Raw genomic sequence first — 72089 nt, forward strand, 5'->3', positions numbered from 1 at the left:
TACTTATCCGAGCAAGTCTATATTGATATGCTTGTAGTTCTTGTACAGTAGCAGTGGTGGTCATTGGTTCTGAACCATCCATGGCTCTTGCAGCCCTATCCCACGCTGCTTGCGGGAGTTGGACTTTTGCGCGAGTTGAAGACCCAGCATATTTAGTGCCTAAGCCTTTTCTGAGATCAGCGGGATTGATGTATGGATTTCCCAAATCATCGAAAGCCTCTGACGTTTCTGGTTCTGATCGGCCAGCCTCTTCTATTGCATAGATCTGATGGTATTTTGCGTGTTGATTTTTGTCAGGATTGGTGACACCATCATATAGATTGGTGAAGACCTTTCCGATGGCTGCAGACTTGTCGATGAAGTTGAAGCTGTCGATGCTGTCGGAATCGCTGCTTATAAAGGAGTCCGCAGACGACTCGAAAGATGTGTCGCTGAAGATCTTGGCGAGCTTTCCGTTTGCCTTGGTGTCGATGAAGCGTGGCGACGAAAACTCCTCGTCACTCGACGAAAAGCCAGAATCGATCGCTGAAAATTCCGACGAGATTGGAACTTCAAGACGATAGGATCCTTCTTTGTTGACGCCAAATCGGAATTCTCCGAACGTCATGACGATGGGCTCCTCCAGATAGGCACATGCATCCATACGGGAGGGCGGGTGAGGAATAAAATCGACTAGATCAGTTTTTTCCTGGTTACCTCGATCCATCGCATTGCTTGCTACCGACGAAGTCGACGATTCTGGACGTGCCATCGAGATCAGCTCCTTGCAACCTCTAATCCCCACAGACGGCGCCAATTGACAAAGGATTAATTTGTCAATGCCTACAAATTGTAGACTAGGGTTTTGCTAGAAGTAGAGGGCAAGTAGATCTCGAAGGTTTCAGCCGAAAAGTACTCGACGATTGTAAAACTAGGGTTGCGTTAATAGTAGATTCGATCCTTTATTTGTCCCTCGACTCCCCCTTATATAGAGGGTGGAGCCGAGGGTTTCGTAATACACAAGTTACAGAGTTCGGGTGGGTTTCGTATCCAACCCGTAAGATTACAAATCTCTATCTTTCCTAATACAAACTATCTTTCCTTAACACTAAGTGGGCTTCCGAGTCTTCTTATTCTTCGAATCTTGGGCCTTTAGTAAACCCCGGGTACCATCTTTGGCAGGCCCATTGGGGATGCCTATGTCACTGACCAACCCCCGCTTGACGGCGACGGCCTGCGCCACGAGCCCCGGCCTCCCCGATTATGTTGCGGGAAGCGAAGCCACCGGTCGCCGCTCTCAGTTCTGCGTAGGTGAACGCGTGCAGGTCACAGTTAGACGCCAGCGGCGACGACAAGCGGTCCTTGTCAGCGACGAACGGCGCCTGCTGCCCCGGCTCGTGGCTCGCCGGGATCTCATCTCCTGCCGGCCTAGTCGCACCGAGGCACCTATCCAGGAGCGACCTCCACGACGACGACGACGACTCCGTGCGTCCAGAACCCATAGCTGACCGAGCGGCATGCACACAGCTATCTTGCAAATGTCCTACCATATATAATTGCACCCGCCGACCACTCGAGGAAATTAAGATCAAATGTTTGAAGAAAATCATTTGTCAAAGTCCGCCTTTTTTTTGCGGGGGTGTTAAAGTCTAAATTTGATCTCTAAGCTCAAACATCACAATATTTTGGTTCTCAAGTCTCTGATACCATCGACATTTTTCCACTTTCTGTGTCGAACAATCAGCAACAAAAACTATCCTTTTCAAAAACTTGGTTCTGCTCTGCCCCGGCTCGGAGCTTGCCGGGATGTTATCTCCTGCCGGCCTGGTCGTGCCGAGGCAGCTATCCAGGAGCGACCTTCACGACGACTCCCTGCGACCATACCCCATAGCCGGCGCGGCACGCACACAGCGAACATGCAAAGGTCCTCCGCATATATAATTGCACCCGCCAAGCACTCGAGGAAATTATGATCAAATATTTGAAGAAAATCATTTCTCAAAGTCCACCCTTTTTTGCGGGGGTGTCGAAGTCTAAATTTGGTTCTCTAAACTCCAACATCACAATATTTTGTTTCTCAAGTCTCTAATACCATCGACATTTTTTCACTTTGTGTGTCGAACTTGGTTTTGATGATGTGCAATCAGCACAACAAATCCTTTTTCAAAAGTTCAGAACAATAAATTTACAAAAAAATTATAAATTCCAGTTAAGTTTGTATGTCGAAAGATACATAACGTTCAGAATTGTTTAAAAATCATAGAAATTTGGAAGATCTCAGTAGGTTATTTTATTTGCATTTGTTTGAAATTAAGAATCCGCAGAAGTTCCTTGAGCATTTCACATGATCTTCCAAATATCTTGGCAATCCCCCCCCCTGAAACCCCATTTCTATTCCTCGTTCTTTTTGTATTGTAAAAGCTTCATTCTTGTTTCGTACACTTTTTAATACCTAAAGTTATGTTCCATCATTTCTATATTCTTAATCTACATGAATTTAAACTTCAAGTTTCTTTGTTATCTCTAGATCTTGCTCCTTTATATATACCTGTTCCTGCTTGTTTATTGTGTCAACGTATGTACCCTAGGTAAAATGTCACCACTTCTCAAACTCTACAAGAAACCAAAATACATAAATTTGTAGACAATTATTGTGATGCCTCTGACGAATTTCGCAAGAATTTAAGGAGATAAAGGATTCATGAAAGGCACAAATGAAAAGGTTCATAAGTCTAACCTTTACTACAAATTTTATTTATATGGAATAAGGGTGTCGCTTAAGAATGTAATTGCTAGTAATTTTGATAGTCTCATCTGATCCAAAAGGCCTCCATAGGAAAACGTATCAAAAAAATATGGATTAGGTTTTCAAATATGGTAAGAACATCCTTCAACACATAGGCACCCAAATAATGGTGGTTTGAAAAGGATATACAAATAACATAAAAATAATGCCCACGATATATTCAAGCAATGTCGTTGATAGATGTTACATGAAGTTTAAAACCAAGCCCGAGATTACGGCCTCGCGTTCGCACGACCCTGACAGATGTCCTCCGCGACACCGACACTGGTAAGCAACTCGAGCTCCTGGATGACGCTTGACATGTCGGGCCTTTCCATGGGTTTGATTTGGAGGCAGTTGCATGTGAGCAAGGCCAATTTTTGTGCCGCTTCCAACGGGTAGAATCCCTTTAGCGCCTGGTCCATGATCCTTGTCAACACCATCCCAAAGTTGTACACGTCGATCTTTGTTGTGATCTTCATTGTGAGAGGGGGAAACATAAATTTCTCTGGTGTTGTGCATCTCCTATCCCCAATAACGGGCAAACTCCCAAGGTCGCAATAGTAGTTGTCTCTTTCATCTCTGACAAGCTTCAGGTCCAACCGTCCAAGAGCTTGGCATTGTTTTCCTGGACAGGAGAAACCCATGGAGGCAGCCCTTAGAAGGTAGGATTTAGAGGTGTTTTGTGGTACCCTCAAATGAACCAGATCCGTTTGTTTCCATCAATCTTTTTTTTGACAATCAATACCACATATATTCATAGCAACAAATAATACATGGTAGAGATACATGAACTGACTCCAACGATTACAAAATAAAGTCTAAAAGATAGTAACAAATCTTCGAGGTCTTCAATTTCTTTCTTCTTCCAGAACACAATCTTGTACTCTTCTGAAGGCTGCCAAAGATAGATAACCAACCATAGATCTGTAGATACCGATGAAAGTTCTCCCATATTTTTTGAGCCGCAATGCCAAGACCGCGTGCACGCACGCAACCATTAAAGCAGTTATACAACATCGGCAAGAGTACCAACACCAGTATGTCAGGGAATAATAACCGACTAGCTTTGTCATCATCGATGGAGAGCCGAGAGTACGAATCACCATTGTCGAGGACGTAGCAGCCGGGACAAAAACTGCGAGGATAATCCTCCTCGCGGCAACAACGACAAAAGATCCAAAATCGATCTGGCGAAGCAAGATCCGAAGGCCCATACCTAGAAAATTGCGATTGTTCAACACCACCATTGACGCCGAGAAGAAGATCCCGTCGCCGAACGAAAGGCCGAAGATCACTTATTGCAGACGATGCCATCTCCATTGAGGGGAAACCAACAAGAAGACGGCTACCAAAATCCTAACATAATCTAATGAAAACTATACTTTTATTGGAAACTCCACGCATAGATCGGGTTCCCCACTCCTCCCGACGCCGGCGAAGCCGACTGGAGGAGGGGGAACCAATCTATGGAGGAGGATGAACTGGAGACGGCTAGGGTTAAAGGCCGGCGGCTGAAGCAGAGACTGTTTCCATCAATCTTAATCTAATGGTTATTAGCGTTTTCTACTGGTTGGTAAACGAGAGCAAGTAGAAATTCTACTTATCACGTCCAGAAGGCAAAATCCCTAACAGGCCGAAGAGTTGGCCGGCCCAGTGAGCCCGTCGTGCATGAAACACAACTTTTCTTTCATTCAGGTCCAACCCTAACATTTTCCCCACCTCCTCCGGATGGACCACGCCGGCGACGACATGAACTACCGGCCGGTGATGGGTTCGGGGAACGCGGGCGCGGGCGCGGCATTGTCCGATGAGTTGGGCGCCGGATCTCCGGCAACCGGCCCTCCTTCCCTTGGGCAGCTCGCGCGCGGACGGAGAAGAATTTGAGGCCGCATCTCCGGGCCAGCGGCGCCTGGGACATGGCTCGTGGTGGCCTCCCTCCTTCAGCCTGCAGGCGCGCGGACGCGGGCACGCGCTGGCGAGCGAGGTAGCCGTGGTACCTGAGGCGACCGTACGGGACCGATTCTGTCCCCCTCGACGCGCGACGCTTCGGTACCTGATGCAAATGGATGTGCCTCCTGGTCTATATGAAATATTTCAGTTTTATCCGTTTGCTATAGGCTAATTCTTAGTACATGCATCCATGTGCCACACTACTATTGCTCAATCAATTATGCTCCCCTGCAATCATCCTTGTGTATATATAGTACCAAAAAATACTCGTACTAAACTCTAAACTGGCATTTCAATTTATAAATCATTGATATGGGGAATAAACAATCTTGCTCAGGTGCTTTGCGTTACTGGATTGTAAGAGTGAGACACTGAGACTGAGACCTGACAATGTATATTAATCCTTATTGTTTGATGCAGTTAGAGCTGATATTTCCAATTAGACACGTGTGGTTGTAATATGGTCATTACATGCAACTTAACTGAATATCTGATATCTTGTTAATTCATACACGCCACGAAGCACAAAAATTATCTGCATTAGTATGAATTATTCCGTTGAGATTGTCGTGAAATGGAGATTCAGGGTTGATTTGTCTTGCAAAATAGATTCGACAATGACACTATACTCTTCAGGCTTGGCAGATAAATTCAATCAAAATTTGCAGTGAAAGGTGTGTTATGAGAACAGTTCCAGTGTCCAGAATGACAATTTTGACTGGAAACTGTACAAAAGACTGATGCAGTAAGCATATAAGATGACATCTCACCTTTTGATTGGCATTGTTGACTAAAGTTTGTATTTGACATGCAACAAGACCTAGATAATATAATGTATATTGGTGTGTACAGAATGCCACATGTTAGTGCAGCTACAAGTACATCTTGCTAACCATTCTCCATGTTCGATATCCATGTCTTGGTTCTTGCATTTTCCATGTGCATATGTTATTTGGATTTGATTGTGGCATGTTACAGATTACTTATGAACTTGTACTACAATGATTCTTTTTGAGAATCTGCTAGATCTTCTGTAGGATTCTATGGTGATATTCGTGGCAAAAGAATTAGTCCTTGTGGACTGTTGTTGTAATAGTTTACAGGTATTGCTTCTGATAAGTACTGTAGTCATTCATTGTGGGCTGCTGATTTTGTAGCTATTGCTACTGATATGTTCTGTGTCATTATTTATTGAATATCAACAAAAGATACCTGATACCACATAGATGCTCAATATATTCAAAAAGATACTGAACTTACAGGCAGTTCATTATGTTGCATAAGTTCCCTAATTTCCCACTGTACTGTGGTTGTTCTGTTTGTGAGCAACGTCCATGTTTGTTGCGCAAGTTGGTGGTTCCCTCTTATCACAGTCATTGGTTTGATTCATGTTAAACATGTTTTGCTCATTTGTGTGAATGTATATCTGAAGGTGTGCCACATCTGAGGGAGGATGAGACCCCGCCTCAAGAATGGAGACCTGGATCGGCATCATTAACAATTACGTAATGACATGCTCCAAGAGGAGAGCTATCTATCTAACACTTCAAGATGCGATGATAGAAGAGCTGGAAGCGAAGGTTGGAATAATTCATAAGAAAGATGTTGCACAACTAGAGAAGATAAAGAGTTTGTGGCTCTTATGGAGAAACGGGTCATGTAAATAAAGCTCTATTTATAATAATTTCATTATGACCAGTTTTTTGGTTTATTTCGTATGTCTAAAACCTGAGATCGAATCCTGCAGTCCCAGATAGTATGATCTCATTGCGTATTGCAGCTCGGATTACAAAAGTCTTTATCAATGTTTGATTTGGAATATGTTGAATATCTAGTATCATCACTGCCCAAGTCATTTGTATTGTCGAATGATGTGTGTGGGTGGGTGGGGGGGGGGGGGGGGGGTCGGTTTCTAAACCCTACTCCCCTCCGCTGGTACCACTTCCGCCACCGCCGCTCCCCCTCCTCTCCGGCGAGAAATTTTGCCGTCGCTAACGCCGCTCCACCACCCCTCCGTCCGTAATGGTCCGCCTAAGACGCGTAGGTACGGTAGGGGCTGAATCAGCGGCGGGAAGCCAGCTCCGCGTCCGCCGGGTGTACGGTCGGAGGCGGAGCACGCGAGGCGGCTGCGCTCCGACGGCGCTTGGAAGCGGGTGGCACGGAAGTGGCCGCGTGCATTCGCGCGCCGAGCAGCGCGCGAGGAGGCGCGCGATGGAGAAGCCGAGGAGGCGCCCCCGCCGGCTCGTGCAGCCCGTCGCTGCCGGCGCTTCCCCCGCGCGGCGAGGGCAACGACGACGACGATGCAGGCGGGCCGCCACTCATCTACTGGAGCTCGGCGGAGGCGACGATGATCGATGTGGCCGCGCTCGTCGTCGCGTAGGTAGCGCCGGCGGGGAATAAACCCTCTGCCGCCACATGAAGTGCCCCGGTGACAATCCGAGGCCTAATCTGGTACTTTTAGGTATGAAATCAACGAATATAGCTCGTTTGGAGCCATATTTTGGCTAGTTATATGTAAATTACTGACAAATGTAGCTCGATCGGAGCAAAAATGGCTTCAATTTCGCAAGATCGTCGACCAATTTCCTCACGACATTTCAAATTCACGTTTTCAGTTCTTCTTTTACGGGCTCTGCTCTGTGACAACGATTTTCCGACCCGTAAACACGAGTTCGGTGAACTGAACTTCAAGTTTTCAGCCTGTTTACGGGCTCTGCTAGAGATGCTCCAATACGGGGCGTCCGTGCAGTTTTTCGAGTGCCTGAACTCGTTATACGGGCCAAGCCGCGAGTTCGGGTTCCGTTCTGGCACAGTTTCGGTCCAAACCCGTATTTTCGCCGGAGTTTTTCAGTTTCGGCCTATTTTACGGGCTCCTTAGAGATGCTCTTAGTCTAGTTGACCACGGCATCACAGAATGAGTACCTGAATGGTACCACACGATAGAAACTCGTTAATATTTCACCTGATATTGTAATTAGTTTAATCCTTTTTAGTAGATCACAGTATTGCTGGATTTTTCGAGGAGGAGTATAACGAAACCAAACACCACGGTGTTCCTATCCTCTTTTCAATGGAAACTTGATCAGGAGAGTTGCTTGACTCGGAATGAGTGAGGCCTGGCGGACGCCGCCGACGAGACCTCGCCGTAGGCTGCTCCTACAGCCAATCGGGCTGGGGAAGTCGCCGGCAGATCGGCCGTCGACCGGCTCGTCGAGTTCTGGATCGCGTTTTGAACGTCTTGGCGAGATCTCGGACGGTGAGGAGGAGCTATCCCTGGCGGAGGAGGTGGCATGGCAAGGTCTGGCTGATGAACCATGTGTTCCGCCGCCGGATCCCGCTGCGGCCCTCAACGGCGATGTGCTGCTCGCCGACTTCTGGTCTCGCATAGGCTATCCATCGGCGGCGTCCAGGGTTTGGGAGAAGCCCGAGTCAAGGCCGGCCACAGCGAGGGCAAGATCTTCGTCGCCGCCAAGATCTTCCGTTCGGGAGGAGGTTCGGCGACAGGCGTCTTCGTCTCCGACAGGGCTGCGGTTGCCCAAACCTTCGGTGCGGCTAAAAGCTTGGAAGGGCCCTTTGCCGCCGAGACGGGTCACGCCGCCGGCGGTTCTGGGGGACTTCTTCGCCGCGTCTTTGGCGGGCGTGAGAGGTGCTTATCCAGCGGCCGATGAGTGGTTCGAGGATGGGCGGCAGGAGATGGGAAGGCCGGCGGAGGAGGCGACCTCGCCGGTGCAGGTCACGGCCGCGGCGGAGATCACGCCTCGATTCAAACCTCCAGAGGCGGGATCATCGGCGCATGCGGTGGGCCCCAGCAGAGGTGGGCCGGCTTCGGACATGCGGTTATGGGCCTTCAGCGCGCATCACGATTTCCTGGACGAAGTCACGATCGTGTGCACTTCTCGTCTCGACAATCTGCTTTCGTCGCCGCCGCTCCTCTCCGACACGGTGCCGACGCCGCCAATCACCGCCCTTCCTCTCCGCGCGACCGACCCTCTCCGCTGACTTCTTCGCATCCGGATCGACCCTCCTTCGCGCAGGTGGTTGCGGGGGTCCGTGACCGCGCCGCCATGTCGGGGCCTTTGCGGCCGCCAGTGCCGCCCGGGGCGGCGGCGTCTACTCCAGGGGCAACGGCGCCCACGCCCGCTGCGGTGAGGCCAGGGGCGCCCCCAGCCGCCGGCGCTGCGCCGTACCTCGGCCCGCCAGGATTCCAAGGGTGGCCGGCCGGCACCCCTTGCCGCCGCAGCGAGCCCCTGCGCCGCGGCCAAACACGGGGTTTCGTCCGCCCGCCCGCGCACCCGTTCCGCCGATGCACTACATTCCTCCGCAGCAACCTTTTCAGCGAGTATTCTGGTCGGCATTATCAGTATCCGCAAGTGGGGCAGCAAGTACGTGCCGCAGGTACCTTTGCCACAAGTCGTCCCTCCGCAGCCGCAGACTCAGCAGCCACCACCTCAACAGCAGCCGCTAGCTCAGCCCGGTCAAGGCAAGAAAAGACGGAAGAAGAAGGCGGTGGCCGTTGTGGGTTCGGAGGCGGGGGTCCAGCCGGTTGCCCCTCCTCTTGGACAGGCCATCCCGGAGGCTATGGGACAGCCATCCGTGATTGTACCGCAGGGTTTGATCGCCGCACCTCACCAGATTCCTACGGATGCTCCAGCTCCTATTAAACGGAAGAAGGTGGGACGTTGTTGGAAATGTGATGTGAATACTCATGCTACAAAGAACTGCAAGGTTCTGCATTATTGTTTGGTTTGTGATTACGGGGATCATCCGACTGTTAGATGCCCTATTCTGAAAGTTCCGAAGCCCATGAGTTTTTTTGTTGGCTGCGGTAATGATGCCACTCTTGACCTGCAGCTCCCTGACTCGGTGTACAAGCCTCAGTTGATTGCCTCTAGTGCACCCACAGCTTTGGTTCAGGTGTCTGGTGAGGGGACAGTCACGGCGGCGGATATTCAGAGCCTCCTTGCTCGTATGTGTCCTGGGAATCCCACCTGGAGATGGGAGGCGTCTCCACATGGGGAGAAGGCTTTTCTTGTTGGGGTTCCTACACATGATGATTTGGCGAGGATAGATGGCATGCAGATGAGTGTACCCAAGGTTCAGGCACAGGTGCTTGTCTCTACTTGGGAACATCAGGATATTGCTCCGGCCTTTGTTATGAAGCCTGTTTGGGTGCATGTCGATGGTGTGCCGGATTCCGTGAAGCACTTTCTTGGGCTATGGGCTGTTGGGACTCTCATTGGTTCTACTCTTGATGTGGACTTACATACTCTTCGCAGTCAGGGGATTGTTCGCATTTTGGTGGCTATGCGGGATGTTTCGGTGCTCTCGAGAGATAAACGTGGCTATTTGGAGGTGGTTGCTTTACTACACCTCAATGGCTACAAATTTTGGTTTCGGAAGGAGGCGGATGGTTTCAAACCCGACTCACGGTTTCGGCCTTTCTTCTGGAAAGATGGTGAGGATTCTGATGATTCCCATGGTGCAGAGGAGAAGCGACTAGAGGATGGTTCAGCGGAGGATGCACCAGGGGCGGCGAACATGGAGGTGGATACCCGCCCTCCTACGCATACGACTGGTGCAACTTCGGCGACGGGTGCACAGCTGGCTCTGACTCCTTTTAATCACTCACCGGTGACCGATAGAGGACGAGAGATAGTGGCGAGGCCACGGTCCCAGACACCGCATCTAGTTGCTTCTCCACCACGGGCATCTCGGACTCCTTCACCTTCACGTGTTCGGACTTTCATGCAGGGTCGGACTAGGCCGGCTTCTTCTCCGTCGTCGAGTTTCGCGCCTCCGGGGGCATCGCAGCCATCTTCAGCCTCGAGGGTGGTGGCGGTGGAGCGGGCCTCGAGGGCTCCGACGTCCTCACCACCACCTGGCGGCCTGCTTCCGCGTGGACCGTCCCTGGAGGAGGAGGCGGCGGGCGACGCCGCGCTGCTGCGCCACCAGGGCGAGGCGCGCGGGGGGGGGGGGGGGGGTGGCCTCAGCTGAGGCCGCGCCATGCGCGCCCGCCAGTGTCACGTCGCTTCGGCCGTCGCGTGGCTTAGACGCCGGGAGGAGTGTCGCTGCGGCTACCTCTCCTTCGGTGGACGCACAGCCATGCGATGGCGTAGCCTCCGTCGACGGACGGCGGGCCTCGGACGCGCCTCGGGAGACTCGCTCCGTCTCCACAGGTGGTGGGGACGCCGGGGCCGGGGCATGGCCTGGACCCTTTGGGGTCGGCTGATGCCCCATCGTCTACGACTTCTTCTCCACCAGCTGGTGGGTTGTCGAGGCCGGGGTCGGTGCGGGGGGCTTCATCGCCTCTTACCCCTGCATCTCCTACCTCTTCACCCGCTTCGTCGATCGTTCCTGCTTCGACCACTTCTTCGCCATGCCCGAGCTCTACTACACCGGTCCCCGCTCTGCAGCATCCTACCCCTACCGTTCCTCCTCCGGTCGTTCAGCCGACTTTGAGGAGGAGTGGGAGGTACGCGCTGTCGGAGGATGGGGCGGGACCTACCGATGAGGACGCCTTGCAGAGAGCTATGCGACGTAAGGCGGAGAAGAACTTGGACACGGCAGGTACGAGACATTCATCCAAGTCTTTCACTTCTTTTTCAGATTCTCGCATTTCTTCTAATTTGAGCGAGTTTAGGAGTTTCGTTGGGTACTAGGCCTCGACGAGGTTTCGGTTTCGCCAATGTGTTGAGACAGACGGAGTTTGACCGTTTAACGGTTGCTCCGAATGACTCCACTGGGCTGGAGACCCCAGTTGATGACGATGATGGAGCGGATGACATCTTAGATGGTCAGCTCCTCTCGTCTATTATTGGTACTCTTACTGAGGTCGATTTGGAACACTCGGAGCTTAGTTCAATTTATGATCTAAAAGCTTCTGCACGTGGTTCCCGATCGTCCGCTGGTAAGAAGTCTCGTAGATATGGCAAAAATACTAAATCTACAAAAGTTTCTCGATGATTGGCATGTTTCGGAATAGCGAGAGGTCTTGGAGACTTGGCTAAGCATTCTCACATTGCCGATGGTTGTAGAGATTATGATTTAGATTTTATTGCTATATCGGAGACGGGTAGACGAAATTTCTCACAAAGTTTCCTCGACCGATTGTCGGGCGGGATTAACTTTCGAGTGGTTTTCTCGTCCGCCTCGTGGTAGGTCCGGGGGCATTTTACTTGGCGTCCGTATAGACACAATGACTGTTCGTGCTAGTTCGGATGGAGAGTATCACATCAAACTCGATATCCGAGAACAAAGCGAGACGGTTTCATTTGGAGTCCGGTTGCTTGTGTATGGTGCTGCCCAAGACGCTTTTAAGGCCGACTTTCTACGTGAGTTGGTAAATCTCGCAAAGGATAATCCGTATCCGATTTTAATCGGCGGGGATTTTAATTTGATGAGATTTCCTCATGAGAAGAGTAAAGGCCCTTTTGATGGACATTGGCCTTTCTTGTTTAATGATGTCATTGATAGCTTAGACTTAAGAGAGGTTTTTATGTCTGGTCGACAGTTTACTTGGGCCAACAGCTTGCCCGAGCCTACATACGAGAAACTAGATCGTGTGTTGATGGATACCGAATGGGAGAATCAATACCAAATGGTGTCTGTCCGCGCCCTAGAGCGTATTGAAAAACCTGTCCGACCATGCTCCCATTCTTTTAACCACCGGGAATCCACGTCGGGTTTGTAAGCGACCGTTCAAATTTGAACTAGGTTGGTTACAACGAGATGGATTTCACGAGATGGTTAAGAGGGTGTGGGAAAGACCAGTCGGGGGCAACAATCCGATATCGAGATGGAATAATAAAATGCGCGCTACGCGTAAACATCTCACGGGTTGGGCTGCCCATACGGCTGGTTTTCTTAAGAAAGAGAAGATTCGTCTTTCACATGTGATCGATGACCTAGAGGCCCTAGCGGAATTGAGACCGTTATCCACGCAAGAGATTGACCTCAAGAATCAATCCAATGCGCAGATAGCGAGCCTTCTTCGCGAAGAGGAACTCAAATGGTATCAACGATCAAAGGCCAAATTCATTTTGGAAGGGGATTCGAATACACGATATTTTCATGGCTTAGCCAATGGAAGGCATCGGAAAAAACGTATTCATTCTCTCATCCAAGATGAAGGGGTTATTGAAGGGCACGATCAACTCAAATCTTACATTACTAATTTCTATAAGGATCTGTTTGGGCCTTCGGAGGAAAGTTCTTTCTCCCTTAATGAGGACCGCACGGACGATATACCCCAAGTTTCTCCAGAGGAAAATGGCCTCTTAACTGCGCCTTATTCTGAGGATGAGGTTAAGAAGGCAATTTTCCAAATGGAGTGCAATAAAGCACCGGGTCCAGATGGTTTCCCAGCGGAGTTTTATCAAACTTTCTGGGATACTATCAAATTGGATCTTCTAGATTTGTTCGATGATCTTCACACGGGACAACTAGAACTATTTCGTCTAAATTTTGGTGAAGTAATTTTGTTACCGAAGGTTAATGAGGCAGAAAGGATTCAACAATATAGACCTATTTGCCTCTTAAACGTCGGTTTCAAAATTTTCACGAAAGTGGCCACCATTAGACCGAATACGGTCGCGGATCATGTGGTCCAACCTTCTCGGACTGCTTTCATGCAAGGAAGGAATATCCTTGATGGAGTGGCAGTTCTGCATGAGACGGTACATGAGATGCATTCCAAGAAACTTAGTGGGGTCATTTTAAAATTAGATTTCGAAAAGGCATATGATAAGGTCAAATGGTCTTTCTTACAACAGACACTCAGGATGAAAGGTTTTTCTCCTGAGTGGCGTGCTCTAATTTATGATTTTGTGTATGGAGGTAGCGTGGCAATTAGGGTCAATGACGACACCGGCCACTATTTTCAGACACGAAAGGGGTTACGCCAAGGCGATCCGCTATCACCAATGTTATTCAACATTGTAGCAGATATGCTGGCAATACTCATAGAGCGTGCCAAGTCTGATGGTCAAATTGAAGGTGTGATCCCACATTTGGTTGATGGGGGTTTATCTATCCTTCAATATGCCGATGACACAATTCTTTTTATGGATCGTAATCTCGAAAAAGCTCGTAATCTCAAATTAATTTTAGCAGCCTTCGAGCAATTGTCGGGATTGAAAATTAATTTCCATAAGAGTGAATTGTTCTGTTTCGGTGAATCCCAAAACGATATGACTCAGTACACTGAGTTGTTTGGTTGTGAGCAGGGCCATTTCCCTATTCGGTATTTGGGTATCCCGATTCACTATCGGAGACTTACCCTTGCTGAATGGAAGATTGTGGAAGAAAGATTACAGAAACGCCTTAGTAGTTGGAAAGGCAAATTGCTGTCCATAGGAGGAAGATTGGTACTCATTAACTCGGTACTAACAAATATGGTACTCGTATATGTTATCATTCTTCCTCCTGCCGAAAGGAATTCTGCATAAACTCGATTATTATCGATCCAGATTCTTTTGGCAAGGGGACAGCGAGAAAAAGAAATATCGATTGGTTAAATGGAGTATAGTGTGTAGTCCCAAAGATCGGGCGGACTTGGAATTCATGACCTGGAGGTTAAGAATTCTGCTCTGCTAGGTAAATGGCTTTTTAAGCTTCTTACCGAGAACGGGACTTGGCAAACTATTCTCCGGAGAAAGTATATTGGCTCGAAGACGCTCTCCCAAGTGGTTTGGAAACCCGGGGACTCTCACTTCTGGGCTGGTCTCATGGCAACGAAAAATATTTTCTTTCGTCATGGTACTTTTCCTGTTAAGAATGGAGCACAGATACGTTTCTGGGAAGATGTTTGGTTGGACAATGTTTCCCTGAGTGAACAATATCCTGCTTTGTATAGTATTGTTCGTCGCAAAGGTGATACCATTGCTACTGTCATGGCTACCTCACCTCCGAATGTGACGTTCAGACGGGTTTTACTTGGACAAAGGCTAACAGCATGGAATGCTCTAGTTCAGCGGTTGGGTGATATTCAATTATCACCTGAACCGGATGAATTTAGATGGAATCTCCATGTAGATGGCTCTTTTTCAGTTAAATCTTTATACAATGCAATCCTCCATTCTGATTTACCGAGTTGATAACAATAAGAAAATTTGGAAGATGAAGATACCATTAAAAATCAAGATTTTTGGATGGTACCTTCGTCGAGGAGTTATTCTTACTAAAGATAATCTTGTTAAGCGGAATTGGCACGGAAATTGACGGTGTGTTTTCTGTCATCATGACGAAACCATCAAACACCTTTTCTTCCAGGTGCAGTTTTGCGAAATCTATATGGTCGATCATCCAAGTAGCGTCTACCCTGTATCCCCCGACTAGTGTGGCAAATGTCTTTGGCAATTGGCTTCATGGTGTTGATTCAAGGTTTAAGTTGCTTCTTAGGGTGGGGGCGCTTGCGATTATCCGGGCGCTATGGCTATGTAGAAATGACAAGATTTTTAACGATAAAAACTGTTCTTTGTTGCAGGTCATCTACGGATGTACAGGTATTCTCCGTTCATGGTTACCTCTTCAGCGGGCGGAGAACCGAGACCTATTTACGGAGGTCCGTACACGGTTGGAGGCTACGGCGAGGGATACTTTTCCCGACATGGGTGGCAGCATAGTCTACGGATTGAAGCTCCACACTCGGCTTAGGCGTTATATAGTTTATCGTCTCGATATGTATTTCGCCTTTTTCCTTTTATTACTCGCTCTGGACTATTGAAACAGCTGTGTGCATCCTGGTTATGCAGAGGCTGGATGTAATTGCTTATCTAAGTAATAAAACATCCTTTATCGAAAAAAAAGATCACAGTATTGCTTAATCTCTTGTGCACGCATCACACGAGATGTTGATCTTGATGTCGTATCACAGTGCAAGGGTGCAACTAACTTCAGATAAGTTGTCGCCCGGGTTTCATTTATTCGGATCAGCTTGATATATATTAATGGATTATTAGTACAACTGCCCGTTACCGGGGAAAATAAAAAGGTCAATTAGTAGGAGGCTGATGTTGTTGACCATGCAAAGTCACTTTGTTTATCTATTTGCAGTGATACATCAGATTTTTTGGATGCATAAAATGCATGATACTTACTATAAATTAAGTTATCATACACCCACTATGGTCAGTCTTAACCAACTTTTTCCCGTTGCACTTTAAAATGAAGCGGCTTTGAGTTTGCACTAATTCCTTACTTGGCACGTAGGCATATTGACGGAATTTCCTACTCGTATATTATGATTGGCACCCAAAAAATGTTATGTTCAACACTCGGACAAGATCCAAATCAAATTTAAATGGGATTAAAACTCGTCAAAAACAGCTATATTTTCTGATATTGCTGTGTACTTCAGATTTGTTCTGAAAATTTTCCGTTAGTAAATTGTTAGACAATTCCGAGCGACTAGCTACTTACTAATTCGACATGAAAGAACTAATTATATATGGTGTTGCATACGTACATTTGGAAATATATCAGGCCTCGCCCTGGACCAGGGTTGGCGCATGCGCGGCAGTCATAGCCTCAAACCCATCTCCTTCCTCCGTGGAACCCAGCTCTGTGTCAACGGAAGGGAATGAGCACTCAGAATCGTGGGCGGTGGGAAGCTGCTGTGGTGAATCAGCGTCTTGGCCGTCCACCTGAATCAGGCCAAACCCGTTGTCCTCCATCACGTTCCTTTGGTTGGTCCCAGAGGCCACACCCCACCGTTGTCAAAGCCCCATATCCTATCCTCTGAAATATCGATCGGCTTAGCAGAAGGGGAAAAGAAGCAAGATCAACATGCGGGGTCGTGATATATGTTATCTTCAAGCACGATCAACATGCAGAAGCAAAAACAATGTGTTCTAAATCGAGATGCACAAAGAACGAAGAACGAAAAATAAAACACTGCAGGGGACACGAGATTTAACGTGGAAAACCCTTGCAACACACAAGGGAAAAACCACGGCGCACGTAACAAGAACTTCACTATTTTGGTGGTGTTTACAAACGCCGTGGGTGTACAATGATCCGATGAAACCCTAGCGGCGGCTTACAGGGAAAATATATAGACGGTGGCAACGATCCGTACCGCTCGTCAGAAGTTAGCCCCTTCTTGGAATTTGGATCACAATATAACACAATGGGTGTCCATTCTTCGCTACAACGATGACAAAGTAGTCATGCAATATACGCCAGTAAATCCTCGCTACGTCTTGGTCAGCTTGCAAACTGTGAACCCTCCGTCGACGACAAGGTTATGCCCGTTCACGTACTTGGCCTCGTCGGACGCGAGGTACACAGCCGCCCTGGCGATGTCCTCCACCTCCAGCACCGACCCGCCGCCCATCTCGTTCATTCCCTTCACCATCCGCCTCAGGTCCTCCTCGGTCGCCGCCGGGAGCAGCTCCGCCAACCCGCGCAGCCCGAATGGCGTGGCGATGGCGTGCGGCGAGATGGCGTTCACGCGCACGCCGTAGCGGCCCAGCTCGCCGGCCACCGCCCGCACGGCGCCGATGACGGCGGCCTTGGAGATGCTGTACGGGGGCGCGATGACGCCGCCGATCACCCCCGCGGTGCTCGCGGTGCAGATGATGCAGCCAGTCTGGCGCGGCACCATCACGCGCGCCGCGTGCTTGATCCCTGCGACGGCCGACCGGGCGTTGACGGCCATGGTGCGGTCGTAGTCGGCGAGGTCGAGGGACGTGATGGAGTCCACGGCCATGGGCCCCGTGACACCTGCATGGTTGTACATTACGTCGAGCCGGCCGTGGCGCGCCACTGCGAGGTCGACAGCGGCGGCGATCTGCAGCTCGTCCGTGACGTCGCAGCGGGCATAGGCCGCGTCCGGCCCGAGTTGGGAGGCGACAGCGCGGCCGAGGTCGTCCTGGATGTCGGCGAGGATGACCTTGGCGCCGTTCCTGACGAACTCCGTGGCGGTCGCCTTGCCGATGCCGCTAGCGGCACCAGTGATAATGGCAACCTTTCCGGCCAACCTTTGGGAGTTTGAGGCCGTGGAGTAGCCGCGGTAGCGGCCGACGCAGCCAGCCAGCGCCTCTGACGCAGCTCCGCCCATCTCCCCCCTGCAACACACACACATAGAATTTCGAATATGAGTTCGTAATCAAGGACGTACATGCAGGGCCTAGATAGATTTAATTATCTTCGAAATGCATGCACCATACCTGAGCACGACCTGCATGGTGCGATAGTACATCTTGTTTATCTCGTCTGGGCTCCTCTTCCCTTTGAGTCGATGTGCCAACAGAGCAGCCGTTAAATACTTAAATAACAGGGGAAGTCTAACATCCCGTGGACGGCCCACCTCATCTCTGAGATCTCTCCTTCCTTTTCCTTCTTTTTTTGCACTTGTATATTTTCTCTCACCCACGCTACTACATCTACTTGGGTTCGAATATTTGAGTTTGTAGTGAAGGGAGCTTCAAAAATGATACCAATATTGAATAATTTTTAACATTTTTGAAAATCAACTTTTGAAACTTCATATTGCTGAATTTTTTTCCTTAAAACATTTTTTTTTCAATCCGTTTCAAAGTAGGTTCATCAAAGTTAGGTTTTTTTTGGCAAGTACCTTAGAGTCCAATATGGAGACACAATTTTTTATATTTAGTTTTATTCAATTTCATTGTGTATATCATGTTTAAATGTGTTTCAGAATTTAAATTTCAAATTTTATCAAAATGAACTGTTTTTAGGCTTGCTTGAAAGATATAATGGAAAGTAATACACAGATTCAAACAAAACTTTAATCTGATATATATTCCAATATATATGGTTATTTCAATTTCATACTAGAAATTAACCCAGTGTATTAAACAACGGGAGGAGAATTACTATTATGGGGTAGCCCTAAATGCAAAGATTCTCTTAGGTTGTAATCTCAAAGAAAATGAGTGGTGTGCAGCCGTGCAGGAGATCTTCTTATATAGGGTTGCAAATATAAAGATTTTTTCGCATAAATTAACCATGAAAGACGGTAGATAAAACATGACTAGAAGTAAAGGAAACAAGCTAGACATATTATGTAACAAATAGTAGGGTGAAACAATTCTAAGCCTGGTCAGTGGCGAAGGACGAAAAAAATTTAAGGTAGGGCGAACTTTGAATGATGGAAATACCAAATAGTCCTAAAAAGTAGTAATATCTCAATACAATAAAAAAAAATTATAAGTATAACCTATAAAACATACCAATAATGCTAACTCAACGGCAAAGCTTTACATCTTCTTAAAAAATATGATGTAATACAAATAATCAAGACGTTTGATTATCCCTCGTTCGATGCGCAACTCGATTTTGATTATTTTTGTTGCTAGAAAATTCCTATCAATTGTTGATGTCATCACGGGTAAGCCCTATGTCATCTTAATGGAGTAATAACGCGGTCGGAGAAAGTATTACTTGTCTTTAAAATATCCAAAAATCTTCAATTCTACAAGTATGTATAATGAATAACTCGAGCTTATCTTGTATATACTAGGGTACATTCAATGATAAATCTCTGTAATACAAGCAATATTATTCACATTGAATCTAGAATATGAGTTTATATTTGGAGATAAAAATAGTCTATGTTTTTGGCCTGTAATCGATTTTGCGCAGTGTTTTTACTGAAACACGCATAACTTTCTCATACGGAGTCCGTTTTCGATGTATGACCACTCAAAAATTTCAGAAAAAACACGCGCATCTATATGTATTCACCAAAAATCAAGGTAGGGCGGCTGCCCTACCTTGCCCTACTGGGAGCTCCGCCCCTGAGCCTGGTGCTAGAACAAGGAATTGCGACATGATCTCAAGTAGAAGAAATAGGATGACATATGGGACATCACAAGAAGACCCATTCACGTGCAGGTGTTGTCGTCCATGTTATCGTAGAGACTGTTGATGTCCGGGAAGAAATCGTTGGCGGGAAATATCTTGTCCGCATCTGTTATGAAGTTAGTAGTCACGCAGAAGCGCTCCCAATTTTTTTATCTCTGCTCTTCCGTATAGGATCACAAGAGGCGGTTGGTTTCGGAGGCCTACTGTCCTGATTCGCGGTGCATACCGTAAGACAGGCGCGGAAGATTTTGATCAGGGCAAGGCTCTGGAACAAAGAGAATGATGCAACTTCTTGGCTTGATGCTCAGTCGTGTCATGTCGTAACGAGGCGATGGAGGCGGAGGAGTGCGTGTGTGGAAAACCTCTTCTCACATGCTCTTACAACAACTAGATCAGCCGTACTTATAAAAAGGACCAAAACACTCTAAACTAGTAATTTAGGACTAAACTCTTTTTTTTCGAAATGGAGGAAATATCACCCCAGCTTCTGCATCCAAGGGATGCACACGGTTTTTTTATTAGATTATTCACAACACCTTACAAGAGCAATACAAAAGATTAAACTCGAAGCCACCTCGCTAAACCTACAGAGGGATGAAGGGGATGACAATTCACCAACTCACATCATCCAAAAAACCAAATGTCTTCCCAGGCCGCTCAATAGCAGATGAGAAGCGCACATCCAGTCAAGCAGACTCTCAGCGCATGCCAACGCACACGCCATAGAAGTTGCTACTGCCGTCTTCCTCGACTCCATCTTCAAGAGAGATCATCGCATTGACCATGCCAGGCCTGCCATTGATGCCGCCACGGTGCCAAACGACTCCACCATCCTGCGCGCGTCCATCACACTACATCCGTCTCCGAGACACCACTGCACCATGCCGCGGCGACTTGTCGACGCCGACACAGCAAAAGCACACCGCTCCACCTCAGCACCACCACCATCTGTTGTCTGCTCCAAAAACGATGCCCCCAACAGATAAAATGGTGTTGCGCGCCGCCATCGTCCGATCCGGGAGACCCGGGTCTAGGGTTTCTCCTGGAGCAGCCCAGGCGAAGAACACAGACTGCAGAGACAATGCCTTCAACAAGGTAACGGCGAACAACGCCGCCATCATCCGCCATGACCAAAGTCCGAGCCGGCTTTCACCAGCAGCTGCGCCTCGCCATCGGGAGCTAGGCGACGGATCGCGAGATCCGCCAAGGCTAGCCACACAACTAGCCGATCTCCTCCGGCGAAAGAGAAGACCACCACCGCGGTGCCATGATCAGCAACACCGGACGCCCGCCACCCGCCACCAGGTCGACGCCGTCACCGCCATCCAGGGCCGCCGTCCTTAGTGCCGTGGTCCCAGACCTGGAGGAGGAGCAGCACGATATCCACCCCCATCACCGCCTGCCCGGCGAGGCCGAGGCGAGGAAGGGAGGTGAAGGCCACGCCGCCAGGTGCCGGGGCCATCCCCCCATCGCACACCTCTTGCCATGAATGGATGGACCGACTAAATCTTTAAGATTTTTCAGAAATTATGAACCAACTTAAATAGGCTGGACCAATATTAGGTAAAAAATCCAACTTATAGTGGGCATTGATCATGATTGAGGATCGGCCCCATGCTGGTGGCGGCAACAAGAAGCCATTGGCATTTGCTCACTGGCTCACCCCATGTGGTAGGTGGCTACTTTCCGTTTCTGTTCTCTGCCTGCTATGTTTGCGGAAGGACTTTTGCCACGCGCGTTTGGTGTCCTTTCGCATTACCCTATGCAGGCCCACGATTTGTGATTTTCTTCATAGTGTTTCTGGGCAAGTTAGTTCTGTTAGGAATTTCAAACTTGGTAGGAGTAGGTGTTTTCGGTTTGCATTGAAAGGGAAACACATAAGAGAAAAATGCATTTGGAACTCTGCCTACCCGTGGTCTTTAAAAAAAAAACCTGGATGAATAATGCATCTTACAAACGTGAAAAATGCGTGTTTGAGCTACACAGCAAAGAAAAAATCTCACTAGGTTTGAATTTGCACCATCCACACCCCCATATATCTATAATTTTGCCTATTCTGTGTAGTGTCTAGTGTGGAATACCACGTATCTCAGATTTAAATTTTGTAGAAGTATACATTATTCCCTATATATACATAGTATTTGGCTTAACTTTCTGAAACTATCAGTTTCATTTTTTGCATGTTCAAAATAGCTACATCTACTACGAGAGCCAAAAAGACCGACTCTGAAAACATGTCTTTACAAGAATATAGTGAAGCTATCATAAAAGGGGAGCAAACATAAAAATATGAAAGAGTCTAAATCCAACCGACAAGAAGCCCATTAGGCGTCCTAGTACAAGTGTCACTTGAACCCTAAGCAACCAGCTCGCATGATTACGACTTCCACTATGGAGGTATGTTATGTAGTATCATACATTTGATGCATACAAAAAGTTGATGTGTCACTATAATTGATGATGAGAGATTATAGTGCTATCATAGGTAGATACGGCCGTATCATAGCACATATAACTAGAAAAATAATTATCAAATAAATCTAGTACAAAATCAGCATTGACATTCTACAAATCAATAAATATATGGAGATTATGATACTACTACATGATAACATGCATTATAGAGGTAGTATCATATACTAGTACCATATGTATGATACATATGTATGATACTTCCCTCTATGACTAGCCTTAGAGGTGTTAATTTTCCAAATTCCTATTTTGTCGCATATTTTTTTAGCATCTTATTAATAAGTATTTTGGTACTCACACATATTTAGGACTTTTTGGAGCCTACTTAGGTACTAAAGTTCAAATACCATTAATTAAACAAATAAGAATACAATATAAAAAGGAAACAACATTCGTATTAATCGTGATAGCTTTCATATGCGTTTGCAATATACTTACATGCACATGTATGAATTGTGTTATACCATTAAAATCGTATTCAACACAAGCACAATTCAAATTTTGGATAATTTCAACAAATATTCATTAATCATTTTAAATCTTCAATATATCAAAACTGGATAAAGATATCCATAATATTCTACATGATCAATAATGAAGTCCCAACACTCCATAATTATTTTGGCCTCCTTTGGATAATTTGAATGTCAATTTCTTCACTTTGTTTAAAAACTGGTTAGCTTTAGAAAATTAAAATGCATATTGTTGCACAATAAAAGAGGTTGAGTGAAGGTGCATCTCACTCGAGGATAACATAAGATTTAGTTTTGAAGATCTCACCATAAGTAAGCTAATGGTGAAGACGGATCATCAATCGGGTTAAACGTGGAGAATAAAAGTTTTCAAAAGTTATAAGTCAAAAGAATTTAGATAATAGTAGACTTTCATGAAGGTTGCCGCCGCGCACACGGTTTAAGAAAAAAAATGAAATATGGGAATTCAGGAGGCCTGGCAAGTACTGGAGTTGGTCGGAGTAGGGTATGTGATGTTAGATCGGGGTCAACATGTGTCGCAAATCTTGACAGGTCTACGATAGACCTAGTCTTATAGGATTTTCCCCTTCACATATGGCTTAATGTCTAATTGTGTTTATCATGGAGGTAAAACTTATTTAAGAATATACACTTAAAATCTAGTTACATTTATCATACCGACAAAAAGTTATGTAGCACACCTGAAAAATCAAAGTTGACGTGATTCTGACAAATAAGCAAAAATCATTTAAAAGAAAAACTAGAATGACCCCGAGATTTTTTGCACGGATCACTAAAGGCGTATTTGACACCAAATGTATCCGTTTGGGTCAGCCTACGGATAGAAAGTGAAGTCATCAAAGAAGGTTCCGATATTGACGAAGTCACCATAGATGTCATATAGCTATGGACGGAGACGTCGTCTCTTTATTAAACATCAAAGCGTTAAACCTATGGTTTAATTCTGACGTGATGCTAGGGATACCATTGCCATGCTAACCATGTAACCACGTGCTAGTTCCGATGCCAAACTGAGACATTTATGTTAGGGCATCTAGAGCGGCACGACCCAAAACAACAACCCATGCGGCCTGATTTTGTACGGTTGAGTCGGACCGTGAAAAAACTTTTTGCCACAGTCTGGCCTGCTAGGCCAGTGCCCTCAGCGGCACGGCACATTCGTTACGAGGCGGCCATTTTGGTAGGGCCCGGGGTGGCTAAGGGGAGGACGCGGGAACTCCCTGGCCACTGGCTAGAGGACTCGGGAGAACGCACATGTTGTCTAGCTACACGCATCCGCGTCTCAAATTTGATGAAACGATAGGTTGGTCCGGACGAGTCGGTCCATTTAGTCATGCCGTTGAAGCATAGGCAACTTATCCATCTATCCACGCAGAATAATTTCCAAATTATATCATCCCAGTGGAGATTCCTCGGTGTGGTCGGCGTGAAAATCATATCTCTCTATCTGTACGAAAAAATACCATTTTCGTTTTTTTAGAAACAAAGTACAAAAACTGACGCTCATATACACGCGCATACACTCCCCCCTACCACAGACGCCGCACTGTCGACGGAAACCTCTCCTTCAACTAAATGAATATCCCACCTTTATGAGACATACATATATCAAAACTGGGGTTTGAACTCTGGTGGGCTGAAAATAATCAACACTCCTAACCATTCAATGTCATGTTGGTTCTCATACAATTTTCGTTCTTGAAAAGCAATTGGACCACGTTAGGTGAAGCAGACAGTTGGACTGGGACTTGAATGACATCTTCAGGATGCGTGTGATGCACGAATTTTTGGCAAAAGAGACCACCATACCCAATTTATTAACAAAAAGGATCACCTGTGAGTGCAATTGAAAAAAAGACCACCTTCTTAGTAGCGGCAGCGCCCCCAGGCGACACATGGCACATGCCTCCGCGCAGCGCCGTTCGTCGCCGTCAGCTGTGGCAGGCCATGCCGCCAGAGGCAACGGCGGCAGGTGACGTGGAGGATGCCTCCATTGAGTATGGCGGCAGGCCCGCCCCTTGCCAAAAAATTTGCATGCTAGCTAACCATATCATTAGACCATATATATATACATTACCAAAGGAACTACGTGCACTCTATATCTATGTACGTTGCATGCATGGATTTCACGACACCCGCTGCATAATTAGCATATAGTAATGCAATAATTACATATATGTACGTTGCATGCATGGATTTCACGGCACCGCTGCATAGTTAGCATATAATAATGCAATAACTATTTAGCCCATGGCCAAAGTATTTCAGATTAAGCTCAGCCACTAAGGGCATCTCCAAAGCGATCCAAATCGAACGCGTTGGTCCGTCCAGATGGGGCGTTTGGTTGACCGCACAGACACGCGAATCTAACCGTCGGTTCGTTTGGGTTGCGCATTGCGCCTAACGCGCGGACGCACCGTAAAAGTCATATATAACAAAAAAAAACAAAAAAAAACAAAAACAAATTAAATTTAAACTACAGTTCATTTAATCTTAACCCTATATTGAGCAATTTTTACATAAAAGAAAGTCCTATATAGGCTTTAAACTAAAAAAAAGAAACCCTAGTCTAGGGTTCGGGACGCGGTGGCCGCCGGTGCGCCACCCTACTCCCAGTAGTACTCGTCGTCGTCGATGAGGATGATGCGCCCCGGCGGCGACGCGCTGTTCCGGCTGGACACGCCGGAGGGGGCCGAGGACTCCGGACAGGGCGACCACTGCGCCCTTTCCCAGGCGGAGTGCGGGTCAGGAGGGCTCGCCGGCCTGCGCAGGCGTGCCAGCCGCGCCGCCTTCTTCTGCCGCAGCTCCGCCGCAACGGCGTGCAGCTCCGCCTCGTGCTGGAGCGTGGCTAGGCGCTCCTCCTCCTCCCAGAGCGCGGCTTGGCGTGTGGCCTCCTCATGCCAGCGCGCCATGGCATGGAACGCCCACGCGACGGCGTCCTCCTTTGCCTTCTTGGCCTCCTCCTCCAGCGCGGAGGCGAGGTGCGGCCATTTGGCCAGCTCCTCGAGGTCGTTGACCTCGCGGGACGCCGCCAGCGTGGCCTGCAGCTCGAGCTCGTGCGAGCGGAGTGGAGTGGGGAGTGGGGACTAGATAGGGACAGCCCCCCTCCCCAGTCCACATTTAATAGGACTCCCGCCCGCCGATAGATGGGCCCAGGAAGGCGAGCAGGCGGACGCGGCTGAACGCCGCGTGCCATCCGTGACCACGCAAACCTGGCCTTGGGCCGGATTTGGATCGTTGCGAACACCGCGGCCATCTACATTTGCGATGCGTGACGGCGTTGGGCCACGTTTTTGTTCGCCGGGACCCATCCGGATGCGCGGACGCGGGATGGGTCGCCACGTTGGAGATGCCCTAAGTCCATGAGGGGAGGTTTGCTAACTATGTCATTAGGCCATATACGTTACCAAAGGAACTACGTGCACTCTACATCTATGTACTCGTTGCATGCATGGATTTCGCGGCACCGCTGCATAATTAGCATATAAGAGCATCTCCAGTCGCGTCCCCAAAGCGTCCCACAAACCGCGCCGGATTGAGCGTTTGGGGGACGTGTTTTGTTCGTGCCGCTTTTGGGGGACGTCGCTCCCCAGCCACGTCCCCCAAACGCCGCCCCCAAACATTTAAAATAATTTTTCTTGGCATTTTTATCTCAATTTCCACAAACTAATACATAATTGGGAACGTGGTTTACACGAAGACATAGTTTGGAACATGGTTTTCCACAAACTAATACATAGTTTGAACCATGGTGGACACAAATATAAAATATTGCAAAAAAACTAAATCTAACTAGGCCGTGCATCGAAGGTTTCCTGTGTTCGCTGCTAAGAAACAACACTCGAGGGCACACCCAGTCACCTAAACTGGAAAATCCAGCGGGAGGATGGTGCCCTTGTTGGTTCTACCGATGAGGCGAACAGGCGAAACCTCCGTGCACGTATTCGCTGCGAAGAAACAACACTCGGTCGTCCTCCTCATCGGTGCTGTCGTCGTGGGAGTCCCCGTCGACGTGGTAGTCCCGGCGGCGGCGCCTCTCGTCGAAGACCTTGACGCTCATGTCCCTGTTGCCGAAGTAGGAGAACACGAGGATGAAGCCGGCTTCGAGGCTGTGGTGGCGCGCGAACTTCTCCCAGCCGATGTTGAGGTACATCTTGTCGCGCGCGTCGTAGATCGCGTCGACGATCCACCGGCAGTAGCCGCACGAATGCTCCCGCAGATGCATCTTGCGCGGGCGTACGCCGTCGACGTACTCGGCGAAGGAGTCCGGCAGCCTCTCGGATGCCGCGCGGGTCGCCCTTGAGGACGTGGACGAACTCGAACAGGACGTCCGGCTCCACGTCCATCTCCGACGATGAAGACGACGGCGTGGGAGGCGACGGCGAGCGTTCAGCTATGCCGCGGCCACGACCACGACCACGACCACGGCCGGGGCCGCGAGGTCGGCCTCCGCCTCTACCAGACATAGCGTCGAGTCTTGTTGAGAGATGGTGGCGGCTAGGGTTTGGGAGAGAGGCGCTAGGGTTTGTGTGTGAGAGGGACGATGAGAGGCGCACCTTTTTATAGGCCGGAGGGGGGCGGATGAGCGGTGGCGCTCATTAACGCCGGCACGCAGAGCTAGACGCGACGGGACGCGTCGCTGCGCCCTCTGCGGGAACTGCACCGTCGCTGCGGGAACTGCACCGTCGCTGCGCGCCAATAACTTCCGTCGCGAGGTAGGCGACGGTTAGGTTAAAATTAATTGTGCCGCTGACGGGTCGGCCCCGCCACTCCCCGCCTCGCTTTTCGTTGTGTCCGGCGTCCCCGGAGCGTCCCCTGTGGGACGGGGACGGGCTCGGGGCGCTGGACACCATATAGGGGCGCGCCGGACAAAAAAGGGCTTTGGGGGACGCGGCTGGAACGCATTTTTGGTCCAGCGTGCCCCAAATCCCTTTGGGGGACGCTTTGAGGGACGCGACTGGAGATGCTCTAATAATGCAATAATGCATGCATGGATTTCAGGGCACCGCTGCATAATTAGCATATAATAATGCAATAATTATTTAGCCCATCGTCAAAGTATTTCATATTGAGTTCAGCGACTAAGTCCGTGAGAGGAGGTTTGGAGCATCAGTGTTGCATGCGGCGGCAGAACTTTTGGCAAGGGGCGGGGCCTGCCGCCGTACTTAGTGGAGGCATGCTCCACGTCACGCTGCCGCCGTTGCCTCTGGCGGCATGGCCCGCCATAGCTGACGGCGACGGGCGGCACTGCTCGACGCCTAAGGGCAAGCTCCTGCCGCCACAGCCTGCGGCGGCATGTGCCACATGTCGCCTGGGGGCGCTACCGCCACGGAGAAGGTGGTCTTTTTTGTCAATTGCACTCACAGGTGGTCCTTTTGTAAATAAATTGGACAGGGTGGTCTCTTCGAGAGTACAATTTGTCAATAAATTCGTGATGCACGACACAATGTTCTTTTTCGAGAGTACATGAAAGGCATCTAAATTTGTATAAAAGAAAATTTATGTCTATAAGCACAACTTCTCGTCAGCTAAGATTAATTGTTTCATTTAAAATTTACGGCGTTGTGTAAATATTTTTATGAAATTTTACTCATGACGTTTGTGGTTTTCAGCTCTTTATTAGAGAGGATTTTCACCATAAAATCTTATTTCACCCGCGTGTGGTTTGTTCGTTCTTTTAACTGTCGCGTTTATAACACCATGCATTTTTAGAAGTCAGAATTCAATTATTACACAAAAAGACTACTCATGCTGCCAACAGCAAGTATGACTTGATTAACCACCACAAACATTACAGCTGCAACAAGGGCCTACTCTAAATTGATACTGGAAGGTTTAAATTTTTTTTTTGAAAGGGGCAAAAGCGCTTTGTCCATTCAATTAATTAAGAAGAGTGTTCAAACAAGATAGTCCGTACTACAAGCTAAAGATATAAAGTCTCACTCTCCTGCCATTATTTCGCCCAAGCGTTTGGCGCCCACATAAATCCACAAGCAGGTTTGTTTCTTAATCTTATCTAACAAAACTAAAAGAGGAACATGCTCGTTTCAAAATACACGCGCTTTACGCTCATTCCATATATATTTCCCAAGTAACAACGAGCGTGAGGGACGCGATGGCCTTGCGGTTAGGCCTGGAGCCGCTTGTCATGGTGATCCACCAATGATTTATTGAGCGGCCCGCCCAATTGATGGTTGAATGTTGGGGAAGCCCAACCACGTCCATAATAGACGCACCGTGTATCGGCACTCACCAAAAAGGTGACACACCGATTTCTTGCAAAGAGGGCATAAACCGTAATTGGGTCATCCACGTTTATTTTTAGAGACGGTCGGCGGTCCAAATCCGGTTTTGGGTAGAAGCCAAGCAAAGTATTTTGCTTTGGGTGTAGCCCAAACATTACACACACCGTTTTGTACATAATGGAGGTGGTGGACCCAAGAAATCGGACTTAGCCGAATAAAGCCCATTGTCCATTTGTCCGTGTGAGTTTCCAAGAAATGGTGCATGAACTGGCAGGTTAGTGGTGTAGCATGTTTATGTTCAAAGCAAACACGCCAATCAGTACGCCATCATATAAAGTGCGCATGGCGTCGACTGTCGACCCACCATGTTTGCATGCTATATAGTATGTTATCCAGTTAAGATGTGTGTACTGTTCAATATAAATATATAATAGATGTATGTGCATCTTCAATTCTTCATCGATCAATCATGTCTGTTGCTTGGTTAGAGCGGAGGAGTGTGTACTATCTCGTCTCTTCAGCAGTCGTGGCACTAGCGCTTCTCTCGGCGTCCTCGCAATGGCTCCCGGGACGTGGAGACCTGAGGCAGCCCGCCCGCATGCGCCTGTTCATGCACGACGTGCTCACCGGCCCGGGCGCCACAGCGGTGGGGGTCGTGAACGGCACAGGGCCGGTGGTTCTCGGGGGTGAGCTGCCGCTGCGGTTCGGGCAGGTGGTCATGATCGACGACTCGCTGACAGAGGGGGCGAGCCCGGCGTCGAGACCCCTGGGAAGAGCTCAGGGGTTCTACGCGTTCGCGTCCATGCACGGCCCTGCTCTGCTCTTCTGCACGAACGTGGTGCTCACGGCAGGGCCCTACTCCGGCAGCACCTTCACCGTCTTCGGCCGCGACAACATCGTGGAGCCGCTACGGGAGCTTTCGGTCGTCGGCGGTACGGGGAGGTTCAGGATGGCGACGGGCTACGTGCTCTGGAGAACTTCGAGCTGGGAAGTACACAATAATGCCGTCCTCGAGTTAGACGTGTTTATCTACATCCCCGCCCATGCATGACCACGCCATCTATTGCCTTGGGCCGATTGGTCTCAGTCTTTTACTGAACGAAGATGTTAAATGGAACGAGGGCTCCAGCGAGGCAGCGAGTCCAGCGTTTCAAAATAATATATTGGGCTACGTTGTGCTGGCCGTTTGATTTGGCATGCAGAAGAAAAACGTTCTTAGGGCGCCAATAGGGTATGATCTTGGTTGAAACAAATAGAGAACTTTACACATGTCCATATACATGTGCTAAATGTGCATGTAAAAATTTACGGATAAAATTGTGTCATGTGTAAACGAAAATACAAATTTGATGCCCGACCAATAAGAAATAGTGTATACAACACAATATATTAGTGGCGCCAAAGTACCATTGGCGTGGCAAATAATGCAACGACAACCGTGACGACACCGGCAAGAGAGGTACGCACTGGTGGGCGCATGAAAGAATTTGCACCTTAAAAGAATTTGCGCCCTACCTAATACCGAATGGTAGTTCAGCACATAAGTAGTCGACTTACACACACAAACAACATGAATTGTTCATAACACAACACGGCATGGAAATAATTCTTCGTCTTCTTCATCAGATCCTGAAGTTGCCTCTGTCCGCCCACTCATGCCTCTTGTTCTTCCAGTCGCCGTTATCATTGGCAGCAACACCATGATCAGCATCAATGTCGCCAGGCATGACTTCATGCTCCTCCGGGAAGAATAAATCAACACCCCATCCTAGGATTCAGTTATGCAGAATGTAAGATGTAAAAACTAGCTTAACCTGCATGGAAAAGGTGTAAAAAGGCTTCTAATCAAGGATCTTAAATATATTCTTCAGAGTGCGAATGCCCTCTCGACCGTGACTCTGAGGCTAGAGTGTCTAAGATTGAAGAGTTTCTTGGCATTCCCGAGGTAGAATATTTTAAAGAACTCATTAGGTGCTACCTTGTGAACCTGATTGGTGGGAGAAAACCAGAACGTCAAGCATAGTCGGCATCAGCTAGGTAGAACTTACCCTCAGGGACTTTCAGGCATTAATTCTCTCCAAGCTGTTAGTCAGAATCATAGCATCATGGGCTGATCCTTTCCACCCATCAAGCACATATGTGAACTTCATATCGAAGTCAACAACGCATGCATATTCTGGCGGGTGTAGTGCTTTCTCCCCGGTAAGAAAGAGCCTGACTTCTGGGCACTTACGTTGTTACATGATTAACATCAATGCTGTTACATGATTACCATCAATGCTGTTACATGATTACCATCAATGCTCCAACAAAATCCTGACATGGACATGAACAAATGGTTAGGCGTTTGTGTTGTACAAATATGTAAAGCACATGGTTCACCTTGAAATATTATGTACAAATGTGTGAATCAGTTCTACAAAGTGTTGCTCACCTTGAAATATGGAAACCAACGGTGACTTTCAACGATCTTTGTGGGAGTGCTGGAAGATGCAGGCTTGATCATCTCTCCTATAAGTTCTCCAATAGCATAGAGGACTTTCTTGAAGTACCTAGAAATTGTTTCAGTCGATATCCTCCATGTGCTATGGATGACTCGTAATCTTTGGTTGTGCCCAACAACATGAAGGAACATAGCCACTTCCTCTTCGATACAGGTGTGGATGCTATTTCTGAGCGACTGCCTAGACCTCAATGTGTTCACGAGTTGGTGAAAAGCAGTTTTTTTCATCCTAAGCATGTTCGCAGCTTCGACATCGCCATTGTTGTAGATTTAGTTTAGATTGTTCATCCTCTCTCTGTCGTGGGCTAACATTGGTGCATATGTGATTCATGGCCTAGTTTGTCGACGAATGGCTCTTGTGTGCATACAAAAGACCCATGCCTGAATAACAGCTACGGGGGCACCCATTTGGACAAACATCTTGTGCATGTCGGCCTAAGTATTTTAATGTGGCATAATCATGAGCTAAATCGGCATGAATGTAGGCTAAAGCAGTACTAACTGTAGGGGTGGGAGTGGGTTGCTCGAACTTACACTATTCTTTGTGGCGTCCTCATTCTGGCGGAGCCGGAGACGAAGGGGATCATAGGTTGATGAAGGACGGGACGCGTCGTCGCTCCAGGAGACCGGTCACTCTCACACCAGCGGGACAACGCGACGGAGAGGTTGACGAAGATGGTCCCGAGGATCTCCGCAGTCAACCATACCGCCGAAGATCTAGATCGTCGCCGCCGTCGCCTTCTTGTCTTAGGGGATTTCATTTTCGCTAGGTGGTGACCGACTATTGTAGGAGGTGAGGCTACTTTGCGTGCCTAAACGTGGAGCAGGTTTGCAGCTCCCGTTTTTCCACCATGTTCCCCGCGTAGAGTTCGGCCGATTTGCGCTCACAAACGCATGTCCCCAGATAAATAGCCGCATCGAGTGTTCCTCGCGGCTAACTTTTGGGCCTCTTTAAACATCATGTACTGCAGTTTTTCCATGCGACCTTGCCAACCAATCGTCCGACTTTCGGTCCAATATTGGATGCGAGAAATGGCCTTGCAAGTAGCCAATCACGGTTGTCATCTTGAAGTGGTGCATCATGGTCATTTGATCTCTTGCTCTATCCCTGGCCGGTGACCATGCTGCCTGCAGGATGGGGATGCTGATGTAGGCCTCAGCCGCATGTACCCCACACGGTGAGCAGACGAAGAGCTGAGTTCGGTCACCATGACTATTTTGTCTATAGGTCGTGGACTATCTTGCACTGCCACTGTAGGTCGTGGACTATTTTATCTTGCAGTACCTTCGGGAGGTGTACTTGTACCTGCAAACGCCGTCCCCATGACTCCAACTCCTGCCATGGCCATGTTATACAATGCCTCTCTTGGATCTCCAGCATGTGGCCTACTTGCCAGTATGTATGCCTGTGTCGCCATATATCCCGCTTCCGGTGTTTTCGGGATAATGTTCCCTCTTGTATCGATTGACATAAAAGACATATCGAGGTTCTGGATCAGATGCTCCCTCTCGCCATCCGGTATGTTCTGTAGCCGAGATCTTCCCCTGTTGCGGGCGTCTCTGTGATTATCTCGCGAAGTTCCTGACTGCCGACTCAACTCAGCTCTTCGTCTGCTTGACTAAGGGCATCTTCAGCGGTAATATATAAATGGTCATGGCGAGTTTGAATTGGTCCAAGCGGATATTCGGATCGGACGTGCACGCTCGAGCGGCGTGACAAAAACAGACCGATCCGTCCGACCTGACCCATCTGTCCACAAATTTGGGGTACAGATGCATTCGCACGGACAACGCGCACATCCTCCCGTGTCAACCCATATGGGATGAGGGCCCACATAATAGCGACCCAACGACCTTCTTCCTCTAGCCATCAATAGAGGTAAGCTGACTCCAAAGCTGCTCGCGCCGTCGGCGCAGGAGCGCTGGCTGCACCATCGGACTTCTGGGCTATCCGCCTACTTTCATCAATGTCAGTATTTTAGCCTGGACGTTGGCATCCAATGCATGATACGTCTCCAACGTATCTATAATTTCTTTTGTTCCATGCTAGTTTTATGACAATACCTACATGTTTTGTTCACACTTTATATCATTTTTATGCATTTTCCGGAACTAACCTATTAACAAGATGCCGAAGTGCCAGTTCCTGTTTTCTGCTGTTTTTGTTTCCAGAAATCTTACACAGGAAACATTCTCGGAATTAGATGAAACAAAAGCCATACCTCTTATTTTGCCGAGACGGACACAGGGAGCCGGAGAGGGGCCAGAGGGGGGCCCAGGGGGCCCCACCCCACATGGCAGCGCGGCCAAGGGGGGGGGGGGGCGCCCCCCTATGGTGTGGGCCCATCGGGACCCCTTCGAGGCCACCCTTCCGCCTATATATCCTCTCCGTCGCGAAAACCCTAAATTATCAAGCCACAATACGGGAAAAGTTACGCAGCCGCCGCCATCGCGAAGACAAGTTTCGGGGGACATAAGTCTTTGTTCCGGCACGCCGCCGGGATGGGGAATTGCCCCCGGGAGTCATCTCCAGCGACACCACCGCCATCTTTTCATCGCCGTTGCTGTCTCCCATGATGAGGAGGGAGTAGTTCTCCCCCGAGGCTAAGGGCTCTACCGGTAGCTATGTGGTTCATCTCTCTCTCTCATTGTGTGATCTTTATGTGATCATGAGCTTTGTATCACTATTAATCTATGTGCTACTCTAGTGATGTTATTGAAGTAGTCTATTCCTCCTCCATGATGTAAAGGTGACAGTGTATGCATCAGGTAGTACTTGACGTAGGTTATAATTGTAATCTCTTGTAGATTATGAAGTTAACTATTACTATGATAGTATTGATGTGATCTATTCCCCCTTTCATAGCTATTGGTGACAGTGTGTATGCTATGTTAGTACTCGGTCTAAATTGCAACGGTCTATTATGCACTCTAGAGGTTACTTTAATATGAACTCCGGATGTTGTGGAGCTTGTTTACTCTGGCTTGAGGTGTGCTCTTGTAGCCCTACACAATGAATGGTGTTTGTTATCCAATAAGAGAGTGTTTGAAAGTAGCACAAGTGAGGAGAAGTTATTTATTTATTATCACTACAACATGACGGAGCTTTGGTAACATAGCCTTGTGTTACTACAGGTCCAAAACAGTGTTACTAGGCCATGTAGTAACAGATTGTGATATGTGTTCCATTAGGCCGTGTTACTAAGTGGTGTCGCCTGTCACACATAATAATCGTTACCATATGTTAAATATTGTGTTAAAATTACCTCAAAAAAATAAATATTGTGTTACAATTTATATTGTAGTAACATGCATATTACGTGTTACTAGTTGCGCTGGTAACACATTTTTGTAAGTATAGTAACACTAGTAGTAACATATTTTCGTAGATGCAGAGCATTGGTGGTAACATATTTTTCCAACTGTAGTAACATTATTAGTAACATTATTGTTAGATTCATGACATAATTAGTGATATAATATCAATCAGCTGTAACACTATAATTTATACACTGGTAACACATTTTGTAACTATGGTAACACCAACAGTAACACTAAAATATTTGTACTGAAATATAATAAATACATGAATTATTAGTATTATTATTAAACACAAAATTAGGTACCAATTTATGGAATATATATTTATTTAATAAAACCAATGCATAATAATTTATTAATTCATTTTCTATGATGCTTGGCACCATTAAAATGTAACACATCCATGAATTAATATATTAAGATACCTACTATGAATAAAAACGAGTGTAGGATTCATATACATTGCAATAAATAAATGCCAATATTATTTTTGCAACACCGTAACATTCATATAAATTTGACTAGAAAACACAATTGTGAAGAATATTACACCATTGCATTTGCATCAATTCAATTGAAGACTAAAGATCCTTTGAAATGATGTTACATTTTTTCAATCTGTCGAAAGAAACTATAACTATTGCTAAGCAGAATCTTCAAAAATTATTTGCTTCTTGATCCAGCCACAGAAGTATGATGAAATTCAATCCTTCTTGAAAAACTGTAAAGAAAATTGGACACCATAGTTGCATGATTAAATATACACAAATAAGATTCTAGAATATTGATGGCAAGAAATAACTTACAAAAGTTGAAGAGAAGCAATTAAGAATCCTAACAAAAAAAACACCACCACTTGTCTTGCAGTCACATACTTCCCTTACTAATTCCTCATTATCGAGAATAGGCTCATCGATGCACAAAAGCGCAAATTCCGCAGCCAACTCAATAACACGAGTCAATTGGTTGCAGGATTAGTACTCCGAATAGTAGCATATGCAACATTCCACTTGTTTTGATAGGTTGAAGTATTCAGAACTACTTCGGAACCGACCTATATTTTGATCGATGTTAGCATTCAACGACAATGATGATATATTTGCATTAAAAATATGGCAATGGATACACATGGTCATAGTTAAGGTAGACTGCCATGCCATTCACTTTGTTCCATGTTTCTAGCTGCATGTACCATATTTAAGTATTGCATATATGCAGATTCCTAACCTTGTATTTTGAATTATACCTGAAAACTACTTGCTAATATACCTAATATTGAGTGGAGGTATTACCAGATCCTAGTCTGTTTGGATCTTGAATAGTAATAACATACTAAAGGAAGAGTAAGTACACGCTGAGAAGATTAATGGTCAGCTACGAAGTTAGGACACAATTTCCCCTTTTTACCACAATATTATGGTGTGTCGTTGTCTTATTGGATCAGTCAACTCATTATGAAGAAGGATATACAAGTTTCTAAACTATCCTTGTTAACTGATAAATCCAACATATATCTTTCTCTATCTCTGCTTGCAGAACTTATGGAAATAACTACTTAGACATATTATTATGAAAGAGTTCCTTGAGCACGGACCATAGAACCAATGTACGGATGCTTTGATTTCAGAATTCAGATGTGTATGCTCTAGGAATGACAGTGGAATAAATCTGCTGATTCAAGAGCTAGCACACACTGACGGGGTGGTTTAAAGAAACTTACTGGTTCCAGTTTGATGGAATCAGTTTAGGAAGAAATCAACCTGAGCAGAAAAATGTGCATCCGGGTTGCACATTGCTGTTAATGTTCATGCCTCTCTGACCATTTGGTTTGTAAACAGACTGAAGAATTATGTTATATATTGTAAATTCAGAGTTCTTTAACCTAGTACAAATTACTAACTAAATTTTCCCTCAACCTAGTGCAGATTACTAACTAAATGAAGTTTCTTACATGATCTCAAGGAGCTACCAACTAGAAGAAAATTGTAACACCGACAAAGAATATTAAGGACAACATCAGTTAATGTGCAACTACATTTGTAATGCCATTTTGATGATATCAGGTACTGAAAGACACATCATGTAACCCAACACCAAATAGCTTGGCAATAGTAGATACTATGGGGATATATTTACCTGGAGTGAAGAAGCACACCGTCTTCTTAAGGGAACTGAGTGTCAATGCAGCTACAGAAAGCCGCAACTTCCAAATTAAATCACAATAGGAGATGTGACACCTCATCATGGATCTTTGTAAAACTTTGACATCTTTATTTCCATCTTATAGTGTAGGCATACGGTCAACACATCCATCACCATCCTACATATAAATGAAGATGTCAATCATACCAGCAGCAGATGCATATATTCTTCTCCAAAGATCTTTGTAGAGTAAACAAAATGGTAGTATGGTGTACTATTGAGAGCAAGGCACCGTGCATGTGTATGTTTCTAAACAAAAAGAGATCTGTTTTTCCGTTGTACTGATATGCTGCCAAAAGATAGAATAAATGCCAACATAAAAGAAAAAATGGATATATTAGTCTCTGACACTAATCACTTTCTTGTTCCAAATATTTTGTGAAGCTATAACTTGAAGAATACATCTAAGATTTTTAATGAAAATAAAGGATTGTCAATACTAATATGGTCCTTCGGTGCTATCCATATGCCCATGCATGTTCTCACAGGATCTGTTATGATGCAGCATTACATAGTCAGATACAAGAGCGTGCAAGGCTGCATCCTCATATCAGAAAACCGTGATTAAAAAACAACCAGGAAACAACAAGTAAATTAAAGCATGTTGTAAGTTGAGACCAGCGTTTCTGAAATTGACTAAACATCTGATATGTTTACAGATAATCACCTAAAATTAATGAGTTGTCTGACTTCACTAGTAGTTAAATTATTTCACGTACAGTTACTCACAGATATGCGTTTTTACTAGTGAATTCATAGTAGATAAGTGAGGGAAGGGGGAATGGAGAATCAACCAGGTACAAGTTCGTATTATCGGACAGGGAAATCCATCGGAACATGGTGTGGGCGTGCCTTCTGCAACTTGGGTCGCAGATCAGAACAATCCAACAAATAAAGAAACATGTGACAAGGAACTCAGTCGAAACAACTATTCCAGTGTATAGATTGCAGAATTAAGGAAATATCATACAAAGTAGTCGATCAACAACTGGCCTGGATAAACGTCTGTACTCACACGGGATGCATTGGACGAGATTGGCCGGGGCTTGGATACAAAGGGGAACAGATCGAGCCTTCAAATGGAAACAGGACGAGGGAAAGGATTTCGTGGTGTGACAGAGAGGAGGGCGTGGTGGTGGGCGTCTCGGAGGTGGAGGGCAGTGGGGGCGGCGGTGGGATGGGCGGTGGGCATCTCGGAGCTAGAGGGCAATGGGGGCGGCGGTGGGATGGAGGCGCGGTGCCTCGGGGGCGAGTTAGCTTTCTAGATGAGTTTTTTTAGGGGGGAGATTGACCTGGAGAGGAGATTAATTAGGGTCAATATATGGGAGTTGTCAATGGAGGGAAAATTCTATGTTAGCGGGAATGACTAAAAAATTCCCTCCACTAGTTTTTCCTACCGACCAAAATAACCAGATTTAAAGAGAAAATTAATTTATTCTTTTTTTTCTGAAAAAAGGAACCTTACATCTATTGGTCAAACTAGCAGAATAGCCACCCCTCAAAAAAAATCACGTCAAGATCCCTACTTAGAGGAGGCTTGAGGATTAAAACGCAAAGGAAAGCCGGACGAAGTGGTAATGGCGCCATATGCCCATGACATGATATATAGAGGGAAATTATTTGAATTGAATGGAATTAAGATAAAGTAGCAAAATTTTCTTTGAATTAAGACAGAAAACCTCCATTTTACAAAAAGTTATTTAGAATTGCTTGAAGTCTCTCCGACTAATGTGCAAATTAAAGATTTCCTTAATTTTTTTCCTAGAACCAGTGATTGCAAGTATGTATATTAATATAGGGTGAGAATAAATTTACAAGACACCGGCACCACAAATGGTGAAGTCCACACCCACCCCACTCCCGAACAAAAGAAGGCGGCGACGGGTCTTCCTTCTTATGTGGACGGGGTTAGGCTTGATGCATGTCTTGTTGTCAAGATTCCCTTTGTAATATTTTTCCCATATAGGCATGTAATTCTTCAGCAAATAAAAAACTAGAATGGTTCACGTTTTATTAATACATTCATCACCAATATGGGTTGCGTTGTGGTGGATTTGGGCAGTAGTTGAGTGCCTGTGAGGCTTTAAGTGTCAAAAAAAGAAACAACACTTCAGCAACTAAAAGACTGTAATGGTTCACATTTTACTACTACATGCATCACCCGTATGGGCCTCGTTGTAGTGTGTTTGTGCAGTATTTGAGTGCCTATGAGGCTTTAAGTGTTAAAAGACAAACACTATTTACCGAAATGAAACTGTATGTTGTTAATTTGAACTAAAACCACAACACTTATTATGGAGTGGAGGGACTACCATATTTGCCAAAATAATTTATTTATCATTTTTATTATAGAATCTCGTGTTGACAAGTGGAACCTATGTGTAAGGTAATTGTGATATAGACATGCAAGTGCTTTTAGTTTTTCTATATCCCCCCACATTAGAGCTTGTTACACTATGGAAAAACACATGATTATGTGTTACTCATATTAAAGTATGTAACAAATTTCCACTAGCATATAAATATATGTTACTATGCCAGCACTGATGTAACACCTTCACTCGCACACATAATTATATGTTACAATGTTAATATCTCTGTAACACAATTTCAGACCTTATATAGTGTGTGTTACTATCGGTCATTGGCACACAAATGATGTGTTACATTAACTTTACTTGTAACATACTTTACTATGTGTTACATCAGTATGTTACCAAAACTCTGTCTTGTTGTAGTGTATGTGATCATTGTTGAGAGTGTCCACTAGTGAAAGTATGATTCCTAGGCCTTGTTTCCAAATATCGAATCACCGTTTATTTACTGTTCTACTGCATGTTTACTTGCTGCCATATTTATTTCAGATTGTTACTATCAATCATACTCATCCATATCACTTGTATTTTATTATCTCTTCACTGAACTAGTGCACCTATACATCTGACAAGTGTATTAGGTGTGTTGGGGACACAAGAGACTTCTTGTATCTTAATTGCAGGGTTGCTTGAGAGGAATATCTTTGACCTCTACCTCCCTGAGTTCGATAAACCTTGGGTGATCCACTTGAGGGAAACTTGCTGCTGTTCTACAAACCTCTGCTCTTGGAGGCCCAACACTGTCTACAGGAATAGAAGCGTGCGTAGACATCAAGCTATTTTCTGGCGTCGTTGCCGGGGAGGTAAGGTAAAAGGTATTCACATCCTCCGACTACTAAGCTATTTCCTAGCACTGTTGCCGGTGTGTGAGTGCTCGCAGCTATTTCCTTTAGATCCTACAATTATATCTTTTTGTTTCTTGTTTTTATTTCACTAGTTAGGCTTAATGGAAAACAACAAAAATATTAGAGATCTTTATAATATTGGGTTTTCTATTTTTGTGCCCTCGGGTCGTTAGTTGTACTCAGTTTTCCCCAACCCCTTAGTTTTTCCTCAGTTTTCCCCAAGCCTATGTCTGGAACCCGCAGAAGGAGCTCAGACGGAAGGAATCCGTTTATTTGGACGTTCTGTGCTGACGTGTTGCGCCGCGTCGTCTGTGTGGCCGCGTCGTGTGGGGTCGCGTCGCGTGGGGCCGCGTCGCGTGGGACTGGTGGAAAGGGACCGCGTGGGACAGGACGAGAAGCGTTTGGTTGCACGTGAGCAGGAGCTGGGTTTTGTCTCTCTCGGCCCAAATTGGCATTTTTAAGAACACCTTTTTCCCTCTTTCTCTCTCTGTCTTTTTCACCAAATTAGTATCAAATCTAGAGAAGTTTCTATTTCTGTCTTTCTTCAATATGGCAGCAAATCTAGTAGCAAATCTCTGGGGTTATTTATGCCTTTTGGCCCTCGTTTTTTGCCCAATATGGCAGCAAATCTAGAAGCTAGTATATGATAAATTCACAACAGCATAATCAGAAAACTAAGTATAATACATAGGGAAACTGCATACAGCAGCCAAAAGCAGCCAATAACGTTGTAATATACAAGACGCACACAATGTATGGACAACAAGAAGATTAGGATGGATGAATTTGTTCTTCATTCCTCCTCATATATTTCTTCGTCCCTCCATTGGTGCATTACCCCAATGAAATATTCATTGAACTCCTTCCGTCTGCAGTGTGCGGCTAATACATCCTCCAAACGGTATGGCCTGTGTTCATTTCTCATACCGTACCTTCCTATTCTATCCACACGTCATGCCCACTCATCCCAGGCCTTTGTATCATGAGAGTACTCTCTGATATAACCCAAATCCGTGTAAGTAGATGCAGCTAGGTCGAAGTGTCGGGTACACTCTGGTGTCGACGGAGATACACCGGATATAATTCACGAAGAAGGCATTACTGCCAATGTTACTGACCGGATGGAGAGAGCGGCTCTGAGTGTCCACACGGTACACCAATGGTCTGCCCGCCAAAGCCACGCTGACCAACAACACAAGCAGAAGATCACCATCCGACTTCACAAGGTAGAACTTCTGATGTCCAAGTTCTGGAAATGAAATTAGTGTCTCCATCTTGATAGTGCTCGCGCGCTGCTGCAACTGTACATTGGTGCACACTATTCTTCCGTTCTCAAAATTGTCCACAGCTAGTGCATACAGTTCACCATTGAACGGGGTAATGCAACGCAGACAATGGTTCTTGATCAAAAATCTTTCTTCTCCCCAATGTTCATCTATATCCTTAGTTGGAGTGCTCTCATCGACCCAACCAATTTCCGACGGGTAATGTGCGGCAACGAAGACCATAGTCGGGGATTTGATAACGATCGACTGATTTCAGGAAAACAGATGGCATCTGCGCCTCAAATATAGTGTTCGATTTCTTTGTGAGTGGGTTCAGAAGCCGTATCTTGTGCGGCGGGTTCTTCTGGGCAAGCACGATGACGCCACGGCAAAATCCGACGAAGTAGTATCTGGACAAGCACGATAACATTCAGCACTAAGATGTTTAAGATTGAAAATAAAGAGGTAGATATGGAGGAAGTTGAACCTTGTATGAACTTCCGATAGATCTATGGTGACGTAGCGTGATGTGCCGAGTTGGAGGAAGGTGAACTCAGCGACGCGTGGAAGGGCGTGGTCTAGCATGATCCATTCGTCCAGGTGCACGTCGGGCTCAGGCAAACCTGAGCGCCAATTTCTACAGACTTGCCTCATGGCAGAGTAGGTGTCGGCGTACTCCTCGTTCGCCAGCAAGCATTCGCCGATCTTGTGAAGTGGTCCATCAGCCGAGAGAGAGGCCCAGTTCACGGAGGAGCCGCGCTTGGATGCGCCGCCCTCGGAGGCGACGCGCTCGGCGGCGACGGGCTCGGCGGCGACGGGCTCGGAGGCGACGGGCACGGAGGCGACGGGCTCGGAGGCGAGGCGACGGCCGCCAGCGCATTCTTTTTCTCCATCGCCGGCAGGGTAGCGTGCGTACGGCGGTTGGGGTTTTTTCGATTTGGAGAAGTTGATGGGACGTGAGAGGGGTGGTTTCGTGCGTGAGCGAGAATGAGACGACTGTGTGCAGAGGGAGGGAGGGGCTTACGCGTCCTAAATGCGACCCGCGTCCTACGCGTCCACTATTTGCACGTCCGCACCGCGACACGCGTCAACAATGGCACGTCTTCCACTTCGCACCGCAACACGCGTCCTCGAGTCTAACCCTGGAAATTTAGATATACTCAGGTATACCCTCGAGTCATATACTAGCATTTTTTGTGTGCTCAGTTTTCTCCTTGAGTGCTAATACTGGCTAGTGCAATATACTCATTTTTACGCTCAAGTGGCTGGTCAAAAGAGAGTCAACAAATGGGATTAACTAGTTAAATGAGTTATTTAATGTGCAAAAAAATCCGAAAAAGAGTGGCACTTACTCATGGAGTCTTTACCACAAATTGCCACTTCTCAAATCATAGATAAATCATAGATAAATCAAGTTTCACCACAAATTGCCACTTCTCAAATCACCTAGTAGCTATGAAGGTGCATGGTTTTCCATAATAAGCCCTACCCAAAACAGCTTTCCCCAAAACATACTTTGTCTGAATGAGGCCATAATTTTCACACTCGTGTATATTTGTATTGCAAATAGTTTGAGGTAGGCCAAGATGGGTTTCATTGTACAAAACACGCATTTTCCAATTTTTAAATCTCATATTTGAATCCCTTAGTCTGTTTACTACTCACTTGCCCTTGGTTTCTTGATACTACTCAGTTTTGCCCTCTCCCTTCACACACTCTCACAGACGCCCAACATTGCCCTGATTGGTCTAGCCCATGTCACGCGGATCGTGCCCGACGACCATTGATCGTATGATCTAAAGGGCAGGAATCCCTATCTCTCTCTCTGGTCGGGGCCACCACCCTCTCTCTCTCTGTCGTCGGTTAGCTTCCACCCTCTATGTATGCGAAAGGGCGGTTACCCAGTACGCTAAAGTTTGGTTTTCTGCATTATTTTTCACGAGCTAAATTATAAACTCTTTTTAGGCATTACTTTTCACGCAAAAAACGATAAACCATCACCGATTTGTTGTAGCCATTACTTTCCACGCAAAAAAATGATAAACCATCACCGATTTGTTGTAGCCAATACTTTTCATGCAAAAAAAATGATAAACCATCACCGATTTGTTGTAGCCATTACTTTTCACGCAAAAAATGATACACCATCACCCATTTCTTGTAGCCATTACTTTCCACGCAAAAAATGATAAACCATCACCGATTTTGTTGTAGCCATTACTTTTACGCAAAAAAATGATACACCATCACCCATTTCTTGTACCCATTACTTTCCACGCAAAAAAGATAAACCATCACCGATTTTGTTGTAGCCATTACTTTTCACGCAAAAAATGATACACCATCACCCATTTCTTGTACCCATTACTTTTCACGCAAAAAACGATAAACCATCACCCATTTCTTCTAGCCATTACTTTTCTTTTAGGCATTACTTTTCACGGTAAAATGATAAACTATATCACGAAGTTCCATTTCCGTCAACATAGTCCGCATTACTTTTTTTGTTGAGATATATACCCCCACAACGGTCGTCTCCTCCTTAATTTATTGTGTATAAACCCCCACGACGGTCATCTCCTCCTTATTTTATTGTGTAAACCCCTACAACGGTCATCTCTCTCTTATAAACACCCACACGGCCATCCCTTGTGTCAATAGGTTCTGCCTCTCTCTTCTCCGTTCACATACACTTGATCCATTGCCATGGCTTCCACGTCTCGGACGCGGACCGGAAGGGGAAGGGGAAGGGGAAGTGGATCATCATCATTGCCACCACCACCGTCAACACTGCCATTGATCATAGAGGAGTTCTTCATCGTCGTCTATGAAGACCCTTTGGTCAAGAAGGTACGTACGCGTTCCCACATATATGCTGCATGTAATTAATTATGGGCATGTTCTAAAAAACCTTTAATTTCAAGGGTTCGCTAATTTCAAACGATCGGCGCTCGATCTCTTTGCAGGAACTCCCAAAAAAAATTGCGGACTATCTTGACGACAAGGAGCCAGCTAAGGTGTATCTGCGAGCAGCTGACTGTGGTCCTCGTCTCTGGACCGTGGAGGTCCTATTTGACGGACAAGGCCGGATGTACCTCGACAAGGGCTGGGAGAAATTCGCCACTGCGCACGGTGTGGATTTCGGCTGCTTCGTACACTTCAAATATGAAGGCGATGATGTGCTCACAGTGAAGGTGTTCAACAGAACAATGTGCAGGAGGTACTACTACTCAGACGACGAAGATACTGACGATGAAAGCGACAACGACGTGAAGCCATGCATCCATCCCCTTTAGATAATTAAGGGGATTATGACCAAGAATATATATGTAGCTTCATATGCATCGATTTAGAGATCTAGCTATTTTCTATATATTATGCATGTAAAAAATAATATCGCATTTCCACTATTATTCGAGCACCACATCCTCCAAACGATGCCGATGCCGATGCCGATATCGGCATGGTCAGAACGGCTATGCTCGCCGCCACTGCTAGGTCAACGTCGGGATGCACAATGTTTAGCATAAGAGTCACTTTAGATTAAGCTGCGAAAATAGTCACCTGCCATGGGCTGAGGCGGCCCCTACAGAGCGGCTCTATATTATATTCTCTAAATAAAATAGACGACCACAGCGGTCATTGGCTGCGGAGACCCCACAGAGCGGCAATATATAATTTTCTATAAATAAATAGACGACCCACTGGTCATTGGCTGCGGCAGCCCCATAGAGCGGCCCCATTTGTCATTGGCAGCACCGCGTATACAATCAGGAAATAAAACGGCCCACGCGTCAGCGGTAGATGGATGGATACCCGTCAGCACGAGACGGTCAGAGAGGAACTGACCTCACGGTAACGGTAAGGCCTCTGACCTGACGGCAACCCGCGTCTTCGAGGGGTTTCAAACTAGAGGGAGGGGAAAACTGAGGAAAAACTAACGAGCTGGGGAAAACTGAGTACAACTAACGAAGCAGGGGCACGAAAATAGAAATCCCTATAATATTTATCTTGAGTTAGGACATGATGTGTTTGAAGAGAGAATTAAAAAACCCATGGAACTTTGTTTGCAAAATAGTTGTAGCAATGTTATTAGCATGAACTCTTTGAACACTATTATTTCTAATGCTATGGAAGAATTTAAGCTTGGGGAAGCTGGTTGTGATATTTTTAGTCCCCCAAGTTTTGAGGAGAAAATTTTCTTTGATGATACTTTGCCTCCCATTTATGATGACTGTAATGATAATGGTATTTTGGTGCCACCTACTATGGAGGATAAAGTTTATTATGATTATACCATGCCTGCAATTTATGATGATTACAATGATGGTTGTGTTAGTTTTACTCCCACTATTACTAATAAAATTGATTATGCTTATGTGGAGAGTAATGATACTTTTATGCATGTGGATCATGACAAGAATGCTGTATGTGATAGTTATATTGTTGAGTTTGTTCATGATGCTACTGAAAATTATTATGAGAGAGGAAAATATGGTTGTAGAAATTTTTATGGTACTAAAACACCTAGCTCTCTACATGTTGAGAATTTTGAAGTTACTCGTGTTTTATCTTCCCATGCTTGTCACTTTGTTCTTCATGAATTTATTTGTGTACAAGATTCCTATGCATAGGAATCGGGCTAGGCTTAAATGTGTTTTGAATTTTCTTCTTGATGCTCTCTTTTGCTTCAACTCTTATTTCTCGTGAGAGCGTCATTAAAATTACTGAGCCCATCTTAATGGCTATAAAGAAAGCACTTCTTCGGAGATAACCCATGTTTTTATTTTGCTACTGTTTTGTTGTGTCTTGGAAGTTGTTACTACTGTAGCAACCTCTCCTTATCATGTTTATTTCGTTTTTGTGCCAAGTAAAGTCTCTAATAGAAAGTTGATGCTAGATTTGGATTTCTGCGCAGAAACAGATTTGTTAGTTGTCACGAATTCGCGTTTTTCTCTCTGCAGAAGAATCAAAAAAAATCAGTGAAAATTCATGCATGATCCTCAGATATGTACGCAACTTTCATTAGTTTTGAGTTTTTCCAGCTGAGCAAGTTAAGTGCCTCAGAAAAATTCGTCTTTACGGACTGTTCTGTTTTGATAGATTCTGCCTTTTTATTTTGCATTGCCTCTTTTACTGTGTTGAGTGGATTTCTTTGTTCCATTAACTTTCAGTAGCCTTGGGTAATGTCCAGAAGTGTTAAGAGTGATTGTGTCCTCTCTGAACATGTGAATTTTTATTATGCACTAACCCTCTAATGAGTTTGCTTTAAGTTTGGTGTGGAGGAAGTTTTCAAGGGTCAAGGGAGGAGGATGATATACTATGATCAAGAAGAGCGAAAAGTCTAAGCTTGGGGGTGCCCCCGTGGTTCATCCCTGCATATTTCAAGAAGACTCAAGCATCTAAGCTTGGGGATGCCAAGGCATCCCCTTCTTCATCGACAACTTATCAGGTCACCTCTAGTGAAACTGTATTTTTATTCCGTCACATCTTATGTACTTTACTTGGAGCGTCTGTGTGCTTTTATTTTCGTTTTGTTATTTTCATTCTCTGAATAAAATCGGATCCTAAACATCCTTTTGTGGGAGAGAGACACGCTCCGCTTTTTCATATGAACACTAGTGTTCTTCGTTTTTACTTTTAATGTTCAATGGCGAAAGTTGATCGCTTCACTTATTGTTATTTTGTTGGAAACAAAAAATGCTTCATGTGGTAATTGGTATGTTGTCTTGAATAATTTGATACTTGGCAATTGTTTTGAGCTCTCAAATAGATCATGTTTAAGCTCTTGCATCATGTAGTTTAAATCTATTAGTGGAGAACTACCGTAAAGCTTGTTGAAATTTGGTTTGCATGATTGGTCTCTCTAAGGTCTAGATATTTTATGGTAAAAGTGTTTGAACAACAAGGAAGACAGTGTAGAGTCTTATAACGCTTGCAATATGTTCTTGTGTAAGTTTTGTTGTACCGGTTTATACTTGTGTTTGCTTCAAACAACCTTGCTAGCCAAAGCCTTGTACTGAGAGGAAATGCTTCTCGTGCATCCAAAAACCTTGAGCCAAAACCTATGCCATTTGTGTCCACCATAACTACCTATATGTGGTATTTTTTCTGCCATTCCAAAGTAAATTGCTTGCGTGCTACCTTTAAAAATTTCATTCCTTTGTCTTTACAATACATAGCTCATGGGAAAATAGCTTAAAAACTATTGTGCTGATGAATATGTTGCTATGTATCTTAATTCTTATAAGTTGCTTGTTGAGCGGTAACCATGTTTCTGGGGACGCCATCAACTTTTTACACCTTTGTTGAATATCATGTGAGTTGCTATGCATGTTCGTCTTGTCTGAAGTAAGGGTGATTTATCATGATTAAGTGGTTTGAGTATGCATATTGTTAGAGAAGAACATTGGGCCGCCAACCAAAGCCATGTATCGTGGTGGAAGTTTTCAGTTTGGACATTAATCCTCAATCTCTTATGAGAATATTATCTGTTGTTGAATGCTTAAGCATTAAAGAGGAGTCCATTATCTGTTTTCTATGTTGTCCCGGTATGGATGTCCTCAAGTTGAGATATATCAAAATCGAGAAATCAAATATGATTTATCTCCTTGGACCTTTGTACAGGTGGCATAGAGGTACCCCTTTGTGACACTTGGTTGAAACATATGTAATGCAATGATAATCCATGGAAATCCGATCTAATTAGGACAATGTGCAAACACTATTGGTATTTGCTGGCGTGTAGTCAACACGTCCGTTGGGAACCCCAAGAGGAAGGTGTGATGCGCACAGCAGTAAGTTTTCCCTCAGTAAGAAACCAAGGTTATCGAACCAGTAGGAGCCAAGAAGCACGTGAAGGTTGTTGGTGGAGGAATGTAGTGCGGCGCAACACCAGTGAAACCGGCGCCAACGTGGAACCTGCAAAACACAATCAAAGTACTTTGCCCCAACGTAACAGTGAGGTTGTCAATCTCACCGGCTTGCTGAAAACAAAGGATTAAACGTATCGAGTGGAAGATGGTGTTTGTTTACAAAGAACAGTAAAAGCAGTAGAATGTATTCAGATGTAAAAGAATGGACCGGGGTCCACAGTTCACTAGTGGTGTCTCTCCAATAAGATAACTAGCATGTTGGGTGAACAAATTACAGGTGAGCAATTGACAAATAAAGATTCAATACATATCAACGATGATTACTATGTGATTTAATCAGGGCATTACGACAAAGTACATAGACCGCTATTCAGCATGCATCTATGCCTAAATAATCCACCTTCAGGTTATCATCCGAACCCCTTCCGGTATTAAGTTGCGAACAACAGATAATTGCATTAAGTATGGTGCGTAATGTAATCAACACAAATATCCTTAGACAAAGCATCAATGTTTTATCCCTAGTACACTACTAGGAAAAGGCCTAGCCGTAAGATGGGTGTTAGTGACGCACCAGGAGGGTAGTGCGCCACTACTACTTAGCAGTGGCGCACCGGAAAGTGGTGGGCCACTATTAAAAATGTAGTAGTGGCGCACCTCTTCTGTGGTGCGCCACCACTAAGTTTGACCATGGGTTTGATCCAGCCTTATACATAGCAATGGCGCACCATGGAGAGGTGCGCCACAGCTATTTTATGTAGCAGTGGCGCACCTCTACATGGTGCGCCATTGCTATGTAAAGGGGGTGATGGACATGTTTGGGCATCACTTTGTAGTGGCGCACCATGCTTGGTGCGCCACTGCTAAGTGGTGCCTAAACATTTCCCCCCCCCCCCCCCCCCGTGGATCGCAATCGCCTTTTCGGGTTTGAAAAAATAAAAGAAATAGATAGAAATTTCAAAAAATAAAATCCTTGGAGATGCCCATGTAATATGTCATCTAGTTTTAGTGAAATTTAAAAAAAATGAATTTTGATATATTATGCAAAATGGCATCATCTTTCGGTAAAACGGGTTTTCTGGTTGCATACGACGTCCGATGAAAAACTTTTTTATATCAAAATCTATCTACGCGAAATTTCCTATTCGAATTCAACTGCCTACGGCCGTTTGGACAAAAAATGGATTCCTCAATTGGAAAACAGAAACAGGACTTTTTCCAGGTTTTAGATTTTGGGCAAAAAATAGAAAAAAATAGCGGTGGCGCACCCATGCCGCCACTGCTAAGCTTCCCGCCCACGAATTTCAAAATGAGAGGAGCCGGCCACTTAACCCCCTCCTCCCTCCTCCCTCCTCCCTCCTCCTCCACATAGTATCCTGCTTTCATTCTCCTCTCCTCCTCCTGCTCTCCTGCTCTCCTCTCCTCTCCTCCTTTCACTCCGGCGACCTCCTCCTCTCCTCTCCTCTCCTCCTTTCACTCCGGCGACCTCCTCCTCTCCTCTCCTTTCACTCCGGCGACCTCCTCCACTATGTCGAGCTCCGGTGACCTTACTTTCCGGCGAGCTCCTCCACTATGGTGACCTCCGATGACCTTACTCTCCGACGACCCTCCGGCGACCCTCTAGCCTCCATTACCTCTGGCCTTCGTCCTCTTGTTCATCATCTCCTACATCTCCTCACCTCTATTCACCTCTCCTACGTCCCTCATCCATCATCACCGGCGGCTAGGCTAAGAAAAATGAGAATGAACATTGCACAAATAATTCTAGCAACAAGAACGAGAAAAAATAACGAGCCAAAAAAATCGAAACAAAATGTGCCGGATCCGGATCCGGATCCCGATCCAGATCCAGATCTAGAAATTTCAAATTTTAGTAGTGGCGCACCTTTTTTCTATCCAGTGGCGCATCTCAGACGTTTAGGAGTGGCGCACCATGAAGCTAGTAGTGGCGCACTACCTGGTGCGCCACTGCTAAGCCAAATAGCAATGGCGCACCACTAGTGTGCCACTACTAAAAGTTAGCAGTGGCGTGATAGCAGTGGCGCACCACTAGTGCGCCACTGATGGGTAAAAGTGGTGCGCCACTGATTGCCCTTTTCCTAGTAGTGGTAGCAACAGCACATCCACAACCTTAGAACTTTCTGTCACTGTCCCAGATTTAATGGTGGCATGAACCCACTATCGAGCATAATTACTCCCTCTTGGAGTTACAAGTATCAACTTGGCCAGAGCCTCTACTAGCAACGGAGAGCATGCAAGAACATAAACAACACATATATGATAGATTGATAATCAACTTAACATAATATTCTATATTCATCGGATCTCACCAAACACAACATGTAGCATTACAAATAGATGATCTTGATCATGTTAGGCAGCTCACAAGATCTATAACAATGAAAGCACAAGCGGAGAAGACAACCATCTAGCTACTGCTATGGACCCATAGTCCAAGGATGAACTACTCACGCATCAATCCGGAGGCGGGCATGATGATGTAGAGCCCCTCCGGTGATGATTCCCCTCTCCGGCAGGTGATACGTCTCCAACGTATCGATAATTTCTTATGTTCCATGCTACTTTATTGATGATACCTACATGTTTTATGCACATTATATGTCATATTTATGCATTTTCTGGAACTAACCTATTAACAAGATGCCGAAGAGCCGATTGTCGTTTTCTGCTGTTTTTGGTTTCAGAAATCCTAGTAAAGAAATATTCTCGGAATTGGACGAAACTTTCGCCCGGGGTCCTATTTTTGCACGAAGCTTCCGAAGACCGAAGACCTAACGAAGTGGGGCCACGAGGCAGCCAGGGGGTGGCCGGCGCGGCCCAAGCCTCGGCCGCGCCGACCTATCCCCCGGGCCCCTCGTGTGGCCCCTCGCGTTGACCCTCCGCCTACTTAAAGCTTCCGTCGCGAAAACCCCGCATGCGAGAGCCACGATACGGAAAACCTTCCGGAGACGCCGCCGCCGCGAATCCCATCTCGGGGATTCAGGAGATCGCCTCCGGCACCCTGCCGGAGAGGGGATTCATCTCCCGGAGGACTCTACACCGTCATGGTCGCCTCCGGAGTGATGAGTGAGTAGTTCACCCCTGGACCATGGGTCCATAGCAGTAGCTAGATGGTCGTCTTCTCCTTGTTGTGCTTCATTGTTAGATCTTGTGAGCTGCCTAACATGATCAAGATCATCTATATGTAATTCTATATGTTGTGTTTGTCGGGATCCGATGGATAGTGAGTACTATGATTATGGTGATTATCAATCTATTGTTCATGTGTTGTTTATGATCTTGCATGCTCTCCGTTACTAGTAGAGGCTCGGCCAAGTTTTTACTCTTAACTCCAAGAGGGAGTATTTATGCTCGATAGTGGGTTCATGCCTTCATTGACACCTGGGACAGTGATGTAAAGTTCTAAGGTTGTGATGTGCTGTTGCCACTAGGGATAAAACATTGATGCTATGTCTAAGGATGTAGTTGTTGATTACATTACGCACCATACTTAATGCAATTGTCCGTTGCTTCGCAACTTAATACTCGGAGGGGTTCGGATGATAACCTCGAAGGTGGACTTTTTAGGCATAGATGCAGCTTGGATGGCGGTCTATGTACTTTGTCGTAATGCCCAATTAAATCTCACTATATTTACCATGTCATGTATATGCATTGTTATGCCTTTCTCTATTTGTTAATTGCCCGACCGTAATTTGTTCACCCAACATGCTTTTATCTTATGGGAGAGACACCTCTAGTGAACTGTGGACCCCGGTCCTATTCTTTACATAGCATACAATCTACTTGTTTTACTGTTTTCTTTGCAAACATCTTCCACTCGATACGTTTAATCCTTTGTTACAGCAAGCTCGGTGAGATTGACAACCTCACTTGTTTCGTTGGGGCAAAGTACTTTGGTTGTGTTGTGCAGGTTCCTAGTTGGCGCCGGAATCCCCGGTGTTGCGCCGCATCACATTTCGCGACCATCAACCTTCAACGTGCTTCTTGGCTCCTACTGGTTCGATTAAACCTTGGTTTCTTTCTCGAGGGAAAACTTGCTACCGTGCGCATCATACCTTCCTCTTGGGGTTCCCAACGAACGTGTGAGTTACACGCCATCAAGCATAATTTTCCGGCGCCGTTGTCGGGAGATCAAGACACGCTGCAAGGGGAGTCTCCACTTCTCAATCTCTTTACTTTGTTTTTGTCTTGCTTTATTTTATTTACTACTTTGTTTGCTGCACTAAATCAAAACACAAAAAAATTAGTTGCTAGTTTTACTATATTTACCGTCTTGCTCTCTATATCAAAAACACAAAAAAATTAGTTACTTGCATTTACTTTATCTAGTTTGTTTTATTTACCGTTGCTAAAATGGCCAACCATGAAAATACTAAATTGTGTGACTTCACAAATGCAAATAATAATGATTTCCTATGCACACCTATTGCTCCACCTCGCTACTACAGAGAATTCTTTGAAATTAAACCTCGCTTTACTAAATCTTGTTATGAGAGAACAATTTTCTCGGTGCTAGTTCCGATGATGTCTGCTGCCCATCTCAATAATTTTGTTGAACTTTGTGAAATGCAAAAGTATAAAGATGTAGATGGTGATATTATTAAATTGAAAGTGTTTCCTTTCTCATTAAGAGGAAGAGCTAAAGATTGGTTGCTATCTTTGCCTAAGAATAGTATTGATTCATGGACTAAATGCAAGGATGCTTTTATTGGTAGATATTATCCTCCCGCTAAAATTATATCTTTGAGAAGTAGCATAATGAATTTTAAACAATTAGATACTGAACATGTTGCTCAAGCTTGGGAGAGAATGAAAACTTTGGTAAAGAATTGCCCAACCCATGGATCGACTACTTGGATGATCATCCAAACCTTCTATGCAGGACTAAATTTTTCTTCGCGGAATTTATTGGATTCAGCTGCTGGAGGTACCTTTATGTCCATCACATTGGGGGCGGCTACAAAACTTCTTGATAATATGATGATAAATTACTCCGAATGGCACACGGAAAGAGCTCCACAAGGTAAGAAGGTAAATTCCGTTGAAGAAACCTCTTCCTTGAATGATAAGATTGATGTGATTATGTCTATGCTTGTGAATGGTAGATCTAATGTAGATCCAAATAATGTTCCTTTAGCTTCATTGGTTGCTCAAGAAGAAAATGTTGATGTGAATTTCATTAAAAATAATAATTTCAACAACAATGCTTATAGGAACAACTCCGGTAATAACTATAGGCCATATCCTTCTGCTAATGGTAATGGTTATGGTAATTCTTATGGGAATTCTTACAATAATAATAGGAGTGTACCCTCTGGTCTTGAAGCCATGCTTAAAGAATTTATTAGTACACAAACTGCTTTTAACAAATCATGTTGAGGAAAAGCTTGATAAAATTGATACTATTGCTTCTAGAGTTGATAGGCTTGCCTCTGATGTTAATCTTTTAAAATTGAAAGTTATGCCTAATAATGATATTGATAATAAGATTACTACTACAGCAAATGCCATCCAAGTTAGAATTAATGAGAATATAAGATTAATGGCTGAGTTGCGAGCTAGGTGGGATAGAGAAGAAAATGAAAAACTAGCTAAAGAGAATAATGTAGCTAAAGTTTGGACTATTACCACCACTAGTAATGCTAATTCTTCACATGTTGCTGCACCTCCTACTATCAATGGTAAAATAATTGGTGTTGGCAATGTTTCTACTCCTAGTGCAAGGCGAACAAAACTGCTCGAAATTGCTAAAACTGCTTGAAACTGCTTGTGATAAAACTGCTGAAATTTTTTCCAACCTTGGGAACAATGATCCCATTGCTGTAGCTCATAATGATTTAGATTTTGATGATTGCCACATCTCTGAAGTTATAAAGTTCTTACAAAAACTTGCTAAAAGTCCTAATGCTAGTGCTATAAATTTAGCCTTTACAAAACATATTACAAATGCTCTCATAAAAGCTAGAGAAGAGAAACTAAAACTTGAAACTTCTATTCCTAGAAAGTTAGAAGATGGTTGGGAGCCCATCATTAAAATGAAATTCAATGACTTTGAATGTAATGCTTTATGTGATCTTGGTGCAAGTATCTCTCGTTATGCCTAAAAAGATTTATGATATGCTTGACTTGCCACCATTGAAGAATTGTTATTTGGATGTTAATCTTGCCGATAATGTTAAAAAGAAACCTTTGGGGAGGATTGATAATGTGCATATTACGGTTAACAATAACCTTGTCCCCGTTGATTTTATTGTCTTGGATATCGAATGCAATGCATCTTGTCCAATTGTGTTGGGAAGACCTTTTCTTCGAACTCGTTGGTGCTGTTATTGATATGAGGGAAGGTAATATTAAATATCAATTTCCTCTCAAGAAAGGTATGGAACACTTCCCTAGAAAGAGAATGAAGTTGCCTTTTGATTCTATTATTAGAACAAGCTATGATGTTGATGCTTCTACTCTCGATGTTACTTGATTTGCACTTTCTGCGCCTAGCTGAAAGGCGTTAAAGAAAAGCGCTTATGGGAGACAACCCATGTTTTTACCTACAGCAATTTTTTGTTTTGTTGAGTCTTGGAAGTTGTTTACTACTGTAGCAACCTCTCCTTATCATGTTTTTGTGCCAAGTAAAGTTTCTATGTCAAAGTTGATGTTATATTTGGGATTACTGCGCAGAAACAGCATTGCTGTCTGTCACGAATCTGGGCACAGTTCTCTGTAGAAAATTCGAAAAAATCTGCCAATTTACGAGCGTGATCCTCAGATATGTACGCAACTTTCATTAGTTTTGAGTTTTTCCATTTGAGCAAGTCTGGTGCCATCTTAAAATTCGTCTTTACGGACTGTTCTGTTTTTGACAGATTCTGCCTTTTATTTCGCATTGCCTCTTTTGCTATGTTGGATTTATTTCTTTGATCCATTAATGTCCAGTAGCATTATGCAATGTCCAGAAGTGAAAATAATGATTGTGTCACCTCTGAATGAGTGAATTATTAATTGTGCACTAACCCTCTAATGAGTTTGCTTGAAGTTTGGTGTGAAGGAAGTTTTCAAGGGTCAAGAGAGGAGAATGATATACTATGATCAAGAGGAGTGAAAGCTCTAAGCTTGGGGATGCCCCCGTGGTTCACCCCTGCATATTTTAAGAAGACTCAAGCGTCTAAGCTTGGGGATGCCCAAGGCATCCCCTTCTTCATCGACAACATCATCAGGTTCCTCCCCCGAAACTATATTTTTATTCAATCACATCTTGTATTCTTTGCTTGGAGCGTCGGTTTGTTTTCGTTTTTGTTTTTGTTTGAATAAGATGGATCCTAGCATTCACTTTGTGGGAGAGAGACACGCTCCGCTGTTGCATATGGACACATGTGTCCTTAGGCTTTACTCATAATGTTCAAGGCGAAGTTTCTTCTTCGTTAAATTGTTATATGGTTGGAATTGGAAAATGCTACATGTAGTAATTCTAAAATGTCTTGGATAATGTGATACTTGGCAATTGTTGTGCTCATGTTTAAGCTCTTGCATCATATGCTTTGCACCCATTAATGAAGAAATACATAGAGCTTGCTAAAATTTGATTTGCATATTTGGTTTCTCTAAGGTCTAGATAATATCTAGTATTGAGTTTTGAACAACAAGGAAGACAGTGTAGAGTCTTATAATGTTTACAATATGTCTTTTATGTGAGTTTTGCTGCACTTGTTCATCCTTGAGTTTGCGTCAAATAAACCTTGCTAGCCTAAACCTTGTATCGAGAGGGAATACTTCTCATGCATCCAAAATCCTTGAGCCAACTACTATGCCATTTGTGTCCACCATAACTACCTACTACATGGTATTTCTCCGCCATTCCAAAGTAAATTGCTTGAGTGCTACCTTTAAAATTCCATCATTCACCTTTGCAATATATAGCTCATGGGACAAAATAGCCTTAAAAACTATCGTAGTATTGAATATGTACTTATGCACTTTATATTTTATTAAGTTGCTTGTTGTGCGATAACCATGCTTCGGGGAACGCCATCAACTATTGTTGAATATCATGTGAGTTGCTATGCATGTCCGTCTTGTCCGAAGGTCTATCATTTTAGTGGTTGGAGCATGCAAAATTGTTAGAGAAGAACATTGGGCCGCTAACTAAAGCCATGAACCATGGTGGAAGTTTCAGTTTTGGACATATATCCTCAAACTCATATGAGAATAATAACTTTGCTACATGCTTATGCATTTAAGAGGAGTCCATTATCTGTTGTCCATGTTGTCCCGGTATGGATGTCTAAGTTGAGAATAATCAAAAGCGAGAAATCCGAAATGCGAGCTTTCTCCTTAGACCTTTGTACAAGGCGGCATGGAGGTACCCTTTGTGACACTTGGTTGAAACATGGCATGCGAAGATCCGGTAGTCCAAGTTAAGTAGGACGAGGTGCGGGCACTATTAGTATACTATGCATGAGGCTTGCAACTTGTAAGATATAATTTTCATAACTCATATGCTTTATTACTACCGTTGACAAAATTGTTTCATGTTTTCAAAATAAAAGCTCTAGCACAAATACAGCAATCGATGCTTTCCTCGTTGAAGGACCATTCTTTTACTTTTATTGTTGAGTCAGCTTTACCTATCTCCTTCCACCTTAAGAAGCAAACACTTGTGTGAACTGTGCATTGATTCCTACATATTTGCATATTGCACTTGTTATATTACTTTATGTTGACAATATCCATGAGATATACATGTTACAAGTTGAAAGCAATCGCTGAAACTTAATCTTCCTATGTGTTGCTTCAACACCTTTACTTTGATTTATTGCTTTATGAGTTAACTCTTATGCAAGACTTATTGATGCTTGTCTTGAAGTACTATTCATGAAAAGTCTTTGTCATATGATTCACTTGTTTACTCATGTCATTACCTTTGCTTTGATCGCTGCATTCATTACATATGTTTACAAATAGTATGATCAAGATTATGATGGCATGTCACTTCAGAAATTATCTTTGTTATCGTTTTACCTGCTCGGGACGAGCAGAACTAAGCTTGGGGATGCTGATACGTCTCCAACGTATCGATAATTTCTTATGTTCCATGCTACTTTATTGATGATACCTACATGTTTTATGCACATTATATGTCATATTTATGCATTTTCCGGAACTAACCTATTAACAAGATGCCGAAGAGCCGATTGCTTGTTTTCTGCTGTTTTTGGTTTCAGAAATCCTAGTAAAGAAATATTCTCGGAATTGGACGAAACTTTCGCCCAGGGTCCTATTTTTGCACGAAGCTTCCAGAAGACCGAAGACCTAACGAAGTGGGGCCACGAGGCAGCCAGGGGGTGGCCGGCGCGGCCCAAGCCCTGGCCGCGCCGACCTATCCCCTGGGCCCCTCGTGTGGCCCCTCGCGTTGACCCTCCGCCTACTTAAAGCTTCCGTCGCGAAAACCCCGCACCGAGAGCCACGATACGGAAAACCTTCCGGAGACGCCGCCGCCGCGAATCCCATCTCGGGGGATTCGGAGATCGCCTCCGGCACCCTGCCGGAGAGGGGATTCATCTCCCGGAGGACTCTACACCGCCATGGTCGCCTCCGGAGTGATGAGTGAGTAGTTCACCCTGGACCATGGGTCCATAGCAGTAGCTAGATGGTCGTCTTCTCCTTGTTGTGCTTCATTGTTAGATCTTGTGAGCTGCCTAACATGATCAAGATCATCTATATGTAATTCTATATGTTGTGTTTGTCGGGATCCGATGGATAGTGAGTACTATGATTATGGTGATTATCAATCTATTGTTCATGTGTTGTTTATGATCTTGCATGCTCTCCGTTACTAGTAGAGGCTCGGCCAAGTTTTTACTCTTAACTCCAAGAGGGAGTATTTATGCTCGATAGTGGGTTCATGCCTTCATTGACACCTGGGACAGGTGATGAGAAAGTTCTAAGGTTGTGATGTGCTGTTGCCACTAGGGATAAAACATTGATGCTATGTCTAAGGATGTAGTTGTTGATTACATTACGCACCATACTTAATGCAATTGTCCATTGCTTCGCAACTTAATACTCGGAGGGGTTCGGATGATAACCTCGAAGGTGGACTTTTTAGGCATAGATGCGGTTGGATGGCGGTCTATGTACTTTGTCGTAATGCCCAATTAAATCTCACTATATTTACCATGTCATGTATATGCATTGTTATGCCTTTCTCTATTTGTTAATTGCCCGACTGTAATTTGTTCACCCAACATGCTTTTATCTTATGGGAGAGACACCTCTAGTGAACTGTGGACCCCGGTCCTATTCTTTACATAGCATACAATCTACTTGTTTTACTGTTTTCTTTGCAAACATCTTCCACTCGATACGTTTAATCCTTTGTTACAGCAAGCCGGTGAGATTGACAACCTCTCTGTTTCGTTGGGGCAAAGTACTTTGGTTGTGTTGTGCAGGTTCCTAGTTGGCGCCGGAATCCCTGGTGTTGCGCCGCATCACATTTCGCGACCATCAACCTTCAACGTGCTTCTTGGCTCCTACTGGTTCGATTAAACCTTGGTTTCTTTCTGAGGGAAAACTTGCTACTGTGCGCATCATACCTTCCTCTTGGGGTTCCCAACGAACGTGTGAGTTACACGCCATCAGCAGGGTGCCAGAGGCGATCTCCTGAATCCCCCGAGATGGGATTCGCGGCGGCGGCCTCTCAGTAACGTTTTCCGTATCGTGGCTCTCGGTACAGGGGGTTTCGCGACGGAGGCTTTAAGTAGGCGGAAGGGTAGGTCAAAGGGCGTCACGAGGGGCCCACACTACAGGGCCGCGCGGCCGGGGCCGGGCCGCGCCGCCTGGTGTGTGGCCACCTCGTGGCCCCAATTCGTCTCCTCTTCGGTCTTCTGGAAGCTTCGTGCAAAAATAGGACCCTGGGCGTTGATTTCGTCCAATTCCGAGAATATTTCCTTACTAGGATTTTTGAAACCAAAAACAGCAGAAAAACAGCAACTGGCACTTCGGCATCTTGTTAATAGGTTAGTGCCGGAAAATGTAAAATAATGCTGTAAAGTATGTGTAAAATACTCAAGTATTGTAATAAAAGTAGCATGAAACATAAGAAATTATAGATACGTTTGAGACGTATCAGTATTCGATGCATGAGGCTTGCAACTTATAAGAGGTTTTATGCATAACACATATGAATTATTACTACCGTTGACAAAATTGTTTCCATGTTTTCAAAATAAAAAGCTCTAGCACGTGAGTAATCCCTGCTTCCCTCTGCGAAGGGCCTTTCTTTTACTTTATGTTGAGTCAGTTTACCTACTTCTTTCTATGTTAGAAGCAAACACTTGTGTCAACTGTGTGCATTGATTCTTACATGTTTACTTATCGCACTTGTTATATTACTTTATGTTGACAATTATCCATGAGATATACATGTTACAAGTTGAAAACAATTGCTGAAACTTAATCATCCTTTGTGTTGCTTCGAAACCTCTTACTTTGAATCTATTGCTTTATGAGTTAGCTCTTATGCAAGTCTTTTTGATACTTGTCTTGAAAGTACTATTCATGAAAAGTTTTTGCTATATGATTCAGTTGATTAGTCATTATCTTTTTGTTAGCAAACTATTGCTTCGAATCACTTCATTCATCTCATATGCTTTACAATAATGTTGATCAAGATTATGTTGGTAGCATGTCACTTCAGAAATTATTGTTTTTATCGTTTACCTACTCGAGGGCGAGTAGGAACTAAGCTTGGGGATGCTTGATACGTCTCCAACGTATCTATAATTTCTTATGTTCCATGCTAGTTTTATGACAATACCTACATGTTTTGTTCACACTTCATATCATTTTTATGCATTTTCCGGAACTTACCTATTAACAAGATGCCGAAGTGCCAGTTCCTGTTTTCTGCTGTTTTTGGTTCCAGAAATCTTACACAGGAAATATTCTCGGAATTGGATGAAACAAAAGCCATACCTCTTATTTTGCCGAGACGGACACAGGGAGCCGGAGAGGGGCCAGAGGGGGGCCCAAGGGGCCCCACCCCACATGGCGGCGCGGCCAAGGGGGGCGCGCGCCCCCCTATGGTGTGGGCCCCTCGGGACCCCTCCGAGGCCGCCCTTCCGCCTATATATCCTCTCCGTCGCGAAAACCCTAAATTATCAAGCCACGATACGGGAAAAGTTACGCAGCCGCCGCCATTGCGAAGACAAGTTTCGGGGGACAGAAGTTTCTGTTCCGGCATGCCACCGGGACGGGGAATTGCCCCCGGGAGTCATCTCCCCCGGGAGACATCTCCATCGACACCACCGCCATCTTCATCGCCGTTGATGTCTCCCATGATGATGAGGGAGTAGTTCTCCCCCGAGGATGAGGGCTCTACCGGTAGCTATGTGGTTCATCTCTCTCTCTCATGGTGTGATCTTTATGTGATCATGAGCTTTGTATCACTATTAATCTATGTGCTACTCTAGTGATGTTATTAAAGTAGTCTATTCCTCCTCCATGATGTAAAGGTGACAGTGTGTGCATCATGTAGTACTTGACGTAGGTTATGATTGTAATCTCTTGTAGATTATGAAGTTAACTATTACTATGATAGTATTGATGTGATCTATTCCCCCTTTCGTAGCTATTGGTGACAGTGTGTATGCTATGTTAGTACTCGGTCTAAATTGCAAAGGTCTATTATGCACTCTAGAGGTTACTTTAATATGAACTCCGGATGTTGTGGAGCTTGTTTACTCCGGCTTGAGGTGTGCTCTTGTAGCCCTACACAATGAATTGTGTTTGTTATCCAACAAGAGAGTGTTTGAAAGTAGCACAAGTGAGGAGAAGTTATTTATTTATTATGTGATCATTGTTGAGAGTGTCCACTAGTGAAAGTATGATCCCTAGGCCTTGTTTCCAAATATCGAATCACCGTTTATTTACTGTTCTACTGCATGTTTACTTGCTGCCATATTTATTTCAGATTGTTACTATCAATCATACTCATCCATATCACTTGTATTTTACTATCTCTTCGCCGAACTAGTGCACATATACATCTGACAAGTGTATTAGGTGTGTTGGGGACACAAGAGACTTCTTGTATCTTAATTGCAGGTTGCTTGAGAGGAATATCTTTGACCTCTACCTCCCTGAGGTCGATAAACCTTGGGTGATCCACTTAAGGGAAACTTGCTGCTGTTCTACAAACCTCTGCTCTTGGAGGCCCAACACTGTCTACAGGAATAGAAGCGTGCGTAGACATCAATGCATTGTCCTTTTAACAGGCCACCGGCGGCTATTTTCTTCCACAGCCTCATCTTCCTCATAACCTCATCTTCTTTCATTCCTCACCACCACAGGAAGCTCATCAGCCATGGCTGGCGGCATAGGATCGAAGGAAGGGCGATCCATGTGACATGTGCTCAATACCATACCTTGTCGTCGTTATGGAAATTTGATCGAACAAGTTCGGGCATCATGTGATATTGCAGAAATACTATTCTTTGGCGTTCTGCATGCCTGCAGGAGGGAATCATTACAATTGGCAGTAGAGATTAGAGAGTTCATCAACATGCCCAAATAGGTTCCTCCATAGTATATATGTAAAAAACAAGATATTTGTACATTTGCACTTTAGATTTTATTGCATGTTGTCTCCATGACCACCACATATCAGTGCCATATGATGCGGCAAATATATAAAGTGTAACAATAATGTGACAAATGTATAATTCCAATCAAGTCAGGGGTTACTACACAAAAAATCAAGTGTAGCTAGTGTAGCATCCACGGATCCACTGATCGACATCTAGCTAGCATTGTATATTCTGTGTGCTCTTTTTGGAGGCCTGAGGTAGAGCTGGTCATGCATAAGTCTCTGCCTTCCGGGTCGTTTTCGCCTGGGCGATCCCGGAGGCCACCCCATCCATCGCCTCGAGATCATCATCATCATCTAGCCATTGACGATGTTGGCGGCGGCGTTTGTCCCACTGAAGGCGGAGATCGTGGAATTTTCGGCGCATCCTGCTATTCCTCCAAGTGGTGGGGGATGGAGTTGGGCGGGCCAGGTGGTGCTACGGTTGAGGCATCGAGGTGAAGGAGCGCTAGACTTGCGAGTCCGGCGGGTGGCATCGTGGCTGGCGGCGGCGCACAGTTCCTAGTCTAGCAGCGGCACCGGCCAGATCTTGGCCGAGTGGGCTGTGGTTGTCCTCTCGCGTCTGGTTGGGACACGGACTTGGTCGCTCCCTGTGCTCCGGTTAGTGCCTTGCGGCCGTGCGTGGCTTCGAAGTCTCCTATTCGGCAACACAACATTTAGTCGTCTTCTCCGCTGCCAGCTGGTGGTGCGGGGGCTACTTGTGCGATTTTTTAATAAAGGTGGCAATCCTAGGGTTTTTCTTGTGCGAATATGAAAACCTGCCTGAGGCATGTCCTTCTTGAAGCAATGGAAAGCCCCGAATCCGAGAAATGGCTAGAAGTATGTAATCCGAGATTGGATCCATGTACAACAACAATGTATGTACTTTGGTGGATATTCCGGATGGCCACAAGGCCGTTGAGAACAAATGTATTTTCAAGAAAAATACCGATGGTGACGGTGACATTACTATCTACATAGCTCGACTTGTCGCAAAATGGTTTCGACAAATTCAAGGAGTTGACTACGATAAGACTCTTTCTCCCGTAGCGATGCTAAAATCTATAAGGATTATACTAGCAGTTATTGCATATTTCAATTACAAAATATGGAAGATAGATGTCAAAACAGTGTTCCTTAATCCCAAAGGTTTTGTCGATCCTAAGCTAGGATACTAATAAAGTATGCTAGCTTCAGCGTTCAATCTATAGACTGAAGCAAGCATCTCGGAGATGGAATCTTCGCTTTGATGGGGTGATCAAAGTGTTTGGATTTGTTCAAAATTCAGAAGAATTATTTGTTTATAATAAAATGAGTTGGAGCTCCGTCGCATTCCTAGTGCTATATGTATATGACATATTGTCGATTGAGAATGACATGAATCTTCTGAATAGTGTGAAGGAATATTTGAATAGCAAGTTTTCCATGAAGGACCTGGGTGATGTTGTATATATACAAGGCATTAAAATCTGTAGAGATAGATCAAAACGTCTTAGAAAATATATAGAAGATGTTCAAAATGGATCAAGCCAAGAAAGGGTTCTTGCATGTGATAAGAGGTACAAAGCTGAGTGTGACACAGAGCCTAGCAACGGATGCAGATAGAGAAAACATGCCAGAAGTCCCCTATGTTTCAGTCATAGGCTCTATCATGTATGCCATTCTATGTACTCGACCAGATGTGGTCTTTCCAGTTAGTTTGACTAATCGTTTTCAGAGTAATCCTGGAATTGAGCACTGGAAAGCTGTCAAGTACATGCATCCTGAAGTTTCTTCAGAGAGCTAATGATATTTTTCTTGTCTATGGAGGATGTGAAGAAAGACTTGATGTAAAGGGTTACACCGATGCAAGCTTTCACACTAATCTAGATGACTCGAAGTCTCAATCAGAATATGTGTTTATGGTAAATGGAGGCGCGGTGAGCTGGAGTAGCAAGAAACAAGGCACGACTGCTGAATCTATGATGGAGCCAGAGTACATAGTTGTTTCGGATGCGGGGAATGAAACTGTTTGGCTGAGGAAGCTCATTATTGAACTAGGAGTATTCCCGAATATGCATGACCATGCAGTTCTCTTCTGCGATAACCCCGGGTGCCATTGCGAATACAAAGGATCCAAGGGCCTCAGTTTGTGGCCAAACACTTACCTCGACGTTATCATGTCATAAGGAAGTATGTCCATGATAAGGAAGTTGACATTTACAAGATACATACAGAACTCAATGTTGGGGATCCACTAACGAAGCCTCTTCTACAAGCCAAGCATGATCATCACCCAGAGTCAATGAGTGTTAGATTTTTGCCAAACTAGTGCAAGTGGAAGACTGTTGTATATGTGCCCTAGAGGCAAATAAATAAAGTTGTTTTATCATATATGTAATGTTCATACTAATTTTATATCATGCTATAATTGTATTAAGAGGAAAAATTAATACACGTGTGGTATGTAAACAAAATCTTGTCCCTAGTAAAATAGTCCATTGATTAATAGATGATCAAGGTTTCATGATCATGGACACCAACATCATTAATAATGGAGTCATGCCATTGAATGAACGATGTGATGGACTCACACCCATAATATGTATTGTAATGTGATCAAGTCACAAAGTTTAACATTAAGATACTACATGAAATTTTGTAACCTAGTCCTTAGACCGTGAGACCATGTTTAATCACTATCACCGGAGGATACTTTGTCGATATCAATCGCCATACCATGATAGGGTGGTCATAAAGCTATTGTACAGGTATTCCAATGGGATGGGTTGAGGCGTATGTGTCAAGAGCGGAATTTGTCCATCTGCGTGACAGATAGATACCTAAGGGCCCACTTGGTTATATTACATTAGCAAATCTTGGAAGCATCTCACTAGGTCATGAGAATGTGATATTATGAGAAGGAGTAAAATGTGTTTTGTTGGCAAAGAAATCGAACTATGTATGGTGGATACCAAAGATCAAGTCTCGGAGAAAATAGGTATCGTGTGACCACGAGAATAGGACTCGACGTTGAGGTTCAACCGATATGTTAAATTCGTGTAAGGCAAAGGGGTCATTATGGTTTTCCAGAACCCGATGCTGATCATTGACCGGATAATTGTGTATCTATCATGTATGCACAATCTCGAACCCGTAGGGTGGAATACCTAAGCGTACATGCATGACTCCTATGTATTATCCGGGATCGTTGGTGTAACAAAGAGAAAGAACACCGGAATTGTTTCAGAGAGGTGTCGGAATAAGTTTCGGTGTTCGAGAATTGTTCAGAAACTCAATGCACATGTTTTAGTATTTAATTAAATGAATTAAATATCAAAAATGAGAAAAATAGGGAACCCTCCTAATTGGGCCCGGTCAAGCCCCCGAGGGAAGGGTGAGCCGACGGCCCAAAAGGCGCCAGCCGCCCCAAGCCCTAACCCTAGTGAGGGGTCGGCGCCACATGGGGGCGGCCAAAAGGTGGCCCCCCACCTCCTCCCTACCCCTATATAAGGAACCCCCTTGGCTCATCCTTATTCATCCCCTTGAGCTCTCTCTCCCTCTACTCTCCCTCACGTGTGTGTTCCCAAAGTTTAGAACGTGCTCGGGGTGAGTATTCTCGACCATACGCACGCTGTCGTGCTGCTGCAATCAGTACAGATCTTCTTCTTCCGCTACTTTGCTGGTCCACAGCCCGGGAGACGTCATTACACCATACGTGTGTAAAACCACGGAGGCGTTCGAGATATATCGCTTCATCGCTTGTACTTCTATTCAACCTTGAGGTCGGCGTCGATGTACACCTTCATTGACAACGTTCATCGTGAACGTAACATTTTTAGGTTTTGAAAGGTATTAACACCGAATCACTATGTTACCTTACATCTGCATATAATAGATCTTGGCTATGTTATTCTATCAGTAGGGAATTTTTTGTTCTCTGCTACGGAACCCTAAACTACCTATCATGCCACCTGTACAAGGAGTAGGTGTTCTAGCTGATCATGCATGCTTTAGAGCCGCAGGATGTGACCGAGTGGCATGGACTCACCGCGTGATGCCAATCCGCCGGGCCACATTTGCGATGGTATCGCTAGCACTGGCACCACCATAATCAACATGGACCCAAGCGCATGCCCTTCCAAGGTCGCCATGGAATCAATGGCATGCGCCCGCCCCTCCAGCAGAAGCGGCGCCACCAATGGTCCCGTGGCCGTATCCATGGCCAGCGTTGGTGCTCGTCGACCTGACCAACGATGAGGAGGATGTGGACTAGATAGGCCTAGGGTTTCTGCCCAATTTTTTATTTATATATCTATTTTATTTTGGACTATATAAATTAAGTTTGCAAAGTATAAACTTTATAAAAAAAGGTAAATGTGTCGGGCCGCTAGGTCTTACCTCCAATCTAAACAAATAAAGGTGGGACACGACCTGATTTGTGTCCGCCGTCCAACCCAAACGACTAAAATGGATAAATTTGGTGTGTGAAATTGATTGGAGCACTGAAGGTGTCTTAGGGCATGTTCGGCAACTCGCTGCACCCCGCTGGCAGTCGTCGAGATCATCCACTCGAGTTTGAACCGGCTTCTCCGACCGCCGCTCCCCGATCTCCTGAAGGCCCTCCTCCGACCTTGACTCGTGCAACGACAGGGCAAGGCCATTCCTGGGCGAGGCTGTTCCTGGGAGGCCGCGGCGGCGATGGGGATCCATCATGTAGGTGTGTTGGCCCTCAATTCCCGATCCAATCTCTCTCTCTCCCGACCCCAGCCACCGCGACCTTGGACAGATCGATGCGCCATCCTGACCACGGCCAACCCGATCCGTGGCTCACCTCCTCCAGCTGCAGGTGCTCCGCCGGCCACATCCCCGACCTCCGCCTCGCAGCTACAGGTCCGACGGCCACTGACCCGACCTCCGCCTCGCAGCTGGGCTCTATTCCTTCGCAGCGGAAGCCTGGGCCAGCTAGGATAAATGGGTTCCCAGCCCAGCAGGAAAGGAGAAGCTGTGCCGAACGTTTGTGGCTCCAGTCGCGGCGCCGGAGTAGCGATCGAGAAGCCGGATCGTGGATTTTTTGAAGCGAGGCTGTTTCCGAACACGCCCTAGAAGGATATCACACCCTCGTTCGGCCGTGACTTATCATGTTATCCGCGCTCCCGATCGAATTGCTTCCGATTGATATGCACCGTACTATGTACAGTACATACGTCGTAGGTATTAACCTAGGCGGAAACGATGACCCGTTGGGGCCTCGTGTTGCATGTTATATAGGTGGAAAAGCCCCACGATGGCATGTACATGTTGGACACGTATACGTGTTGGAGTACTACTCCATTGTCAAGGTGTCTTTACATCTAACAGCCCCCCTTAATCTAAACTACGGAGGACTACGAAGAAGATTTAGATTACAACGAAACTCTTGTAGATTCTTGACAGGAAGCGCCTTTGTGAAACCATCAGCAACTTGATCTTTGCTGGAGACAAACCGAATATCCAACTGTTTCCTGGCAACTCTTTCACGTACAAAGTGAAAATCTATCTCAATGTGCTTTGTGCGGGCATGAAACACCGGGTTTGCAGAAAGATATGGAGCTCCCAAATTATCACACCATAGACATGGTTTCTTCTTTAACTGAATTCCAAGTTCACGCAAAAGAGCTTCAACCCATATTAATTCTGTTGTAGCATTAGTTAAGGCCTTGTATTCTGCTTCAGTACTAGACCTTGAGACTGTTTCCTGTTTTCGAGCACTCCAAGAAACTAGGTTAGGACCAACAAATATGGAAAACTCACCAGTGGAGCGTCTGTCTTCAAGACTGCCAACCCAATCAGCATCTGAGAAAGCACTCAGAAGAGTGGAGGATGACCGCTGAAATGTTATACCCATTTTGACTGTATCTTTGACATATCTCAGTATCCTTTTAACAGCCGACCAATGAGAGGCTATAGGGGCATGAAGATACTTACAGACTTTGTTAACTGCAAACGATAAATCTGGACGTGTCAATGTGAGATACTGAAGAGCACCAACAAGACTGCGATATCGTGTGCTGTCATCAGGACCAAGTGGTTCCCCCTCATGCTGGGACAGCGACTCAGTAGAAGACAAAGGTGTTGGTGCAGATTTACAATCGGTCATGTGAGCTTTGGCCAGTATATCTGATGCATATTTTTCCTGTGTAAGAACAATATCATTGGCTGTTTTATGTACTTCCGTACCCAAGAAGTAGTGCAATTCTCCAAGATTTTTGATAGCAAAATCTGTACCCAAGACTTTGAGAAGAGCCGATATGGCAGCATCGGAGGAGCTTGTGACTATGATATCATCAACATATATGAGCAAATAGATAGTAAGCGATGACCTTTGATAAAGAAAGAGAGACATATCAGCTTTAGATGGAACAAAACCAAGCTCATGCAGCTTAGAACTCAAGCGAGAGAACCAGGCACAAGGAGCTTGTTTAAGACCATAGAGTGCTTTGTCAAGCCTGCAAATATGATGTGGATTAGTAGAATCTTCAAATCTAGGTGGTTGTTTCATATAGACCTCCTCTTCCAGAACACCATGTAATAACGCGTTCTTCACATCTAGCTGCCGGAGACTCCATCCTCGAGAGACAGAGATAGCAAGGACCACACGTATTGTGGCAGCTTTCACAACTGGACTGAATGTTTCTTCATAATCAAGGCCATAGCGTTGCCGAAATCCCTTGGCAACAAGACGAGCTTTATAACGATCAAATGTACCATCAACACGACACTTGATACGATAGACCCATTTGCGATCAATCAAATTTTTGCTAGAACTGGGTGGCACAAGATGCCACGTTTTATTCTGCATAAGAGCACACTATTCTTCGTCCATAGCAGAACGCCAATGATCATCACTAAGAGCTTCAGACAATGACCGAGGTTCACCTGAAGCAGTAAGCAAACCATAGCGGACAGTGCCATCAGTATATTTTTTCGGATTTCGAATACTTTTCTGTAAGCGTGTTTGTACACCAGGAGCAGCAGAAGCCGGAGGTACAGAAGATCCTGGACTATACGCTGTCGGCGCCAGGGGAGCAGCAGACACGGCTGTCGGCCATGCAGCCGCACGCGCGGACGCGGCCTGCGAAGAGACAGGCGGAGCCGGGCGCGGTTCGGGCGGGAGGCCAGTCGGAGACGGCGACGTGTCGCGTCGCGGTTGGGGTGGGTTCAGCCCGGCCGATCGGCCAATAGAAGGCGGCGACGTGGCGAGCGCTGGGGGCGTCGGACGCGCGGCAGGGCGCTGCGGCGAATCATCCTCGGGATCCGCGCGCGCAGGGGAGACAGCACCTGAATCAACTCCGTGTTCAGTGCTGCTGTCTTTTTCTGGCGTCAGTATTTCATGCTGTAAAAACTCCGTATCTTCTCCGTTTTCACTCAAATTTGTTGCGGTGTGCTCCGAATCAGATGTAGAATCATCTGCAACAGCAAGCTCAACAATATTCTGGGCATTGTTAGTAACAACAGTTATGTAATGCATATTCATATGTTCATCAACTAGTGCATCCCCAATATTCGAAGTTGTGGAAGGAGGATTAAGAGGGAACAAAAGAAGCTCTTGACGGAGACGTTGACCAGCATTGGGATGAAGGGAGGCAAACGGGAAGACATTCTCATCGAAAACAACGTCACGAGAGACATAAACCCTGCCAGTTTTGACATCGAGACATTTAACTCCCTTGTGTAACGGACTATATCCAAGGAAGACACACTGGGTAGAACGATATGCAAGCTTACGAGTGTTATAGGGACGAAGATTAGGCGAGCAAGCACAGCCAGAAATTCTAAGAGACTCATAGTTGGGCTTAATACCAAGAAGACGTTCTACCGGGGTGTCAAAATTGAGAATTTTGGTAGGAAGCAAGTTTATTAAAAATGTTGCTGTAAGAAAAGCATCATCCAAAAATTTGAGAGGCATAGAGGCATTAGCAAGAAGAGAAAGACCAACTATAACTATATGCCTATGCTTACGCTTAGCCGAGCCATTTTGCTGGTGAGCATGTGGACAAGAGACATGATGAACAATGCCTACTTTCTGAAAGAAACTGTGGAGTTTTTCATATTCACCTCCCCAATCAGTTTGCATGGTTTTGATTTTGGTGCCAAATTGTCTTTCAACGTATTGCTGAAAGTTAAGAAACACTTGATAGACATCAGAACGTTTCTTAAGAAGAAATATCCAAGAAAATTTACTATAATCATCGATAAAGCTTACATAGTATGAATTCTTGTCAACAGATTTAGGTGCCGACCCCAGACATCAGAGAACACTTGTTCCAAAGGAATAGTAGAAACACTGGTAGACACATGATATGGCAATTGATGACTCTTTGCTAATTGACACGAATCACACACGTAAGGTGTTATTTCTTGAGTGTACGAAATTTTATTTTTCCTAAGAATCTGCTGAACGACAAAGGAAGAAGGATGTCCTAAGCGACGATGCCACGTGGAGGAGGAAGGCTTGATGGTGATGAAGGCTTGCTTGGAGGCATCGATCATGTAGGGGATGAGGGGGTAAAGGCCGCCATAGCACGGACCTTTAAACAGTATTCTCCGTGTGGCCTCATCCTTAATCAAAAAGAAGAAGGGGTGAAATTCAATGAAGACATGATTATCAAGTGTAAACCGATGAACAGAGAGCAGATTCTTAGAGGCACTAGGAATATGAAGGATATCATTAAGATGCATGCAACGATATGGGGTGCGAAAAGTTGAATGACCAATATGAGCAATTTGCATACCGTTACCATTGGCCGTTTGGACGCGATCCCGTCCAGTGTATTTCTCCTAAGTAGAGAGCTTGCTCAACTCTCCAGTGATATGGTCCGTAGCACCGGTACCAGTGTACCAGTTAGTATCAACGCCATAGGATGCCATATGAGCAGCTTTGGTGTCACGATCATCATCATCAGAATCATCACGATCGTCGTCATAGCGCCACCAGCAATCAGAAGCAGGGTGGCCGTAGATCTTGCATATCTGGCACGTGGTATCCACAAAAGGAGTGGGCGCATGGCCACGGCGGTGACGGTCAGTGCGGTCGCCATCATCACGGCGACGGGAAGGACCACCACCATCACGCTTGTCATCACGGCGTCGAGGAGGATCATCATCCCGACGACGTGGAGCGTCATAACGGCGACGAGGAGCGTCATCACGGCGACGGTCATCATCGCGGCGTCGGTCGTCACGGCGCCACTCATCACGACGCCGATCATCGCGGCGTCTAGTATCATCTCGGCGACCACCATCATCACGGCGGCGGCCACGATCATCATCAACACGGCCACGGTCGGGACCCCCACGAGGATCACGTCCACGGCGAACAAGGTTGGCATGAAGGGTGTAAGAATCACCCGAGGCTTGGAGATGTGCTTGGCAGATGTCATGAGCGCTGATTTGGTCAAAGAGATCGTCCAAGGTGGCACCAAAATTTCCATTGACGGCAGAAACAACATCATTATAGGAGCCATCAGGACCACGGAAGATGTAACCAACAAGTTCATCATCATGAATGGGCTTGCCCATCGCGGTAAGCTCAGAGCAAAAACCCTTCATCTTTGCAAAATATGCCGTAGCCGAGAACTCGAGCTTCTTAGTGCTGTTGAGAGCATCACGGAGATGATTGACCATGGAACGAGAGACAGTAGAGAACATGGTGTTGATCAGACCTGAGCCGAGGATTCGAGACCAATAGTGTGCGCAAGGATATCATGGGACAGCGAGTTCAGGAGATAGCTCATGACCGCCTGATCTCGAGCGATCCATGCAGCATATGCCGGACTTGCGGTCTTGATCTTCTTCTGGTTAGCGTCTTCTTCTTCGATGAACTCTGGCGGGGTGACGTCAGTGCCCTCAAGGAGGGGCAGAACTTGAGCTCCACGCAGTGACGGAAGGACGAGAGTTTTCCAGAATAGAAAGTTGCCCCGTGTCAGCTTCTGAGACGGAGGTGATCCGAGGGCCACACCAAGGACGTTCGACGATGAGGAAGACGACATTGGAGCAGCAGGGTGTTGGGCGGCGGCGGCGATCAAAGATCGGCGGCGGCTAGGGTTTTGTTTTGGCGGCGGCAGGGGCACGTAGCTAGCTGCGGCGGCGTGTTTGTAGGTTATAGGTTTTGGGTTTTGGATGTATGGCGGCGGCGGCGGGTCAGAAGAACCGGCGGCGGCGGCGGTTGTGTATGCGGCGGCGGCGGCGAAATTGTTTTATGTAGATCGGCGGCTAGGAGGTGGAAGAGGCAGGCTCTGATACCATATTAACCTAGGCGGAAACGATGACCTGTTAGGGCCTCG

The 72089-nt window shown here is 45.4% G+C and overlaps 2 protein-coding genes across 2 annotated transcripts; one reads left to right on the forward strand and one right to left on the reverse strand.

Moving 5' to 3' along the window:
* Positions 1 to 16869: 16869 nt before the first annotated feature.
* On the reverse strand, positions 16870 to 17801 carry LOC124679039 (momilactone A synthase-like). Its single transcript, XM_047214864.1, has one exon. It carries the CDS (start codon positions 17799 to 17801, stop codon positions 16911 to 16913), a length of 891 nt encoding a protein of 296 aa, XP_047070820.1. The 3' UTR covers positions 16870 to 16910.
* Positions 17802 to 29355: 11554 nt separating this feature from the next.
* LOC124672925 (dirigent protein 1-like) lies at positions 29356 to 29916 on the forward strand. Its single transcript, XM_047209079.1, has one exon. The coding sequence runs from the start codon at positions 29356 to 29358 to the stop codon at positions 29806 to 29808; it is 453 nt and encodes a 150-aa protein (XP_047065035.1). The 3' UTR covers positions 29809 to 29916.
* The last annotated feature ends 42173 nt before the right edge of the window (positions 29917 to 72089 follow it).

Source organism: Lolium rigidum, chromosome 7 (assembly GCF_022539505.1).
Source record: "Lolium rigidum isolate FL_2022 chromosome 7, APGP_CSIRO_Lrig_0.1, whole genome shotgun sequence".
Classification (NCBI taxonomy): Eukaryota; Viridiplantae; Streptophyta; class Magnoliopsida; order Poales; family Poaceae; genus Lolium; species Lolium rigidum.

Bases quoted from the DNA above. Each gene is read 5' to 3' on its own strand.
- LOC124679039 (XM_047214864.1), bottom strand. From the start codon at position 17,801: ATGTGTGTGTGTTGCAGGGGGGAGATGGGCGGAGCTGCGTCAGAGGCG.
- LOC124672925 (XM_047209079.1), top strand. From the start codon at position 29,356: ATGCGCCTGTTCATGCACGACGTGCTCACCGGCCCGGGCGCCACAGCG.